The sequence below is a fragment of the Periplaneta americana genome, chromosome 1 (genome assembly GCF_040183065.1).
Source record: "Periplaneta americana isolate PAMFEO1 chromosome 1, P.americana_PAMFEO1_priV1, whole genome shotgun sequence".
Lineage (NCBI taxonomy): Eukaryota > Metazoa > Arthropoda > Insecta > Blattodea > Blattidae > Periplaneta > Periplaneta americana.
In genome coordinates this window covers 71,802,098-71,871,116 of record NC_091117.1, presented here as the reverse complement: position 1 = coordinate 71,871,116, position 69,019 = coordinate 71,802,098, and the positions used below count along the sequence as shown (strand labels likewise).

General features: G+C 35.4%; 1 protein-coding gene across 3 annotated transcripts; it reads left to right on the top strand.

The window, feature by feature from the left end:
- Positions 1-11,099: 11,099 nt before the first annotated feature.
- Positions 11,100-43,930, top strand: LOC138696644 (uncharacterized). Of its 3 annotated transcripts, none has more exons than XM_069821862.1 (4): positions 11,100-11,235; positions 20,901-22,274; positions 24,709-24,750; positions 43,352-43,930. In XM_069821862.1, exons 2-4 carry the CDS (start codon positions 20,901-20,903, stop codon positions 43,865-43,867), a joined length of 1,932 nt encoding a protein of 643 aa, XP_069677963.1. In that variant the 5' UTR covers positions 11,100-11,235; the 3' UTR covers positions 43,868-43,930. The 3 variants fall into 3 exon arrangements, with proteins under 3 accessions (XP_069677963.1, XP_069677971.1, XP_069677980.1); XM_069821870.1 differs by having other exon boundaries at positions 11,199-11,300; XM_069821879.1 differs by lacking the exon at positions 11,100-11,235 and adding an exon at positions 11,461-11,592.
- The last annotated feature ends 25,089 nt before the right edge of the window (positions 43,931-69,019 follow it).

Here is a 69,019-nt window from a genome sequence, read left to right as displayed (position 1 = left end):
GAAGTTACTAAGGGTACTGAACAATTTGAAATCATAGATTTATCAATTCTGTGTGAGGTTTTTTTTTTTTTTTTTTTTTTTTCAAATAATGTGTTGTGTAAAGGCTGTGCAGCAAGTGGCATGGAACTAATTGTAAATAAACATGTGGGTGTTGCAGCAGAATTAGAATTAGTCTGTAAGTCTTGTCATCATAGTGTATGTTTTTCTTCTTCAACTATGAGTAATTCACAAGGTGGGAAAAAGTTGTACAGTTCAAATATAAGGCTAGTTTATGGTCTGCATTCCATTGGCAGAGTAAAGGCAAGTGGAGACATGTGTGGAATCATGAATTTGCCTGCTCCTTCCTTCAAAATTTGATGAGTATAATTATATATTGGGGTCTGCAGCTGAAAATGTAGCTCTTGAATGTATGAGAGAAGCTGTAGAGGAGGCAGTTTCAGAAAATAATAATATTAGAGACATTAGTATAGCCCTGGATTACACATGGCAGAAGCGAGGCCATACGTCTAACAACGGTGTAATGACAGCTACTAGTGTGGACAGTGGGAAAGTAGCTGATGTGACAATCATGTCAAAATTCTGTAGATGTCCAGAAAGATTGAAAATGGTACAGGAAGAGAAGTGCACTGCAAACTATAGTGGAACAAGTGGTGGAATGGAAGTAGCCGGAGTGAGAAAAATTTTTCAACATTCCAAGGAGTGGTACAAAGTGCGGTACACAAATTACTTAGGGTATGGTGACTTCAAAGCATACAATGAAGTTAATAAAATGAAACCTCATGAAAATAATGTAAACATTGCAAAATTAGAGTGTGTGGGGCATGTGCAGAAGCGAATGGGGTCCCGTTTGAGAAGATTGAAGACGTCATTGAAGGGGAGTAATTTGAGCGACGGTAAGTCTATACAGTAAGTGGCAACAGCTCGTGTTCTTTTCAGACGAGGCGTGGTTCTACTTGACTGGTCGTATAAAGAATCAAAACACTCGCTATTGGTGTTCTGAAAATCCACATCGTGCACTAGATATCCTTCTTCATGATAGGAAAGTTGGAGTTTGGTGTGCTGTTAGAGCAAGACGAATAATCGATCCGTCTTTTTAAAAATAAAGCACACTTCTTTAGTTTCAATATCAATTGTCATTACAATCATAGAAGACTGTGATCCGAAAACTCGCTCAGTCCATTTCGCCATTTTGATTTCAGGGGTTCGGGAGTAAAACAGGGTAAGTGACGTTTTAGTGTTTTGTAGTTATTATGTAGACAAATATTTTTTTATTTTTGTTTATTTATTTTTATTGCTAGTAAGCTTGAAACGAATACAAGTTAATAAATACAATGAAAGATGAACTTGCCCACTCCTGAATGAGTAAGACTCGTGCTCAGGAGGGGAATGTGCAACAGTTTATATAGTTGAATAACTCTTCTCGGGTTCTCGTTATTCTACATCAAACGCCGGGAAAGCCTCAAGTCATACAGTTTATATAGTTACGAGGAAAGTAAAATCTGTATACTTGCCATCTGTTCAGATGTTGGAAAACTAACTACTGCATTAGACCCAGAATGTAAGATATATTATACGCTACATATCTCACTTTTTAACAAAATGTCAGTTACCATGTTTTACGCTCCAGTCCCTCATTTATATAATATATAAATAACGGACTCATATCATGATCTATGCTTCTTTTTAAACCTCTAATATATTTTAACTATCTTCTCTTCCAAAACAACGCCAATCCTTGTCTATAAGTTTTCTTATTATGCATGTCATTTGAAAACTCGCTCAGTCCGTACACCGATGGATAAAAAAAATAGCCCAGTGCTTTAATAAAAATGAACACGTTTCGGAACCGCACTCTTTAATTGTGATTTTAATATTAAAAAAATATATTATTCAAGAGAATTAGTGCATTTTCAAGTGAAACTTATTAATGCCGGCTACGAGTCGAACGCTTTGAAACAAAATTCTGTGACAAATATTTTAAGAGAATTTTACGGGTTATTGCTACGGCATTGTGTGGTTTGCTATGTTTACGGGTAATTAAGGCTGTTGACTTTTTTTTTTTAATTTTCCAACAATTTACAGCAATTCAATAAGAAATTAGTGGGCAAAAGGCTGCTATCGGGCAGTGCGTCTTTGACGTAGTGTTGTGACATACGGTGGAAACCAATGAGTGAGAAACTTTTTGTTAAATAGTGTACCGAAATCAGGGGCCGAACGGAGGAGAGTGTGACGTGAAAAAATCGTGCGAATGAACTGCCGAAAATGAGTCAAAAACAAAAAAATTAGACTGCGAGTGAGAGAATTGAGGACAAGGAGAAGAGGCATTTCAAATCCTCTCCTCTGACGATCAGTTGTAAACTATAAACGATTTAGTGAATATTTCTACATCGTCAAACAATGAACAATAATTAAGTAATTGTTTGATCCAAAATCGTGTCTTTGATTTAGAGTTTAAATAGTATTTCACGATATAAAACTTTGGAAAAAATATTATACATATTACAAGTACCTGCATCATTTTTACTCCTTCACATTGAATTTAATGGTGAAGTTTGTACGTTAGCCAGACTGCTAACATTCATCCAGCTGTTCATAGTATAATATACATGGGTTGGATAAAAAGTAATGGCAACAGCTCGATATTTCTGACATGGCTTTATTCACAAGGGTACAACATTTACGTATCTTAAATATAGTCGCCCCCTTATTTATCACCTTTTGCCAAATGTTTGGAAGGCGTCGTACACCATCAGCGCGTCCTTCTTTGTTGATGTTCCGTATTGACCGCCCTAAAGCACGGATAAGTTCATCTCTGGTATTGTACCGGGTCCCTCGCAGTGGTTCTTGCACTTTGGCGAAGAGATCGTACTCGCATGGATCATATCGGGTGAGTACGGTGGATGTTCCAGTAGTCCGCGTTTTCCGTCTGCCTTGGAGGTACAGCGTGGTACAATATTACCCCATCAATGTCATACGCCACAATGAACATCACCTTCACAGCACTTTGTGTAGGGCGCACTTTCTTCGGACGAGGAGAATCTGGATGCTTCCATTCATTTGACTGGCGTTTTAAGTTTGGTTGGTACGAGCGAGCCCAGGTTTCGTCCATAGCGACGATTCATCTAAGAAAGTCGTCACCTTCCCTTTGGTACCGGTCCAACAAGGCCTTCCGGAAACGCTTTAACTATAGTGCCATTCTGCGATATGGCAATGCTGCATCGCCACATGCTTCACGCAGTCCCTGAAAACATTCTTGTGGATTACGATCTCTTGCCATTTCAATTTTGATCCAGAAACGTTGCTCTAGTTTTGTAAACGTGGTCTTAGGGCGCTCACACTATCCCTACGAAAGTCAAAGTTCTACACATTGCAGTAGATTGACAGAGTACTGTGGCCGCTGGCTGCACTAACTCATCTAACAGTCCTTGTTCATGTCCACACGGCTGACAGCTCTCGAACGCACCATCGTCACGTGACAGCAGTGTTGCCATTACTTTTTATCCAACCTATGTACGTACTGCATATTAAGATTTATAAATATATTATTTTCAAAATATACTACCTGCAAAAAGTACTGTACAATACACGTTTGTGAAGTGCATTACAAAATCTCGGAAACTGAAAAACGGAGGGACGTTTTTCAAACTTTTCCTCGATTTTGTAAAAGACACTTCCCAATCTTGTATCGTAATATACTATTACATAATACGAATGTAATATAGAAGTACGCATTAAGTAAATGCTAATCCTAAAATCAATTAACCGTGGATAGTACATGTAATTACACGTTACTTTAATAAAGAGTAAGAAAAGATAAATTTAAATTATTATCTGAAATTTACATCACATATTAAAATTTGCATATGTTTAGGTTGAAAGTAACCAATGTTCGACATTGTCTGAACAACAAAGGTTGCACACGTAAAAGGAAACAAACTTAAAACTAAAAAACAATTTCGTCAATATGACGTACCGACATAGTAAAGACATGGACGATGATTGCCAAGTCGTCTTAATTGAATTTTTAACCGTAGTTTACAAACACGCTGCATTTTTATGCCGTGAAGATTATCGAAGTTTCTTGCGTACAGCATTTCCTTCCGTTCCTTTGTCTTACGAGTTCAAGAAATAAATGACAAATAATAATGTTATTTATAACATGTACTGAATTACATATTGGAAATAACATTCAATCAGACAATGGAGAAGCATGTCAACTTTATGAAAATCACCACGAGGACCGTGAGGGACTCTTACAATGTGGGGGCAGTACAACACAGTTCAGCAGATAACATAGACCGTAATAGTTAACAGTGGTAAGTTAATGATGGTGTAGATAGAGTTCTAAATTAATTCGACTCTTTCTTTCCAAGCAGATTTAATATCATCATAGCTTCTGAGTCTGCTTATGATTGGATAAACAGTATCCAACTAGAAAACATTCAGTATTCTTAACAGTAATCAAGTTATTTGGAATAACGCTGAAGGTTAAGTTGTCAGTTTTGCAACGAACCAATAAAATATTACAAATTAGCTCTTTGTGATTATTTTCCGACACACTACGACATAATATGGCTATATTATATAATTTAATGAGAGAACGCTGAACGACAAACATACAAAGATATTAGTCAATAGATAATAAGTGCATAAAATAAAAAAGCATAAAGTACATATCTAATATCTCGGTCTAAATACATAGTAAAACTTTCCTTAAAGTTTATCGCTGCACTTTCAGATTATTCTGTGTTTGGTATGATATTTTATCTCTCGAGTTAGCTACTTCGGAATACAGAAGTGATACAGAAGTACGATTCTGAACAGTTCACTTAAAAATATTGAAGTCTGTCTTCACGATCTACAAAATATAGCTGTAAATAAGATTTTACTTTATAAATCAATCGGCAATTTTCAAAATATCTTTAGTGCTGAAAAGCAACCTCGTAAGTCAAAAAATGAACAAAATAAGATTTCACTTAATTCTCATCAAAAACTTTTCCCGAATTTTCCACAAACACATCTTGAGACATGACATGGATACAAAATTCACGAGAAGAGATGTAATTTAACCTAATGCTCTAGACCAGGCATGCCAAAACCCTGCACATTGTCCAGTCCCGCACATTGTGCAATTGTGTCTGTGCGATGTGCAGTTCCTGTTCCCCTACCTGGAGGGAATGAATCAGGTTGGTTTGGAGCGCGTCAGGGGTATACAGTAGCCTACCTGCAGTAGCAGATCAGTATTGTTATAATGTTTTCCTCAGTCAACATTAATTATTTTAAAATGAAAGGCTTTCATCAGCCCGTGTCGAGGTAATAGTGTTGTGACAGTTTAGATCAGATTAGTAAGTTCTCAAAATATGATATTCGCCAGCGCTTATTTTTTAATCAGTAATCTCACGGCAAAACAAACTTGACAATAGCGTTCTTTGGTGTCTGTACTATTACAGCAATCAAGGTTAGATGACTTACGACTTTCATTTGATAAGCTGGTTAAGTGATGAGAATATAGTGAGGAATACATGTGAGGCTCTTGAGGTTGTAAGAAGCGAAGAAAGCAAACATTTGCAAGGCGGAAAATTTTTCTGAAAAAATATATAATGGCAAATTTTCCACCTCACGTCACTATATTATGTTAATATGCTTACATTAATAAATCTTTAAACTTGACATAAAGAGAATGTCGTCGCTTCACAGTTTGTGAACTACACTTTTAATTTCTTTCAGTAACTCCCAACTTGTCGATACTTGTTCTCAAAGTTTTCCAAATAAACTATATGTGAATTTAAAATCTAAGCTTAATTTAAATTATTTATTAATATTAAAGTTAATTTATATTAACATACAGCAAGGAAATTATTTCAATGTAAAAATTTCACAATGTCCTACTGCATGTAATTAATTGGGAGTATAATATTTGGTTTAACATTTGTGTACCAATGTCCCCAATAAATAATAATGCTCGACGAAAAATGAAAATAATTAGTACCCACTACATAAAATGAAATACTGTGTTCGTTTTTTGTTGTTTCGAAATTACTGCAATATATATATTTTTTTCAAATAAGGTACGATATAAAAATCATGTTAATAAATTATTAAGTATAACTGAGTAAGCCTAAAGTTTCTTGTATTACAATTATCAAATGTAGACTCTGATAATAACGGTATTTTTTTTTCCTTCTGCTAAGTGTGTTTATAATGTCCAAATGCCTATTTAATCCAACACTAGAAGCGCAGAATAGATTATTGTACACCCCTCCAGCTAAGAACTGGTAAGAGCAACGATTGAATGATGCAGTCCGCACAGACTGGCGATCCGAGCACATAACTGCACAATCAGTGCCTCTTTTCTGGCATGCTTGCTCTAGAAATTTGGGACAAGGTAAGACCATTAGTCTTCTGGCTTCCCAATAAAGTTGTCCTACCGATCTTATCCAGTAGGTTTGAAGTGAACCACACGTTCTAAGATTGTCACAGTTCATTATGACTTCTTCATTACACAGCATGAAATTTGGTGAGGCTACTATTTTCATCCGGTGCAGGTGTTCTGCCGATAGTCATGTTGCTTTGTTATGAGGAATTCTGCAACAGTCTCACTCCCTGTTAACTCTAGTATGCTATTTTTATTGATGTGTATCTCCACCCATTGTTTCCCTATACTTATGGGGGAAACTCCATAAAAAATGACAACTTTCTTCCTAATCATTTTTTTCAACCAAATTTTGGGATCATGTTTACTATGTAAAGGACTAACAAAATAAAAATTTTGAACTCTCAAATGTTTTTGCTTTTGATTTTTTATTTATTTTCGCAAACCACGGATTAGCGAAAAAAAAATCACTCAGTTGATAAAAGTAAATGCTAATTGTTTCAATCCCTCGCAGGTAGAGAGAGAGAGAGAGAGAGAGATTTGAAAAAATCGTCTGCCCTCCAGTCAGGGTGACCACAAGGATCCAGAAGGAAGTAATACAATAATGAATTTACAAAGTTGAAGATCAAAATTAAAATTAATACAGTGTTAACAGTGAAAGAAAAATTAATTTAACTTTGTCAGGTAGTAGTTTATTTAAAATATTAGTTTTGGGAATTAATGAAAAGATGTAGTCTTTTTTCTGAAGTTTTAAAAGGTGTACCTTATTATTGGTTTACAAGACCAATATTTTTGTTAAATTATTAAAACTAATGAAAATTATCTTTTTCTATTATATTTTTTGTGCTATTTGGGTTTTTTCTTTTAACCGTAAACATTTACTTGTTACATTATTAAGCTTAGAATTTATTGTTTTGGTTTTATTTTTAATACTATATATTTATTTAAATGGTTGTAATTAGGAATTTTTTTAGAATAGATTTTTAACATTTTCTGTTACATGTGGTAACACATGTAGTAATTTATCATTTGGGAGAATCCCTAAGAATTAAAATCTTAAAATTAAACTCGCGAAATAATGAGACATTTTTATACTTAGTGCGAATTTATTCAGAATGAGTTTTTTTCCGATTTTTTAAAGAATTTCCGATTTAAAATGTTCGATAATTTTTACATATGTACAGATTTCAGAATTTTGTATTCAAACTCTATTTTCAATTTTTTAATATAACATTGAAACTGTATTTCGAGTAACTTCATTTTAAATACGAAGTATAAGTAAGTCTGAATGTTTTGTGCTGTATATTAGTAAATATTATTCACACACAGGATGGGAGAGTGTTACAAAAATATCTCTATAAAAAAAAGAAAACTAAGCATTATTAAATGTGCAAAAATAAACTTAAAATTCCCCTGATTATAGGCATATACAGCACTCTATTTTGCATGATAAAAGCTAAGAAGTAAAATAAAAAAATAATAACGCAGTTTATTTATTTATTTTTTTTTGCGAAATTTCGCCGATATTAAGCACATTTTTATACCGAAATTTAAGAATTCCTAATCATGAGTACCCTCTCTTATAGGAAATGGAGAGTACTGAAAAGAAAATATTTTGGAATTTTTTTTTATTTATTACAAGCATTCACAATGACAAATTTCATTTCGACGCGACTTGAAGAGAAGAAAATAGAAGCACTTTAAATGTGGACATGGAGAAGAATGGAACGTGCAAAGTAGACAGACAGAATAAGAAATGAAGCTGTGTTGGCAAGAGTGGGTGAAGAAAGAACGATGGTGAAACTGATCAGGGGGAGGAAAAGAACTACATTGAGTAATACAGTAAATAAATCACGGTTTCCTGCATTGTCAGGGTCATTTCCTCGTCAGTCTTATACATATAAATTCATATATTTCATATATATTTTCCACGGGTCAATGTTATTTTGCTCACTCTGTATATAATGCCTTTTAATTACTGCGAGCAGATGCATTATTATTTCATTAATAAATCATTATGTGAGAAGATAGATTGTTATTAACAAATCAACAAAATGAAAATACTCTCAAAATCTAATGCTTGTTCTTTCATGATGCATCTTGTTGCTTTTGACGATACCCAGATTTAATACCTAGATGAATGAATCAATGAACTAACTAATAAATGAATCAATGAATACATGGATGACTGAATCAATGAATCGATGTATGAATAAATCAGTGAGTAGGTGGATGGATGGATGGAACGAAGAATGGATTGATCGATGAAGATTGATTGATTGAATGTAGTGAGAGAGAAAAAATATAAATTAAATGGTAGGCCTATACGATAATAATCGCGTCCTTGTAAGGGCTCTTGTAACTACTGTATTACTCAATGTAGTTCTTTTCCTCCCCCTGATAAGTTTCACCATCGTTCATTTAAGTAGACAGACAGAATAAGAAATGAAGCTGTGTTGGCAAGAGTGGGTGAAGAAAGAACGCTGTATCAACTACGGGGTTATTTAGCGTCGATGAGACTGGTGATAGCGAGATGTTATTTGGCGAGATGAGGCCGAGGATTCGCCATAGATTACCTGGCATTCACCTTCTAGTTAGGGAAAACCTCGGAAAACCCCAACCAGGTAATCAGTCCAAGCGGGGATCGAACCCGCGCCCGAGCGCAACTTCAGACCGGCAGGCAAGCGCCTTAACCGATTGAGCCACGCCGGTGGCACTAGAATGTATATAGTCCTACTTATTTGCTCTTCTATTTAGCAAATAATTGTAATTTATTATTATTCTTGCATTTCTTTACATACCAGATTTCATATTATGCTTTACACTTATTTCCTTTTTTTGTTAACGGTGTCCATTTGTTCAGGTATGTATTAGTTATTTAGATAAGTGTATTGAAGTGCCCAATAAATTGTAGGCCTATATCAAGCAATTACATTTCCTTTACTTGTTACTCCGTTAGTGTACTCTGAAAGTGTCAGTGTTCTGTCTAGCCTGCAATACATTAGGGGTAACCGGTTGATGTTTGAAGATTCATTCGGATGCTCTATCGAGAGAGAGAAGAGAGAAGAGAAAGATAGAGATATACAGAGATATGGAGAGAGATAGAGATAGAGATAGACAGAGATAGAGATAGAGAGAAATAGAGAGATAAAGAGATATAGAAATAGAGACAGAGAGAGATAGAGATATAGAGACAGAGATAGAGATAGAGATAGAAAGATATGGAGATATATATATATATATATAGAGAGAGAGAGAGAGAGAAAGAGAGTTGGTTGAAGCATTGAGAAAGCATTGGTTCCCCTTTCACAGTCTACCGGCTTTGAATGACATCTCCGTGATTTGTCCGAAATCTTGTGGCGGATTACAAAAAAACTGCTGCCATGAACAGAATGATGAAAGTATTTCCTACAGCAATAATTACAACACTCTTAAACCTAACCAACTAATTCGAATTAAATGCATTACATATCTATATATATATATATATATATATATACACACACACACACACACACACACACACAAATACAACAAGCCTATATGTAAAAGAAAAAACGTTTGGAAATACTTAAATGCACAATTTATCTTTTAAATTCAATTAATTGGTTAAAGTAAACTGATAATAATAATAATAATAATAATAATAATAATAATAATAAATGTTAAACAAAAAATTCTTGTTGTAGTCTTAACATATTAGGGAAACATCAGTCATGAATACAATTATTTAAGTACCGTAGTCCCTACTCCCTTTCAAAACATAATACTGCTACAAAAATTCAGATTAAATACCTAATCCTTGTATTGGTATTTAGACCTGTATGGAAGATTGTATGTAAAAATTAAATGATCATCAACATTTTAAAAGTATAAAAGTACATATCTTATAATTTAAATACTGTATAATTGACTACATATATCTCCTAATAGAAACTAAAATAAATCTAATTTTTCATGTGAATATAAAGTAAAATCACTCTTGTAATTAACTTAATTTCAACTACAACGTGTGCACCATCTCTGCCTGCATTCTTATTTTGTTCACCATACTGAAGATGTACAGGCCTATAGCCTGAGGAAAGGAATCAGATATGCATCTGTGATCTGTCAATTTAGAACGATCGTCGCTCTAAATGAAGTTAATATTCGAGAATGATTGCTCATAACCGTATGTAGAACCAAACATATAACTAATACCTACGCGCTTTGTGATTGTTTTTATTACAGAAGTATTCATTTCCCATTCCTCTTTAAACTGGTATTTTCCGAACGATAATGCGCTGAAATCCACTACTAGACAGTGGATACAAATCTCCTCTGCCCTACCATGAAAATGAAGCGTGGGGTTGAGGGAAGGAGTGAATGACTTATTCTAAGTTGTGACGTATGCCACAATTGGTGCCCAAGTCTGCTTTTCGTTGATTCTGAAAACAAGTGTATTTGATAAAATTTTGAAATAGAATTCCTGTAACATCACTCCGTTTAAAGAAAAAGTAAAAGTCGTATTATAAAGTCTTAAACTGTAAATGAAGAGTATGTGTTTAATGACGTCAGTACGCAGCATTTAAAACTTCAGTGAACTTTCAACTAGAGGAATATATTTTTCCTTGTTCGGAGCTATTATAAGAACTGATTCAGGGGCTGCGCGGTATCGAGGAAGATTTGAAGGACAAATAACCGAACGATGAATTGAGATATCTACATACAACAAAAATAAAAAGTACATACTATTATAAAACATATATTATAACAACAGTCCCAATGAGCTTGTCGTAAGTGGTCTTTGTAAGTCAGTACATGTCTAATGTGTTTCCACTATATTTCAACTTATTGCACAACATTGCAAAAGTGATTCAGAGGTATGTTTTAAAGTTCAATTTACTAATTTCAAAATGTTTTACAGGACTGCAAAAGCAATTCAGATGTAAGTCTTAAGTATAATAACAAATTTCATAATGTTATACTATAGAACAAAAAACATTCTGACTAGAGTTACTACAATACATTTTGAAGTGCATTTGTATGTTTTTTTTAATAGAAAGAGAAGAAAATTAAAAAAAAAATATACCGTAAGTTCACAGTGGTATGTGAAGTAACTGAAATTCAGAGATTACCCACATTTACTATATCCTTAACCAAGAATAGTCATCACAAAGAATACACATATACAGAGTGGAAGTGAAACAGCCTTGGAGATTTTCAAAGCGAAAGCTCATGTATGTAACAAAACACTATAATATTATTTTGGTGGAAAGTTAATAGTTTTTTCTAAAATGTTTAACACCCTCTTAATCAGTAACTATTGCGAGTAGGATCGTGATTTTTGTCCATGTCGATAGGCAAAATAATGAAAAATAATTTATCCCTCTGGTGTATTTCAATATTGTTGACGGTTTTCGTAAAATTTTAATTTTAAAGCCTCTAATTTCAAGCCACTGCACGATGCGAGTTGGTTGCAACACAGTGCCAGAGAACAACTCATCTAGCGAGATACACCGAGTTCATTAACTTCTTACATCTGTATCATGTATCATGAAGAGTGTGTTAGCAGCGATGTTGCCGGACTGCCGAAACTTCAATCTTAATTTTCTAACTAACCTTGCATTTAAGGGAAACAACGATTGAGTTTTTACAAAAATGGCCAAAATATCATTTTTCGGTTTTTGTACGAAAATATTCCTTGGCAACTTAAGAAATTGATACTGAACACTTTTTTGTTTCTATGTCTTCTTTGAGGTCCAGGAGCGAGTTTAACATAGGTCTGTTCCATATATCAGCATTGTAACTCTTTTCACAAATTTGCCTTTTTCTTGAAACTTCATTTTTTATGCTCTTAATGCTCTATGCGCATGCTGTTTTCACCAAACTCAATGAAAATATTTGTACTTGTGTTCATGCATATATATATTATCTGAAATCTAACCTTGAGAAATGTTAACGATATTTAAAACTGAGAGCTAAAAATTATGTAAATAAAAAATATCAACATATAATTGATAAAAAAATTTTGTGTACAAACTAAACTAGGTATCATAAATTTCTCAAAATTAAAATATTGCACGTGAATCTGGGGCCATATGAAAAAATATGAACTTATGTATTTGAATGTAATGATTATGGAACATTTTGACTGCATCACTAATTTGCATAACTAAAATAAAATTAACTTAAAAACTAGCATACCGATTGAGATCAAAATCTGTACACGCCTTGTTCTTAATGCATCTAACAAACGGCTAAAAATTAAACAAAGCTGATTAACACTGTAAAAATTTAAAAACTCTGTCCTAGTGTTCCTTAATCACAAAACGTAATATAGGTCTCTATTCATTCAGTGTTACCTATCATCTCTTTCAATCTCCAAGGTTATTTCGCTTCTAGTCTGTATATTCCCGATTTCATTTTCAACGCATTTTCCATCATCTAAATTCATTTATTAGACTTCGAAATACATCACTATTTCTAGTTCTTTTCTTGTAATATTCATAACTAATTATTCACCCTGATATGGAGATAAAATTTCCTATACTTTATGTCAAGAAGGCAATACTGGGTATGAATTTTAAAATGAGCATTTAATGGTTAATCGTAGAGAATCACGTCCTTCCCGAAGCGCTTCCAGAATGACTTTTGTACACAGGTAGTTTTCCTTCTGGTAACAATATTTTCCATATGCTGTCCTTCTAGCAGGACATATTTCTGTAACGTCCTACCGGCAGTACGCAAGTTATGAGTCCTGCCGGTAATACCCTGTTGTCCTGCCAGAAGGACGTATTATTTATTTTTATTTTGTTTTGTTCGTTTATTTCTTTATTTATTTATTTATTTATTTATTTATTTATTTATTTATTTATTTTCATATAAGTTTACATTAGTTTTATTGACTTTGTAAATAGAAAGAGAAAAGTAGTAAATTAATAATTCCATCAATAAAATTTACATTAGTTTTATTTGTAACATTAGGATGATAACTGAATAAATAAAATTTTGTTCAATACATATCAGAGGTCTGCATCGGACGTTTTAACTCGAGCGCCAAGTACTTCATAGCATAATCCGATAGATAGCGCACAAGCATGATGGGTAAAAGTTCGCGAGCGATAAATCCTTGAACGGTATACGCCGAACGTTAGACATTCGTTCTTGATACCGACAAGTAGTACACTGTCAAAAATGAAGCTCAAGCTAAAAGATGTGCTGAAGTTGAAACTACTCAACAAGGAACACAATTTAAGTTTTAAAGAAAGTATGAAGAGTCCACACCTGTGGAGTAACGGTCAGCGCATCTGGCCGCGAAACCAGGTGGCCCGGGTTCGATTCCCGGTCGGGGCAAGTTACCTGGTTGAGGTTTTTTCCGGGGTTTTCCCTCAACCCAAGATGAGCAAATGCTGGGTAATTTTCGGTGCTGGACCCCGGACTCATTTCATCGGCATTGTCACCTTCATCTCATTCAGACGCTAAATAACCTAAGCTGTTGATAAAGCGTCGTAAAATAACCTACTAAAAAAAGTATGAAGAGCAGTGGCGGCTTGTGATCATTTTTGTTGGTGGGGCCAGATATTTCACAAATTTTGGGATAGTCTTTAAATAATGCACAAATTTTTTAAATTTCATTTTAGTTAATTGTTTCTACTTAAAATAATATAACTACATATGTATTACATATCAGGAAAGTAAATGATGTACATGCATTTTTGAATCATAACATTTTCTTATTTTATTCTTTAACATATTGTTTTTAATACTTGCTTGTGAAATAGAATACTAGGCCATGTATTAATAGAGATTATTTTAACAAATTTGAAAGTAAATAATTTTAAAATGTCATTTATATGATTTGACTAAGTCCAATGAATACTAACTTTCATGAATTGTGCAGGAATTCCATTCTGATTGTGAAATGCAAAACAGTCACGTTTAGTTTGAGGACTACACATAACAGATCTTCGGCCACAAGCAACACAAAAGTAACCAGCTTTTTGTTATATCTTATTGATTCTGGAGTAAACAATATATTTTCCCTCGATTGTTATTTTTTTGTCAGGTTTTGAAGAATTATTGAAGTTAGAATAAGTGCCATTGTTGGCTATGTTAGTTATGTCTGAGGCACGAATCCACGTTATTCTGTTATCAATATTCCATTTTATTTTAACAAGTTCCCTACGTACCTTCAATACAGTTCCTACACACACTTTCAGACCATGTATCACCAAAAACAGATTTACTCCAAGTGTTATTTTCATCTGCATCAAAGAGAATTGCTTTAGCGAAAACTCGCGCACCATTACTGAAAGAATCCGCCATATGTATCTCAGCAAAAATATGTCGTATCAACTTTTTTTGCGCTAATAGAGAAAGAAACGCTCTTTCCAATGGTCTGTCTAGGTCAGGCCTGCACAAGGTTTGCGCTCTCCGAGCCGGCTCACAGCTCACGAGCGGAATGCAGATATTAGCTGCGCTCTGTATAAGGGTGGATTGGAAGAAGGGGTGATCTCGTACAAAATATACATAAAAGGAAGTACTGTTACAAGTGTTTATGAAATGAATTCCTGTTCAGTGTTTGCAAAACTATCTTGGACTATTATTAATTAACTTAATAAAGAAATATTTATTTTACAGAAATAATAGAAATTCTATAGCTACTAAAATGTACAATATCATTTTGTTATATTTTTATTTATCAGTACATCAAAACGAGGTTTTATGCTGTTGGCAACTGAAAGGAACAGTAGCTTACTGATCGTAATGAAACATCAGTTACAGATGTTCGATGTCTGCCTTTATTAATGTTGATTATAGAAAACAGTTGCTCACAAATATAAATGTTGAGCCAAATATGGCAATCATTTTCACAGCCAGCCTGTGTAGTCGTGGATATTACTGCTAATGTTTAGTCTTGTAAAACTCAATCAGGCTAGTAGTGTTATTCAAACGATCTTTAGCTCTTAGATGACATTGAAGATCAATAAGTTCGAGCTGTAAATCGTTAAATGTTAAATGATATGTTCCCTCTTTTAGATTCCTCCATGCAGTACCGTAGCAGTAGGTAAGCAACGTGAGTTACTGAGAATAGGCCTACACACTGCACTCCATTAGATAGCTGAGTGGTCGTTTCCCTCTCCTCTACCTAAAGCAAGTCTATGTCATTCTGACGTATCTTCCTCTCCGTTTCGGCTAGCGGTAAACACAGCTCTCCCGCTCCGAAGGAGCGCGTGCGCTCGTTGAGTGCTGCTTGTGCAGGTATGATCTAGGTCAAGCATGTCAGAAATCAGACACTGAAAGTGCAGTGTACGTGCGCGGAACGCCGGTCTGTGCAGATTGCGTCATTCACGTGTTGCTCTTACCAGTTCTCAGCGGGAGGGGTGTACAAGAATCTATTCTGCGCTTCGTGTTCGATTAAATTGACATTTGGACATCATGAAGATACTTAGCAGAAGGAAAAAAAAAACAATTATTGTCAGTGTCTATATTTGACAATAATTGTAACACAAGAAACAATAGACTTACTCAGTTACAATTCACAAAACAGTCGTTTGTAAAGAATAATTTATTGTATACAGTATTTGAAGAAAATATAAATATTGCAGTAATTTCGAAACAACAAAAAACGAACACAATATTTCATTTTACGTAGTAGGTACTGATTATTTCAAAGCAATACCCTTTCATTGTTCCTCAAGCATTATTGGGACCATTGGTGCATAAATGTTAAAGAAAATATTTTTACTTCGAATTACATGCAATAGGCCATTGTGAGGCTTTTACACTGGAATCATTTCCTTGCTGTATATTAATATAAATTCACATTATTATTAATAAATTGGATAAATTAAGCTTAAATTTCAATTTATATATAGTTTATTTGGAAAACGTTGAGAGCAAGTATTAGCAAGTCGGGAGCGTTACTGAATTGAGTTAAAAGAGTACTTCACAAGCTCTGAAGCGAGAACATTTTCTTTGTGTCAGGTTTAAAGATTTATTAACGTAAGTATATTAAAATAATATAGTAATGTGAAATAGAAAATTCGCCATTATGTATTATTTTTCCAGAAAAATTTTCCGCCTTATAAATAATTGCTTTCTTCCTTCCCTTACAACCTCAAGATCCTCACATGTATTCCTCACTATATTCCCATCACTTATCAAATTATGAAATAAAAGATGTAAGTCGTCTAACTATTGATGGCTGTGTTAGTACATTCTCCAAAACAACATCATTGTCATGTTTTTCTTGCCGTGAGAGTACTAATTAAGAAATAAGAGCTGGCGAATATCATATTTTGAGAACTTTACTAATATGATTTAAATTCTCACATCACTATTAGGTCCACATGATGTGATGAAAGCCTTTCATTTTAAAATAATTACTGTTGGCTGAGGAAAACATCATAACAGTTATGTTATATGATTCGTGATTTCTCTTCTTCGTTATATCTGTGGACTCCTCACTTTATTTTCCATAATGCATTCACAGTCACAGCTCAATGAGCACCCGTACTGATCTGTGTTACTGAAACAAAAGTTGATCAGCTACTATAGGTACTGTACAGCCCTGTCGCGTTCCCCTCCAAGCCGATTCGCTCCCTCCAGGTAGGGGAATAGGAACTGCACGTTGCACAGAGACCAGTGCACAATGTGCAGGGTTTTGACATGCCTGGTCTAGGTGAACATTCTCTCGGCAGGACAGGAAATCCTATATAATCAGTTGAACTTGGTAGGACGACGAGGACATCCTGTCTTGCAGGTAGGACACTATACGATTAATCATTAAAGTGCACTTTAATGGGTAATAATAATAATAGTAATAATAATAATAGTAATAATAATAATAGTAATAATAATAATAGTAATAATAATAATAATAATAATAATAATAATAATAATAATAATAATAATAATGGTAAAATAAGACCATAAACTGCAATAGTGGCGAAAGTAAAAAAATCAAGTTTTGAGATAAATGAGTTAAATGTTATCTAAATATTGAAATGAATAAGTAAAGATAATTAATGAAAAGGGCGAAAATAGCCATAGTAGATGACGCGCCGTTTTTAAACGTCACTAACTAAATTAATGAAATAAAGAGTAAGCGTTACTAAGTATCCATCAGAGTTCAGTTAATAGTGCAGTAGAACTTCGATTATCCGTCACCCTATTAACAGATTGGAGGATTATCAAACTCTCTTTCTGTCGTTTTTTTTTTTCTTTTTTTGGCTGCAGGAAGAATATGAAGTATTGTACATTATGTTATTACGCAATTCATTTTTTCTTAAGAGGTTTATTAAAAGCTTTTACCGTTAGGCCTACGTAGTAGTATGTAGTATGAATGACACCGCTGCCGGCAACAATAACATGTACTTGTAGGGGTTTTTTTTTTTTTTTGCCAAATTGTAAAATAATCTCTGCCTTCAAACAAATGCCCCCAAGAATCTCCACACAAATGCAAACTCGTGCAGTGCACCACTCAGTCTCCCCTGCTGTTCTAATGGACACACTGTATAACTTCTATGCAAAATGTCTTCCACTGTCTAAAAAGAAAGCGTGTTGTGGTGTCGAAAAATAGTGCATATAATTCAGGGGTTTGGGAAAGGATAAACTTAGCTACTCCTGATATTACAATTGTAAGCGATTTAATAAGACACGAGGTTAAAGTACTACGTATTCTGTTTATTAGCTATAACCAGGCTTCGAGACTTTGGACCCGATACAATAAGTTTACTGTGCATGCATTATAGGTTGTTTACTCGCTGCAGGTAGATAGAGATGTGTTGAGGTAACAACGTTGCTATTTAGAGTAGAATACGGTTGTATGGGGAAACACACACATATGTACATTCTGAAAGTAAATATACATTACACAATGATAAAATGTTAAAAGAATATAAAAAGCATTTATTCTCCTATCTTTTATAAGCATTTGTGTTTAATTATACACAGTGTTAATGGTGGAAATAAGCATGTAACAATTTTAATTTTTTCATTTATCCTATTGGTCGCCTTTAGGAAGTGCAATTACACTACCGAATTGCAATGTACCTACAAGAAGATACATTCTCACTGTCTCAAACGTAAATCTTTTTCGGATATCTGCCAAAGTTTGTACTGTAGAAAGCTGCGCTCTACGCCGCATGACGTGATAGGAGCAAAACGAAAAAACCTAACATCATTGCAGTCGCTAAGAGACAGTCCTTTATTCTCGGGTGACTCTATGTCCACTAATTTGCTGTTTATGTTACACAATGTTCCATATCCATTATTTTTACATAAAATTGATTTCCACTTCTGTTTTACACGTTCAGTAACCGGTGTACTTGATGTCTCATTAATTCTCTGCAGCATTTTCTAAATTAATTTGAGGACTTCCGGCATCTCTTGCTCTGACTTTTCTAACCGTGTAATAGTTTCAGACACAGTTTGAAAATAGGTTTGTATGAAAATCAAATTATTCGTCAGAACCTTCAAATCCAGAGCGTTTTCCTTTGCGTATTTGTTGTCATTCATTCTACAGTACCCCCACCCACTGTAAGCTTCACCTCTATACTCAGTACGCCGCTATGCGGATTTCCCAATGAACTGCCCTATCGGGTCCGTAGTCTCGAAGCCTGGCTATAACCATAGGTAGGAAGTTCGTACCAAAGCAGTAGATTTCAGTTGAGTACAGCGAGGAGTACAGATGTCACCCGCGCCTCGCCCTGCTACCGCTCTCCGCTCGCTACAGACGATACACAATATGTTCACATAAACAATGCATAGTGGCATTCTGTGGAGCTGTGTACAGTCGTGAATAGTTTGAAGAATATTGTTAATATGTATTAATATTTTAGGTTCTGAACAAAGTGAGCTATTCTGTTATTATTGTATTATTTACGTAATGCTAATACTATGCATGATTCCAAAAACGTAAACTCATCTGTTATTAAATAATTATGCAAACAGCAGTGTGTAACACGTTTATTTTTTTATTCCCGATTATTCTTCGTTAAATGTTGACGTCTCGTGCTGCTATGCATTCGGTTGCGTTACAGTCCAAGTTCAACTTCGGTATTACAATAAGAACTTCCTAGCTGTCATTACAATAGAAACGAAAATCTTCTTGAAAACAATTATGGGTTTTAATATTACTTATCAAATATGAGATACAACATTAGACTCACAAAGTAGTTGTTCACTTGATGATAATACGATACACTGTATCATGTTTCAGATTAGCTCCATTAGCGTCTTGTGACGTAGGACGAATATTTTCAGAGTACAAATATTGTATTTTTTTCTGAACCTAAAAGGAGTATTTTTTTTTATAAAATGAAAATGTTCATTGTTATTCGATATAATGGGACTACAAACATAATTGTATACTTTATATGTTATTTTTATATGTATGGGTAAATTAATTTAGATTCGGCGTTACGAACTTTATAATTACAAATTATTATTTTTTTTTTATATTATTTTCTTGTTCTAAGGCCGTGGACGATTGGAGCACATGTTTGGTTACCAACCGGCTGTACATGTTAGTCGTTCTGCTTCACTGACACCGAGAGACGCTCTATTACTTTTCACTCGGTAGATATATAGTCCAAGCTCACACAACTTAACAGTTTTGATACCAACTTCCTAGCTCTAGTTATAACCAATATCATATTGTACAGTGTAGTGTGTAATATGAAGATGGCTGTTGTTGCAGGAAGACAAGAGGAAGACGAAACTCTGTGAGTGCCTATGCACTTAATTTATGAAAATATTTTTTATACGGATTATCTGATTTTTTCGATTGACAGTTCAGTACATATCCTTCATTACAACAGATAATAGAAATACTACTGTAATAAAAATAAATGTTTACTCCCTTAACCATCTTGCTATAGTTTGGGACTTGCAGCAGCAGTACTGCTACTACTACTGCTACTGCTACTGCTACAGTAGCAGTAGCAGTAGTAGTAGTAGTAGTAGAATGAATAGGCGAGTCAATGAGTTACAATTCAAGGCAATGGCCTAAATTCTTAATGAGGCGGATGAAGCTATCACAGCTAGATTTATTTCTTCTTTGTTCTCCCCTTTCTTTCTTGTTTTTCCCATATCCCCTTCACATTTCCCCTATTTTCCTTCTATTACCCTTCCTCTCCTTACATTCCCCTTGCTCTTCTTACACTCCCATTGTGCTCATTGTATTCCCCTCGTTTCCTTCTTGCATTTCTTTTTTTCGCTTTGCATCTCACTTATATTCCTTCAATTCCCATTCTTCTTCCTGTATTTCCCTTGTTCTTTTTATTCTGTGCTTGTTTTTCATATGTTATACGTAAGTAATGTTGCACTGTAAAGCTGTGAACTTATCTAGTTCCAACAGATTTAAGGAAACACCATCCTCTTTCTACGTCATAATTATCATCCTAAAATTAATGTAAATCTGTTTTTTTTTTTAACATAACGATCCGTTTAAATTCAATAACGCATGTAATCCTTTTCAACATCTTGTCGTTATGTAGAATATTTGAGAAATTGTAAGAATTTTATTCTTGTGTTGTAGATGGACCTTCAACCTCAAATTCAAGAGCCTGGCACAATTCCGCCTGCACTCCAACTACTTTTACTGCAAGTGTTAAGCCTTGCTTTCCAAAACATTAGAAATGCAACTAGTAACACCAGAATGGACAATGAAATATTATATGCTTGCACAAACATGATGAACCAGACTTTCAAAACACTTGATTTGTCTCAGGAAACTTTCAACAGGACTGAATATTATCATAATGTGGCAACAGAATTAAACAAGAAGATTGACGATTTTCAGAAAGTCACACAGACTCTCCTCGAAACAAATTTCATAGGACAGGAAAAACATATGCAGCACAGATTTCAAGTGATAGAAAGTCTCGCTATTGCTTTACAAGGAAGCTGCAACGAGAGGAAGGCAATTCTGTTAGAACATCTGAATGGACAGGGAGCACTTGTGCGAAATAAATTCAGTGAGGCTGAAGAGCTACTAAGAAAGAATTTTGATAAAATATTACAGAAAGGTGACAATTTTTCAGAAACTTTGAAGTCGTACAAGGTAGATATCCAAAAAAGTATTCAGGAGCCAATACAGCTGTTGGGGAAAGATGTGTTTGATTATAAGAATCTCACAATTGATGCTCTCCAAAGTAATTTGGAGACGCTTCAGAAAGTAATGATGGACAAATTTAAAAAAGAATTAAAGGACCAAGAGAAATACTTGCAGCAAAGGTTTCAAGCCATGCATAACCTTACTGACACTCTCATAAATACAATGAATGAACACAATAGTGTGATATTAAAAAAGCAAAACAAATATGAGAACCTTTTGCACAGCAAATTAAGTGATCAAGAAGCATTTCTTAAAAATAATTTTGATAAAATGGCTCATAAGAGTGACTTTCTTCGGAAAATACTAGAAGAACGAGAAAAATTGACACTAGAAAGAATTAAGGACTTGCTACACCAGGTGGAACAAACCTTGAGTAATGGCTACAATGTGACAATTAAAAAAATAAGACATGAGGCAGATGTGTTTGAGAAACTACTGGAGGATTCATTACAAAATAAATTTAAAGGGCAAGAAAAATATTTACAGCAAAGATTTCAAACTATAGAAGGTATTTCTGGTGGCCTTGAAAGTACCATAAAAGATCAACAAAAAGTCGTCCTAGAAAAACTGAATCAACAGAACGGTCTTTTGCAGAAAAGAATAAGCCAAGAAGAAGAGAAATTTCTAAAGAGCAATTTTGATAAAATTGGTCAGAAGAGCGACAGTATTCAGAAAAGCGTGAATTCCTTGGAGAAAACTTCAAAGGAAAGAACTGAGGAACTGAAGAAACAGATTCTTCAACTGAAAGAAAATATTAGCAGCTTAACAGCGATACAAAGGAACACACATTATCAGGTGAGACAGTGACAAACTTTGTACTCTTTTACAAGTAAATATGACTAAAATGATGCGTCAGATTTGGAGACAATAATAGAAAAAATCCTGTAGTTTTCATATGTGAAATTGTTAGTAATTTCATTTTAGTTATAAAGTTTTCACCAAATTATTTTACAGCTCATTTGATTAGCTACTTAAATTACATACTATAATATCAGCCAATTTGGTAATTTTGTAACAATTCATTGAATAAAAGTGACATTATTGTTGATAAATTCATATTTCAAACGAAGAGTTTAATATAATTTTGCTTGTTTTTGTTTCCTTTACGAGAAAAAAATTGTTTTATGTGAAATATTTCATGAGGAAGCCATTGATTGAATTCCTAATATACTCAGTCGGTTTAAGAGAGCAGAGTATTATCATAATAAATGATTCAAAGAATTTTAATTTGTCTTAAATTGTGCAAAAAATTTGATCCCAACAAATGTGACATTTTAAAATTCACTTGCAGGAAGAAAAGCTACATTTGTTCGAAACAAATTTCTGTACATTTAAATGATATAATTAAAATTATTTTAATAATCTATTATCATAATACACTGCTATCTTAAACTGACTGACTATATTGGGAATTAAGTCAATGGCTTTCTCAAAACATGTTATGTAATATTTCATATGAAACAATTTTCATCAAAACGAGCATAATTGTATTAAAAGTCTTTGTTTGAAATATCTTAAAGATACATACATATATACATAAGTGTACTGCCCAAGGGCAGGTATTTCACTGCAAACCCAGCATTCTCCAATATTTCCTATTTTCAGCCTTCCTCTTAGTATCCGCATGTGATCCATTTATCTTAATGCCGTCTATATCATTTGATATCTCCTTCTACCTCGAACTCTTCTCCCGTTCACCATTTCTTCCAGTGCATCCTTCAGTAGGCAGTTTCTTCTCAGCAAGTTATCAAACCAATTCCTTTCCCTCTTCCTGATCAGTTTCAGGATCATTCTTTCTTCACCCACTCCTTCCAACACACCTTTGTTTCTTATTCTCTCTGTCCATTTCACACGCTCCATTCTTATCTTAAAAATAACCCCCTGAAATCAATGACATTTCTCACGGTTCACACTCGGGTACATAATACGCAACTGTTCATATATTTCAGGTACATATAGGAACAGGTGTACATTATATACAATATGTATACACACATTTTTGTCTGAATCTCTATACTTAATAATATGTGTTTTTGCACTTCTTTACCTTTTTACCAAAGTTAATTTCGATTGTTACAAGTATTTATTCAGATATCTATCTAATTCGATGCTAATTTATATATTAATTTATTGACTTCTTTTAAACAATATCACTTTTTATCTACAAATTATGTTTTGTTTTCATATTTCCATGTAGGCCTATTAATAATGTATACATTTATCCGGTCCGACATTCATTTATACATCCATTTATTCTCATATTTTAGACGTTTCTATGTCAATTAATACATTTCTCTTTGAACGTTTATTAATTTACTTCATGTGCCTTTTTTTTACACAGTTGTTTCTGTATGGACATTAAATTCACTGGTCAATATTTTGCTTGCTAGTGACTTATGCATTAATATTTATGAGTGTATGTTCATGTTTTCTTCTCTTTACTAATTTACTTGTTCTACTATAGTTCATTCCGTATTTGATCTATTATGATTGATTTTAAGCACGAAGGGGATAAACTGTATTCACTTATATATATATAAAAGACAGTATATCCCTGTATTAATTTGTTTATATATCCAGCATTTGTTCATAAATTTGTGCACTTCTCTGCATTCAGTAATAATTTATTACATTTTTATTTCTCCAAATGTGTGATCATTGATTCATTTTTCTTTCAGTTTTCATAAGTTATCCCGAAATATGTTATATAGGGAAATTATTTTTCTGACCATTTTGATGTTCTTTTCCTCATTTGGAAATCTTTGACATAAGTCCAAAATAAATCAATTGATCGGACTTTAGTTCCTGCGCTTCTCTAACAATTATGCATTTTTTGTGATTTAATTACCATAACTAAACTTTTTACATTATTTCCGTAAAGTTCTTTATAGTCTGTTCAAAAATCAATGTTCTTTTATATATTATGTGTGAATTTTTTCAATAATAATTTGTCTACAATATATTTAACTATCGGTACCTGTGTTCTTGTTTACTCATGTATAATTATACTTATTATTTTATAGTTTCTTTAATTTCTTTAGCCGTTCATATATATTGAATTCGTAACGTCCAATGCATATTGCTAACTGCAGAAAACTGTTTCACTTTCCCTAAGCCCAAGTCTATAAAGCAATAAGTTACATGTATTATAATAATATAGCATTAGTGAAATACACCAATGCTTAATTATTGAACGCTTACTAAAGGTTCTTATATTTTTTATTTTCAGAACCAAGCAAACGATATGAATTTGGTGGGACAACTTGTGAAGGTTAGAATTTCAAATATTTTACTTAGTCCTTAATATACAAAATTATAGTTTTAAAGTATTTATTGCCCACCTCTGTGGAGTAACGGTTAGGATGCATGACCCTGAAAGGAACGGGCCCAGGTTCAAATCTTGATTGGGACAAGTTATCTGGTTGAGATTTTTTCCAATGTTTTACCCATTAAGAGCAAATGCTGGGTAACTTTCGAAGTTGGACCCTGAACTCATTTAGTTGGCATTATCACCTTCATCCCATTAAGACGCTATATAACCATAGCAGTTGATAAAGTGTCGTGAAATAACCAAAAAATATATTTACTGAATGGGGCAATACAAATTTTGCAAACGATTCTATGAAGTGTGAGTAGAACAAATATAAAATAGTTTGGAGAAAGTTTATGACTTAATATTTAAGATTTCATTTTACCATATATTATTTAATGGGTGTGTACCACAATGTTTTGACTTAAAATCGAAATTGAACTGACATCGTTAGGATAAATAATTGTAATAACATTATATTATATTATATTATATTAACCTATATTATATTATATTATATTATATTATATTATATTATATTATATTATATTATATTATATTATATTATATTATATTATATTATATTATATTATATTATATTATATTATATATCTAAGGGATTAGTTCTTGATCCTACAATCCGGTTTGAGAGGGATGCCCTGCAGGCACAACACGTTGATAAGGAGAATAAATCCATTTATGAGTCCTGCATCCCTTATCTAAGTGAGAAATATAACATTCCCACTAGTCAGTGGAGTGTTTCTGGTCTTTTGTTTGGTGCACGTAGCACACTTCCTAAATTCCCATGTGATATTTTAAAAGCACTCGGACTCCGATTTTTTTAAATTCAAAAAATTTTGTTGAATATTCTTAAAGATTCAATCCAAATATTACATTACCATTTACATGTTGGCCATTGATGATTCTGTTGGGTTTGCATTTCTCTGAATTTTTTACTAAATAATTCCCGTCTTTCTAAATTATTCTGTAGTGCTTTTATTCTGGATCTTTAAGGTCACCCTCATTGAGGGAGATTATTTTCTTTAAATACTTATATATTATATTATATTATATTATATTATATTATATTATATTATATTATATTATATTATATTATATTATATTATATTATATTATATTATATTATATAAAATTGCGCCTGGTTATTTTTGTTACTGAAATTTGGAAGACCCGTATATGCGCAACCAACGAAGCCGCGGCGGCCATATAGGCCTAACTGACGTTCTCTTCCATACATAATGGCATTAATTCTGATTCAAAATGGGAGTGATTATCAAAGCTCGGAACTTGGGGACTTGTGTCTTTGAACGTGGCTAAGTGACCGGATTTCAATGTCAATAAACTCCCGCTTCCAGCACAGAGGTACTGCCAGGTCTGCTATAAAGGTGGTTCCTGGCTGGAACCATATATATTGATAATATTATGGTAGGTTGAAACACGTAATTTTATAGCATATATACAGGGACATCATTTTATTTTTACTAACATTTTTAATATTAACCTGTCTATACCTTTAGAGAACCGGAAACAACGCTTGCTCCCCCCTCCAAGACTGGAGTTCGATGATACTGGCGTAAAACACAAATCACTCTACTAGGTATAGGAAGGAAGAAAAGTAGTTCATCCATTTACGTAAACTACGAAATATCGCGATTTTGAGTTTGATAATTTTCATTAGGTTTTTCTTTAATCAAAGTACAGTACTATATTAACAATAAGTGTTTTTACTCACGAAGTGAGGTATCCATGCGAACGTATTCATTATGTAGTGTATATTATACTATCTACAGCACATTAGCGTACAATATAGAGAAAGAAGTTAAATTGAAAAATAATCATAATATGAATATTTAAACACAATTTTGAAAATGGTGGCCGTTCATTTCGATACAGGCTTCAGTTCGTTTGTGCATATTATCGCACTATAGACTATTGCATCTAATTCCAATTGCCAGTTTCGTCCTTCGTACTAGTAACTCATGTTGAAATAATTATGTACCTACTCTACGTACTGTAAATTCAATCTTCACTTCTGCCCGACCCGAAAATATAAAATTACTCAGACATGCTATCTACTGTCCGTCCAAGTGGTTATGCCGCAGGATTGTAGAAAGGGAGGAAATCACGTGACAGTTAATTACTTAACGAGGCCCTTTTATTTAAGTTAAATTAAACAGCTGTATAATATTACGTAAACTTCCAATTCCTAAGAGAAATTAATGTTTTCAGAAAAGAGCTAAGACAGCCCAGCTATTACAGAGGGGCGAGCAGAAGTAGGTGGGGGAAATCGGGATGCGACGTAGGCAAACGGACAGTACCTGTGCGAAAATATGATTCAATATTGAAAGCTCTTTCGTCACTGGAAAACGCGAACATATTTCTGGAACGTACTATACTCAGTAACTCAGTACTGCTTACTATCTGCGGTCTTGGTTCTGTGTGGAGTTGGAACTTCCTTAGTAGAAGGAGTGGGAGTGAAGTACATTCAAAAACTCAGGTACAATAAAAATTGAAGTAAAAATAAAATGATGTCCCTGTATAAATGAACATGCAAAATACATCAAATTTACAGTTCTGCTCTGTATATTTTATTACGTGTATGGCTACATATATTCGAAGATTTTCGAACCCATAACGTCTTCGTCTGTTAGTTAAACATGATTTGAAACGAAAGAAACTTATTTCCACGTCACAAGAAGTGACAGGAGCAAACTTAAATTTTTTATTTTATTTATTTTAACTAGCTACCTAATGATACAAATTACATTTATAAAACAAAAATGTTTCTGGCCACTACCGTAAGAGCCATGCTTGTCTACGGTGTGGTCTTAGTCAATAATATAACATAAAATTTACAAGGACACTTTACTAAATACAGTAAGTAACTTAATTCAAACCAATAAATACAACACAAGAGCATGAATAAAGAAAAAAGAGAAAAAGAGAGAAAAATACACATTTAATATAAATTGACAATCCGACAGAAGCCAGTGATATTCAATAAAAACAATAATATAGTCGACAGAAATAAAAGGTAAAAAAAATACATTTGTTAATATTATATATCATGAATAATTTTACAATTTATTTTTAAAAGCTTCAATTTGAAAAAAAAAATCAACTTTGGAAAATAGTTTGTAAATTTATTATAAAGTCTTGGGCCGAAATAAAATCCTGAATGTTTTCACTGACAGTGTTTCCTTTTCGATTATCAGCAGTTGCTAGCTGATCTCGTATCTGAGAAAGATAAGTATCCTGAATTTTTCTCGAAAATAGTTTTCAATTTCTATATCATTACTAGGGAAGGTACCACTACGACTTGATCCATGGCTATGGACAAATTTTCCACCAGTTTAAGGGACTGCAATGTCTTTCAATGAATGCCCGTTTCCAGTCTCTAGTTTGTGTTTGACACAACTTACAAAATATAAATTCTCCATTCGAAGAAAATAATGTATTTCTCAGAATTCCTCCGACAAATTCTGTACCTAAAATTTAAGAAATATATTTTCAAACGTATATAATACCCAGTTGAGAAAGAATTAGATGTTAATAGCGTGTGGGAAAATATCAGAGATAGTATCAAAATTGCAGCTGAGCAGAGCATAGGTTATTATGAAACTAAGAAAAAGAAACCGTGGTTTGATGAAGATTGTTGCATGGTAGTAGAAAGAAGGAAACAGGCAAAATTGAAATTCTTACAGGATCCAGTTGAGGAGAATAGAGATAATTATTTCAATGAAAGACGGGAAGCAAGTCGTACACTTAGGAATAAAAAGAGAGGTTACTTGAAGGAAAAACTGAATGAGGTAGAAACAAATAGTAAGAATAAAAACATTCGAGATTTATATAAGGGTATAAAGGAATTTAAGAACGGATATCAGTCAAGGGTAAACGTGATCAAGGATGAGAATGGTGACTTGCTTGAAGACTCTTCATCAATCCTAAACAGATGGAAAAACTATTTTGCGCAACTACTAAATGTACATAGGCCAAATAGAAATGATCGGGATGATATTGAAATACAAACTGCTGAGCCATTTATACCCGAACCCACGATTTCAGAAGTCGAAATTGCGATAGAAAATCTGAAAAAGTACAAGTCTCCAGGTATCTATCAAATTCCAGCAGAATTAATACAAGAGGGTGGAAGTGCATTATATAGCGAAATTTATAAACTTGTACTTGCTATTTGGGAAAAGGAAATTGTACCAGAACAATGGAAGGAGTCCATAATTGTACCTATTTTTAAAAAGGGGGACAAAACCAACTGTGGTAACTTTCGAGGAATATCACTTTTGTTGACGTCGTACAAAATTTTGTCCAATATTCTTTTGAGGAGATTAACTCCGTACGTAGATGAAATTATTGGGGATCATCAGTGCGGTTTTCGGCGTAATAGATCGACTATTGATCAGATTTTTTGTATTCGGCAGATAATGGAGAAAAAATGGGAGTATAAGGGTACAGTACATCAGTTATTCATAGATTTCAAAAAGGCATATGACTCGGTTAAGAGGGAAGTATTATATGATATTCTTATTGAATTTGGTATTCCCAAGAAACTAGTTCGATTAATTAAAATGTGTCTCAGTGAAACATACAGCAGAGTCCGTATAGGTCAGTTTCTATCTGATCCTTTTCCAATTCACTGCGGGCTAAAGCAGGGAGATGCACTATCACCTTTACTTTTTAACTTCGCTTTAGAATATGCCATTAGGAAAGTTCAGGATAACAGGCAGGGTTTGGAATTGAACGGGCTACATCAGCTTCTTGTCTATGCAGATGACGTGAATATGTCAGGAGAAAATACACAAACGGTTAGGGAAAACACGGAAATTTTACTTGAAGCAAGTAAAGCGATCGGTTTGGAAGTAAATCCCGAAAAGACAAAGTATATGATTATGTCTCGTGACGGGAATATTGTACGAAATGGAAATATAAATATTGGAGATTTATCCTTCGAAGAGGTGGAAAAATTCAAATATCTTGGAGCAACAGTAACAAATGTAAATGACACTCGGGAGGAAATTAAACGCAGAATAAATATGGGAAATGCGTGTTATTATTCGGTTGAGAAGCTCTTATCATCCAGTCTGCTGTCCAAAAATCTGAAAGTTAGAATTTATAAAACAGTTATATTACCGGTTCTTCTATATGGCTGTGAAACTTGGACTCTCACTCTGAGAGAGGAACATAGGTTAAGGGTGTTTGAGAATAAGGTGCTTAGGAAAATATTTGGGGCTAAGCGGGATGAAGTTACAGGAGAATGGAGAAAGTTACACAACACAGAACTGCACGCATTGTATTCTTCACCTGACATAATTAGGAACTTGAAATCCAGACGTTTGAGATGGGCAGGGCATGTAGCACGTATGGGCGAATCCAGAAATGCATATAGAGTGTTAGTTGGGAGACCGGAGGGAAAAAGACCTTTAGGGAGGCCGAGACGTAGATGGGAGGATAATATTAAAATGGATTTGAGGGAGGTGGGGTATGATGATAGAGACTGGCTTAATCTTGCACAGGATAGGGACCGATGGCGGGCTTATGTGAGGGCGGCAATGAACCTTCGGGTTCCTTAAAAGCCATTTGTAAGTATAATACCCATTCGAATAATACGAATTTTCTAATTCCTCAAACAGATCGTTTACCTCTAATTATCTGAACGTCATTGGCTTCGACACGACACACTTTCTTAGTACACACGACTGTCCCTGAGCACTTTGCAGCGTGAGCTTTGTGTACGCTGTACCTGCAGCCTTACTCATGCACACGACACACAAGTACCCAAGTTCCGAGCTTTGGTGATTATATATATAAATCTCTTTCGTTTATACAATTTATTTAATTTCAAATGTATGACACACCCCTATTGGAAGACGTTATATTATGATAGCATAATTTGTAATATAAAGTTCATATTATGAAAAGATTATTTTATAAATTTCGGGAAACCTTTAAGTGTTCAAGATAAAAGGAGAACTAAGAAAGGTGACGGGTGCTTTCCTAAGCAGATGCCAGAAATATGTGGAAAATGCAGGCGAACTCTTTCAGCAACTGCCTGTTATGACATGAGTGAGCATATTCATTTTGAAGTGGATTACAATTTATTAGACAGTCACACTAGCATAACAAGTAACCGCTGAAACACGGACTCATACATTTCCCGGTCGGCAGTAAGTAATACCTCATCGTCCAGCACAATCCCTGCAGTAGCTCTGGTCAGACAGACGATAATTGGATGACCCAGTATTGATGTTTTAGTTGACATGGTAATATTTTAAAATAGCGTTTCTCAAACTTTTTGAAGTGGGAACCACTTTTTTAAGTCAGAATAGTTCCGCGGACCACCTTACTCTTGTTTTCTTCGAAAGCAAATTTATCATTTTTGTAGCATATTTTAATACCATTAGGGTAAACTTATATTTTAAAATTAGAATTGATTAATTATAATACCTTTGTAATTATATTTTTTTGTAGCCAATCACAAGTAACTTATAACAAATTCTGTGCGTTGTTGATTCATCGCTTGCCTGTTAGCAGTTGTTTGATATCCTTCTCATGTAGTAGACGCTAGTATTTGTCCATGGCTCTGTTAAATAGTGTCCATTATAAATAATGGAAAACTGGCTTCGATCCGGATCTTTGAAAACAAAGGAACATGATGATATGCTTCATTTAGGCAGTGCTAATAATTAAAAAAACTATGTGTGAAGAAATATTTTAATTATAGTGCAATTAAAGAAATATCTAGTTCTAGTGGTAGCTATTCAAAGAAAAAAAACTTTTGTAAATATGACAAGAGTTATTTGGTACTTATATTTACTTGGTATGGTAATGAGAGTGAACCAAAACCTCGGTGCGTTGTTTGTTACGAAGTGCTTTCAAACGAGTGTATGAAACCCGCGAAATTGAAACGGCACTTAGAGACGAAACACGCAAGTGTAAAAAGTCAAATTTTAAAAGGCGTAGTCTAAAATTTCTTATATCATCATCTGGAAAAACAAATAAGAAAATTAATGCAGAAACATGCCCGACTTTCAACAAGTAAAGGTGCAATTTGGCACGTTATATTATTAGTGTACGACGTACAGTACGTGCCTATTTCAATGTGCAGACTGGGTGTCGGCAAAACTATTAAGAAAGTCATCAATACATGAAAAGGTTCGGTACTTTGGTCCTCTGTTATGAATTCGGGTGGTCCCTGGCTGGGTAAACAGGCTCGGCGCCAGATATGCAGGGAAAAGATGGAGAAAAACGCCATATTCATAGTGCTCTAAATCCCTCTTTTGTTGCTGAGAGTAGAGTGGTAAGTGGGTAGACAGGTAGGGTGAGAAATTTCATAAAATATTAGTATTGGGAGAAAAGGTGAAAGGCGATTGCCATGCCTCATTTCCAAACTCTGATATTTTCAGCTGTAGTGTGATACGCAATTCGTTTGAATTTTTTTTCTGTCCTTTTTTAAGGACCACAAGGGCAGAACTCGAGGACCATAGTTTGAGAAACGCTGTTTTAAGACATTGATACAATAACGTGGAATATTATGCACCATTTTCACTAATGATAAATACTGTTTATAATGTTGGCGTAAAAAATAATTTCATTAGAACACGTATTTACGTTGAACTCTTGAAAGCCAATGTTGCATCATCATTTATTAATTGGTTTATACTTCTTTGAATCTCGTATTTTTAACATAGAATTCTCAATGTTGATTCCAAACAACTTCATTAATTCCTTTTGTGCTAGCTGTTGTAAAATTATTAATAACGGCATAACCGTTATGGAATTCTAATCTGCCAAGTTCGAAACGAAATAATATTTCAAAATAGTTCGAGAAGTCGAAAGAGGTAATATGAAAACGGAATTATTGCAATGATGGATCGCTCTGATTCGATTAAATTTAAAAGGTTTCTTAATAACCATTTGTGAACTGGTACACTGGCGTTCAAAGATATCTCACAATTGGACAGAGTTACGCAATAATAGACCAAAAGAAATTTTGAAAATAAAAAATTAGATATTGCATAAATCTGTTGATTGCAGGCTAATTTAACTCTGAAAATTTCAAGAATGCGATATCTGAATTTTGCTGCTGTTTATAAGCAAAAATTCGTTTATTGCATAAAACTCATTTATTTATTTTGCTTTGAAGTATTAATTGAACTGCTGGTCTCTTATTAAAAATCGGTTAGCCTTTTTGGTATTATTTGTGCTATTATTTGTAATAGCATGAATGTTATAATACTTTTGCATAAAATGTTTTATAACCCTTCAGTACTCGCGTGGATTACAATAGTAATCCACTGATATTTAATCCTGTATTACGTCACCGCCTGCAGCACTGCGTAGCTGAGCGTCAATGCAATTTCTCGTCACAGTCTAAGTGAGGCATTAGTGGTGTTTAGACGTATTTGTCGCAACGCTTTGCAAAGTTATACGGAGTTTTATCAAGTTATACGCAGTTTTTCCGAGTGGATTACCATTGTAATCCACGCGAGTACTGACGTCAGTTTCTTACTCAGGTAAGTGAAATAGTTTTTATATGGTTATGACTGATGCAATGCAAGAACTTTATGAAAAAAGTGTGTGATATCGTTCCATCCTCTTTGTAGTTGGCTCCAATGGGTACGGAAAATACAAGCAATATTTGCAAGTGGCTAGATGAAGATCTGGATGTTGGCATTGAAAATGAAAGTGATGATGAAAGCAACAAAGAAGATCTTCTGAATGAAGTTCACGATTCTAATTCAGAACAAGACAATGAGGAGGAGGATGATGATGATTATGGTGATGGTAATGAAAGACTAATGTCTATAAATGATGGAAACTGCTATACGGGAACAGACAACACGACAATTTGGCAGGAAGAACCAGTATCTCTACGAGGGAGAAGAAGAGCACAAAATATAGTGATTCATTTACCGGGCCCTAAAAGAGCTGCAAAAAATGCGCGGACACACACAGAATGTTTTGACTGCTTTATTGATCAGACAATAATCAATGTAATAGTAAGGTGTACTAATATTTATATTGAAAAAGTGAAGCGTAATTATGGACGTGACAGAGATTGCAAATTAACAAATGACGTTGAAATTCGAGCACTCTTAGGTATTTTGTATCTTGCTGGTGCTTTGAAATCGGGAAGACTGAACGTAAGAGAACTATGGGATAAAAATGGCACAGGTATAGAGTCAATTTACCTGACTATGACCTACAAAAGATTCCAATTTTTGTTACGATGTCTACGCTTTGATAACATTCATGACAGGCAGGAAAGGAAAGAAATTGATAAACTGGCTGCTGTACGTGAAGTGTTCGAGCTATTTGTTCAGAATTCACAAAGGTGCTACATTCCAAGCGAATATGTAACTATAGACGAGCAGTTGGTTGCATTCAGAGGACGATGTCCCATGAAAGTGTATATACCTACTAAACCAGCAAAATATGGGATCAAAATTTTTGCTATGGTGGATGTGAAAACATATTACACTCATAACTTGGAAATTTATGCTGGTATTCAACCAGATGGTCCATTTCACCAAAGTAACAGTGCACATGCAGTGGTGAAGAGGCTGGTTCATCCCATCAAAGGAATAGGAAGAAATGTGACCACCGATAACTGGTTCACGAGCATACCTCTGTGTTTAGATCTTCTAGAAAATGACAAAATTACACTTGTAGGAACCTTGAAAAAAAAAAAAACAAAAGAGAAATCCCTCCTCATTTCACAACTACTCAAGACAGGGAAGTTAACAGTACATTGTTTGGATTCAATGAAAACTGCACAATTATTTCGTATGTACCAAAGAAAAACAAAACATTGTTAGCATTATCAACCATGCATTATGATAAGGCAATGGATGAGGAAACAGGAGGAAGCCAGAAGCCTGAAATAATATATTTTTATAATAGAACTAAATGTGCTGTGGATGTCCTGGACCAGTTATGCTCAGCCTATGATGTAAGAGAAATTCACGCCGCTGGCCTCTGACTATTTTCTTTGACTTACTAAACACAGCAGGTGTCAATGCTCTTGTTGTTTATTCTGCAAACAAACAAAAAATTCTACGGAAAAACTTCCTAAAAACCCTTGCTCTGGACCTAATGAAGCCACTAATTTCCGAGCGTATCACCTAACAGACAATTCCGAGAGAAATAAAGAGAAGAGGAGAGCAACTGTTAGGCATTCCACAAACAGGTCAAGAAGAAGGAACACGGCCAGAAGGTATTGGTAGGTGCTATATGTGTGGTAGAACAAGAAACAAGAGCACAAGACAATCTTGTTCCCAGTGCTTGAAAAGAATTTGTCCTACTCATTCAGATGTAATTTGTTTGAACTGTGTAGAAGAAATGCATAGGCCTACTCAGATAATTGAATCAGATGTAGATTAGACTCACGTGTGTAAAGTGTGAAATACAAAACATAAACATGAAAGTGCATCAATATCCTTCTTACAATACACAAAAACATCTGTAAAATATTACAAGGAAGTGAGAATGATTGTTACATCCCTGAATTTTTTCATTGCTACACCCGTGAGTGAGGTATTCAGTTATCAAATATGACGTAAGAAAGGTCAGCAGTAGTGAACTTGCGTTTCCCGTGGGAGAGATTAAGAGAGATCAAGAGTTCAGATGACCTTCAAACATCGAGTGAGCAACAATGCTAGATATCCTACATAATTATGATAGTGAACTAACTGATAACTATGATGCAACAATAAATTATGACTCAAAGACACGACCAGGGCCCTATTTCATAAAGGTAATAATTTAATACCATTACTAAAATGGTAATAGCATTAAGTAATATTATTACTCTTCTGTTTCATAAAAGTAATAGTTAATAATATTATTTATTGCTGTAAACGCTCATAATATTACTAAAATAAATAATAAAATTACTAAAGTGTTTCATAAAGCAGCAAAGATAATTAAATTTATTAATAATATGAACGTTAGTTCCATGACTGTATTTTAAGTAATAGTTTAATAATTTGTAAAAAGTAAATGCCAATGTAGGGTTAGATTTTGAAGATAAAACCGTGAAAACATTTGATATAGATAATTCTGACTCAAATAGTGATGAAGAGGGAGTGTTTGTCAGATGTCCAAGAAATTTTAGACAACGAATATCCTACAACCATGCAAGAAAGTTACGAATATAATGAATAATGAAAGGTTTCGCTTAAATTTCGAAACATTTGGATATGTCCTTCAAAGAATTGATAACTTGTTAGAACATCCCACAGAAAGGAATAAATCGTTAACTTCTCAGCAACAGCTACAAATTGCTCTGCATTGGTTGGGTAGTGGTGGACAATATCATTGTGTATCAGACATGCATGGAATTAAATTAAAACAGACTAAAATACAATTGCAGACAAAGAAAAATATTACGTACTTAACACAGTTCTGGTTCTCATGTTTGGACATGTTGCGTTACGTACATAAATATAATCTTTATCACTCGTTACCAAGCCAATTGATACAGCAAAATCCCGCAATTCCATCCAAGCTTCTTTCTTAGAGTTTTTTTGTTACTGTTGGTAAAAACCCTCAAATAGTTGACCTTTCAATTCGTGAACTTTTCGCAAAAACTCTGTTTCTTCAAGTTATTTTCACGTCTTTTCCCCATTTTAAAAAGCATCAGAGACAAATTGAATGACTAACCAAGTCCCTCTCCATTCTTACAAATTGTCATAGACGCCAATGTAGATGGACAATGCTGAAATTGAAAGCTATCTTATCTAATTGAAAAAGAGGAACAATTGGAAAGGGTCAAACCTAAATTAAATTATAGCATAGAACTGTTAGAAAGTAATTACTGTATATTTTTCATTTTTTAATGTTATTTGAATGATTGAACTTAACGTTTTTCCCGTCCTTTCTTGTCATTTTTTAAATTATAATAATTGTTCAGAAATATATGTCTATGGGACATTTACATCACAAAATACAGTAATATTAACTTTTGCTGTACCTATTGAAATGTTTTTTCAATGTATACTTGTGACAACCTGAATTATATAGGTACTCTTGACTAATTAACATTGTGAAAATCTTGGTGAGCCAAGAGCTTGTGCAGACATATATCAACAAGTGGATGTATTACAAAACATATGTACTACTTTAACCACCCCTATTGATAAACTAAAATTAACTTACGAGATTTATAGGTACCGTATCTACAATTCCACATCACAATCTCTAATAATTAGAACATATTTGCATTTTGTATAGTCGGGTAAATTCTTGAAAATACTACTTACAACATAATCAGCAATAAAAGCCCATTAAGACAATTTCAATATTTTTATTAATTTCGTCATAACATTAATCTTCTACAACATCCACACATTCAAACTCAAATACGAGTTATTGCATTTGTATTTATTTACTCTTGCACCAATAATTTTTTAAGCTTTTTTATGTAAGTAGACCTACTTGCGCAGTATTCCGAACTATAACGGAACTTGAAATATCTTGCATAAGAAGCTTTATAGGGTCCACTAACCCTGTCGTTAACACTGTCCGTAAGGCTGCTACAATACTATCATCAAAAGTTTTCACTGCTTAATATTTTCATACGGTACTTCTTTAGACAACGAGGTGCAAGTTTTACACACACACACACGCTTCTGTCACTGATACACTGTTTTTGGAGTTGCAAACTTTACAACAGCAGAGACGTGAACAATTAGGAATGATAAATATCTGTTCACAATATTTTAGATTTATCAAATTGTTTCTTTTACTCGTAAATCAACTGAATCAAATAACAAACAATAACTTCGAGTTGCAATGATTTACAATCTTATCTGAAATAAATGTCTCCCAAACCTTTACACATACTACGATTTACTCTGTTGTTGCTATTAAACATAGCACTTCAAAACTTATTTCATTCAACAACTGTTTAACAGAGGATAATATAAATAGCTGTAGAGTGCAGACCAACTAGGTTATGTTTGTCAGCCTTAACCTCAAATCATCTGGCTGCAAACGATACAAACACACTATAACCACTGTTTACCATGCATGACCATTCGCAACCAAAGTCTGATAGAATGCGCTATTAAGAAATTAATAATATTACTGTACGTATTTTATGACTCGTGCAAAACGTTTATGAAACAGAATTTAGTCGGTTAATAAAATTATTTTCATGACTGTAATGCTATTACTTAATATTATTACTGTGTTTATGAAACAGGCCCCAGTGTTGAAATATTATGCAAACATGTCACTTGAATGCAATTTGTGTACTATCTATTTCATTATTAATATTTATATTTAATACGTTCCGTTATGCGTACCACATCCATTCTTATTACTGTAATAACTGAAAACAATATATTTCTTAACATTTTAATCTAATTCCAATGTTTAAACCTTGTCTGTAAACAAAAAAAAATGTGGATTACCATTGTAATCCAGGTGAGTACTGGTGTTACGGAATTTAACGCGAGTAACGAAGGGTAAAAAAGCATATTCATTTCAATGGCCAATATCTCGAAACAGGTTCTTCGCGCTTGGTCTCTTATTGCGTAACTCCGTCCAATTATCTGATCGTTACACGAACTTGGGGAGGCCGAGACGTATATGGGAGGATAATATTAAAATGGATTTGAGAGAAGCGGGATACGATGGTAGGGACTGGATTGATCTTGCTGAGGATAGGGACCGATGGCGGGCTTATGTGAGGGCGACAATGAACCTCCAGTCCCTTAAAAACCATTTGTAAGTCAAGTAAGCGAACTTTCTAAACACAGGGACAAGTCAGAACAAAAGGTATAACAAATTGACATACTTTGAAGTTGTTCTGATAATTTTCAATAGGTAATACATTATTATAGGAACAGATAGAAATAATATTGAGCAAAATATTGATGTAGATTAGAAATATATTAGTCTCAAAATTGGCAGTATCAGCGATTTCCCGTTAAACTAACCCTTTTTAAAATCATAAGAGGTGGATGAAATTTTGAATTCTACAATAAGGGTATAATTATTTATGTGCTATTGGCGACACTGACTTATCTTCGCCATCTATTGATAGAAGAAATAACAATTCTTCGCGGCAAATCTCCTGCATATGAATTTCAGCGGCTTCACAGCTCCCGTGAATCACAGGAACGCAGCGTTGCCTAATGAAGAAATATCGCTATTAATGGAGGACGTTGGCTGAAGGGCATTTATTTAATTCTGAAATTCAGTAGTTTGCTAGATATGAAAACAATGAGTTTATGAGTAGGCTACGTCAGAATACAAAACGTAATTATAGGTTAAACCGTTTCCTCTGTATAATTATTACAACCATATGGGTTATAGCGCAGTGTTCTATCATAAGGCATTGCGGAAAAATAGCGCTATTGTTTAGAAAGCCTGCATCACTCAAAACACGTAGATACTCGTACAAAAAAAAACATAAAACAAAGACACACAGTCAAGCTGACACACTCTAATCATTCTTTCTCTTTATTTACATTTGCACAAAAAACATATAATTTCATATATATTATTTTAATGTACCGAAGTACCTATGATATTTCCATGCAGATATTCTGCGTCATCATACGATGAAAGAGTAATAGATCGGAGAAAAATTCTCTCCGGCGCCCGCCGGAATTTGAACTCGGGTTTTCAGCTCTACGTGCTGATGCTTTATCCACTAAGCCACACCGGATACCACCCCGGCGCCGGACAGAATCGTCTCAGATTAAGCTCCAAATCTTGGGTTCCCTCTAGTGGCCACCCTCTGTACTACGTCATAGATGTCGGATCCCGGCCAACTAGTCACTCATAACGAGTGTACCTCAGCACATGTGTAGACTTCAGTCCTACGTTCATAGACATCTATGACGTAGTACAGAGAGCGGCCACTAGAGGGAACCCAAGAGTTGGAGCTTAATCTGAGACGATTCTGTCCGGCGCCGGGGTGGTATCCGGTGTGGCTTAATGGATAAAGCATCAGCACGTAGAGCTGAAAACCCGGGTTCAAATCCCGGCGCCAGAGAGAATTTTTCTCCGTTCCATTACTCTTTCATCGTATGATAACGCAGAATATCTGCATGGAAATATCATATGTACTTCGGTACATTAAAATAATATTATGATATGCGTAAATCACTTCGTGATTTAAGACGGCGCTTATTCCGTCGGATCCCGGCCAACTAGTCACTCATATCGAGTGCACCTCAGCACATGTGTGGACTTCGGTCCTACGTTCATAGACATCTATGACGTAGTGCAGAGGGTGGCCACTAGAGGGAACCCAAGAGTTGGAGCTTAATCTGAGACGATTCTGTCCGGCGCCGGGGTGGTATCCGGTGTGGCTTAGTGGATAAAGCATCAGCAGGTAGAGCTGAAAACCCTGGTTCAAATCCCGGCGCCGGAGAGAATTTTTCTCCGTTCCATTACTCTTTCATCGTATGTAATTTCTTGTTCATGTAAAGGAATATTTCTGTTACACCTTGTCGTTCAATAAAGCAAGTGGTAGTGATAACAAAGAGACGAAAGGTAGTGTTTTACGAAGAACACGCAAATTGATATTTAGTATTTACGAGTTATTTTCTTTAATATTTCAGCGTTCTTTCTCTTTTAGCAGGCAAAAGACTGAATCCTGAGCCTTTCGATGAGGCGAAAACGGTCGTTTAACTCGCCGTAACTCGGAAACCAATAAAGATTTTGAGTAGCAAAAACTTTTAAAAGTAATTTCCATTCTTTTTCAGCATCTCCCTCACTTTGACTCGCTATCTAACGTGAAAAACAAAAATGTTTGCCGCTTACCAACTTTTGAAAGTGTAAATGTGTATTTTGAACAGATCACTTCGAAGTTACTATTTTTTCTCTCTGTTTAAAAAGTATCTTGATTTCGAATTTATTTATGTGATTTCCTCAGACATTCACCTATCAATCGTAAAAATTACAACGCGATTGACAATCTTAGGAGCTACCACATGACAAATATTTAACCCAGCGAGAAACTGATTTCTTCCTCCCTCTGGCCCCGGTATCGCCGTCTCTCTTTCTCACACGAGACGTCTCTCTCTCTCTCTCTCTCTCTCTCACACACACACACACACACACACACACACAAGTCATCTATACAGCCGTGGCGAAAATGTGATCGTGCGCCGAGCCACTGTATAACCTGCAACGTGCATAGCACCTATGGAGGGAGGCGGTCACCCGAAGGGGAAGTGAAGCACATGTCTGACTTATTAACGGGTTTTCATTTTCCTTACATCAAGAATTCAAATATAATTTTATAAAGCATAAGGTTACAAACTAATGTTTAGTACGTGTAACGAAGAAAGAAATGAATAAGAAAACATAGGACAAATTATCACAACCTAAAATTAACTGTCTTCACAATATCTCTGCGACAGAGTTTCAAAATCAGGAATTATGTCACTTACTGCCAGTCGTAGTAGATTACGAATGTATTTGCCTGTCAGTCGTGATCTAAATTTGGTTTTTACTATTTTCATTGTTGAAAATAATTTTTCACAAACGTAAATAAAAAATAGGTTGCAGCCGCCAAATTACTCTTCAAGGAACGACCACTCATATAAATTGAGGGAAGGAAGGCAAAGGATGGACACTGGAAAGTTTTCTTTTCTCAATCGTACTATCAGGGATTGGAATGCTTTACCTGCAGACTTACTAAAGGCTTTACCAACAACCAAATATGCATTTAAAAAGAGGCTTAAGGATCTTACTAATAGACGGTAATTATACACAGTATTTAAAGGGTGTAAATGATATGTTGTTATTGAAGTGTTGTATCAGTGAAGAATTATGTTGTGTCAGTGAAGTGTGTTGTATCAGTGAAGAAGTAAGTCGTGTCAGTGAAGTGTGCTGTGTAAGTGAAACGTGTTCCTGTCAGTGAAGCTTTATAGTTTATATTGACAGTGCATAGTATTTGAAAAGTGAAATGTTTTTGAAGTGTTAGTGAAATCAGGATAGAATCAGTGAAATGTGTCGTAGTTCCTGTGCAGTGAGTGAGTTGACAGCGAAATGAGTGTAATGTTGAAAGGTACTTGTGCAGATATGAACATATACTCGTGGGTTTTAGTTCGATATTGGTTTTAAGATACAAATTAGAATATTTCAAATGTTATTTTAAGTGATCGTTTCATTTAATTTAGTATATTCCCTGTTGTTGTTGTTGTTGTTGTTATTATTATTATTAGTATTAATTATTAGTATTATTATTAATTGTATTTTTAATTAATAAGTTTATTATTGTCATTATTGAGTGTAATTAGTTACCACTGCCACCGGGTATATACCCATTGCAGTGTGAATAAATACATACATAAATACATATTATAAATTGTAGCGAACATGGCTTCAACAGAGCAAGTGAAATAACGAAGCTTCGGATATTTATTTTTTGTCAAAGATTTGAAAAGTTAAACATTTATTAAGTCCTTACATCTAGCTTTCATTTAACATCACATTGTAAATCTGTGAGTTTAAATTGAAGATCTAACCGCATTATTCGTACATCTGCTGTAAAAGGATCGACATACCGAGATAATAATAATAACAATAATAATAATAATAATAATAATAATAACAACAACAATTAACTTTTTAATGTTTCATCAGTAAATGTAGTATAATGCCGTTTTATGTTATACAACCGTTTTCCTCGTAATACTTGTGAACAAATCATACATTTAATATTCTCATAATATTGGCAGCAAAAAATGCATCCTGCCATCCTACTTGAAACTTTCGCTTTTGTAGAGGTAGTCCCTACATGGCATCGAGAGAGACATTGCGACGATACGCCTTTCGCAGGTCAGAGACAAATACAAATGAAACGGAGTTTGACTCCAGTTAGTGAGAGGGTGGGGATTGGGGGAGGTAGGAAGCAAGAGAAATGCATAGCTATCATTGCGAGCCACAATGTGCTCACGAGTCACATTTTCGCCACGGCTGATCTATATTATAACGCCGCAAGCAATCTCTGATTGGTTCTCCTCATATCCAGGAGGTTTTCCGCGGAGAATAAAGAAGCTACACTGACAAAAACAAATTATCGATCTCACTATCGATTACCCCCTTTGATTTGATTACCTGGTTGGGTTTTTCCGAGGTTTCCCCCACCGAAAAGGCAAATGCCGGGTAATATTTTGGCGAATCCTCGGACCTCATCTCATCTCACTACATCTCGCCAAAATGTAAAAAAATTGTACAAAATTGTAGAAATTGTAGAAAATTACTAAATTGTAAAATATGAAAATTTGTAAAAATTGTAATTGTAATATTGTAAAATGTTGGCATGTTCCACATCTTAAAGCTTCATTGCTCATGTCAGATCTATGGAATAAAATAAATGAATGAATGAATGAATGAATGAATGAATGAATGAATGAATGAATGAATGAATGAATAGCGGTCAGACATCTTCAAAAGCCAATGTGCATGAGTGAGATATTTATTAAAATACTGAATCTCTATAAGTGTTAAAATTTATACCATGACAGTTATCATGTATCATTTCAATATTTTACAGGATTTTGAAAAAGTCGAATCTTCACAACATTCTATTTTATTTCGTCGTGCTGTTATTGAGGGCAATAGCGCCAAAGTGTTAGCTCTAATAAAGCTTGGCATTGATCCTTCAAAGAAATTCGAGGACTCTAAAACACCCCTCTACGTGGCAGCGGAGTTAGGATACTACGAACTTGCACACGTGTTACTTGATGCAGGCGCAAATACTGAAACACCTTACGCACATTATTATGGTCAGACTCCTCTACATCGTCTTGCTTACACCACTAACGTCCCCTTGTTACGTCTGCTGCTGGACAAGGGAGCCAAAGTTAATGCGGTTGATACTGAAGACTACACAGCACTGCACCTGGCTGCAAAGTATAGCAATCTGGAAATGATTCAAGCAATTGTAAATCGTGGAGGAGACCTTAAGGCGACCACTATTATTAAAGATACACCGTTAAAATTAGCAAAACAATATAACACAAAGGATGTTATTGAATGGATGAAGAATGCTACCAAGCGTTCAAAATAGGAGAACTGAAATCACATCAAAATCGTTCACAAAAACCAAGGTGATCATTAAACACGTTCTGAGACCCTTGATTCATGGGAAAGTAACAAAGACAAGAACAGATCAAAATCCTTCTTTATGGTAGAAAACAGGTACGTAATAAATTTGGCCGAGCGATGTGGCACAATAGTAATACCTGAAGATTGGCATTCCGAACATGAATGAATGAAATGAATGAATGAAATAGCCTTTGGATTTCCCGTGAAGGGCTATGGCCTCCTAAAAGGGGAGCTCTTTAGAGATCATGCGGTGAGCTAATCCGCATGACGGTAGATTCTGTTCTATATAAGTTTTGTTCGTCGTTTGTGTGTGTACACTTGCACTCTCACTCGATACTGGCAAACTGTAGCGATCTCCATTCTTCTCGGTTCTTGGCTGTTCTGGACCACAGGGGTCCAGCTAGGCTCTTGAAGAAGTCCGCCCATCTGGTCCCAGGTCTTCCTCGGTTTCGCCTCCCGATGCGTGGATCCCACGTGGTGGAAATATGCGCCCATCTGCAGCCTTGGAGTCTCGACACGTGGCCTCCCCATTTCCATTTCAGGCGTTCCCCTTGGTGTGCCATGTCTCTGGTGTTTGTCATCTGCTTTAGTCTGGTGTTGGAAATCTTGTCTCTGAGGGAGAGTCCTAGGATTTTCCTCTCCATTTTGCGCTGGCAGATCTGAATCTGCGTCTTCTGGTTCACGGTCAGTTTCCAGGTCTGACAGCCGTAAAGTAAGGTTGGGAAGATACAGGATTGCAGCACCTCCAGCTTTAGTTTGCGGTTCAGTTTCTTGTCAAGGAGTATGAATTGCAGTGACCAGAAAGCTCTCCATGCTGATGCAATTCTTCTTTTTAGTTCTCTCGTCATGCAGCTTTTGAATCCGACCAATTGGCCCAGATAGATGTAATCTTCCACGTACTGTAAACTGGTTGCGTTGACTTGGATGGGTTGTGGTTGGCTGTTCGTCATGACTTGGGTTTTTTCCATGTTCATGCTTAGGCCTGCGTGTGCGCTGCAATCGCTTAGTTCCTGTATCATCTCTTGTAGGTCGGTGGCGTTTTTAGCGAAGAGTACGATGTCGTCCGCGAATCTTAGGTTCGTCAGCCGATATCCGTTTATATTGATTCCATGTCTTTTCTTCCACTTTAGCTTACGGAATATGTCTTCCAGGAGGCTAGTAAACAGCTTTGGTGAGATCGGATCCCCTTGTCGGACTCCTCTTCCTATTCTGAATATTTGTCCTTCTCGTTCTGTCATCACGATGGCGTGCGAGTCTCCGTAGAGCTTAGTTAGGATGTTGATATATTTGTGCTCGACTCCCTGGTTGCTCAGCGCCTGTAATACACAGGAGTGTTCTACCGAGTCAAATGCTTTCTTGAAATCTATAAATGCAAGATAGAGGGGAATATTGAATTCGTCCGTTTTTTCTATGACCTGGTTGGTTGTCTGTAGATGATCCACCGTGCTGTAACCTGAGCGAAATCCTGCCTGGTCTGGAGCTTGGTTGTCATCCAGTACTTTCGTGAGTCTCCTTGTGATAATCTTAGAGAACAGCTTGTAGACATTTGACATCAGGCTGATTGGACGGTAGTTGTTCAGGTCGTCCTTGGCACCTTTTTTGTGGAGTAGAATAATTTTGCTTGTCTTCCATTGGTGGGGTACTGTCTCCGATTTGAGTACTTCGTTGAAGACTGCGGTGAGCGGTGTTAGCAAGGAGTCGTGACCGAGTTTCAGGTGTTCGTTGTGGATGTTGTCTTCTCCGGGCGCTTTTCCGGGTTTGAGTTCCCCTATCGCTGTCCTGACCTCGCTTTGAAGTATTGGTGGGACCTCGATGTCGTCTACGTTGTTCATCTGAATACTGTCGCTTGGATTCGCTTCCTGTTTGGAGCTGGTGTATAGTGATCTGTAGTAGTTTGTGGCTGCCGTCACAATGTCTTCTCTTTCTGTTAGACGGTTGCCTCTGGGTCCCCGTGCTCCCAAGAGCCATTGCTTCCCACTTCCTCTCTGTTTTCTTGATTGTCTTGTTGATTTGGATGATTCCAGTATTGTTCTTACTGCCTCTGTGTTGTGTTCACGTACGTCCCTTCTGATCGCCCTTTTTGTTTGCTTATCAATCTCTGCGTACTGGTTTTTATTGTCCTCGTTTCCATCCCTGCTTGGATATAATCTCTTCCTTTGTTCAATTAATGCAATTGTTAACGGGCTGAGCTTGGAACTGTTTTCTCTAGTTCCATTTGTTCTCCTGGCTGTGATTGATGCTTGGGTAAGGGCCTCTTCGATGGAGTTGTATAGATCCTGTGGGTCGCGCTGGGAGGATAGGTCCATTTCTTGTAGTCGTTCCTGTAGTGCAAGGCCGAAAGTGTGCCTATCTAAGCTGTCAATTGTGCTCGCTATTGTATTCCCAAAATGTCTTCTGTTTCTCTTTATATTCACTGTGGCACTTACCATTCTGTGATCCGTCGAGAATTTCAGGTTTGGTACGACTTGTATGTCCCTCGCACCTGCTAGGCTGTCGGTTAGTATGTAGTCCAGTTCGTTTTTTGTCGTGCCGTTGGGGTGTCTCCAGGTCCACCTTGCTTCGCTACGCTTTCTGAAGAACGTGTTTAGTATCACCATTCTCTGTTCTGTGGCGAATTGTACCAGTCGTTCTCCTCTTGCGTTCCTTGTCCCGTAGCCGTACGGCCCAATTGGGTCCTCTTGTGCGTGGAGTTTGTTCCCTACTTTGCTGTTGAAGTCGCCTAATATGAAGTTCCTGTGTGATCTGTGTCTCTCAATTGTGTCTTCTAGCAGTCTGTAGAAGTCTTCGCTGTCTTCGTCACTATGGTTCTCTGTGGGTGCATATATTTGTATCATAGTTACATCGCATGTCGCTGTCTTTATCTTTAGAACTATTATTCTCTCTGAAACCCCTATGATTTCCTTCACCATGGGTTTGATGTGTTTCTTTATCAGGAATCGCACTCCTTTCTGTCCTTTGGTCTGCCCGATGTAGCAGAAGAGGTCGCCGTTATTCTTTTCGATTATAGTTTCCCCCATTCTTCTGATCTCGCAGAGGCCCAGGATATCGCAGTTAATGTTTTTTAGAGCATAGTTTAGCTCCTCTTCTCTTTCTTCTGTCCTGGGTGTGTTCACGTTTAGTGTGGCTATTCTGAATTCTTGTCTGGTGGTACGATGGTGTGGTGTCTGTACTGGTGTGTTGTGAGATTCCGTTGGCGCTCTTGGTGGTTCTAAGTTGTTGTTTGTTGCATAGTGCTTGTTCCTGGGATGCTGATTTGTTGTTGTGGCCGCTGCGCGTTTTTTTCGTTGGGGCAGGTTCCGTGGTTGCGGCGGGTTTTTTGCCTGGGGCAGCTCGTTCCAACGTATCCATCTATCATTCATCAGTATTTGTTGATATCCCACCTTGACGTTGTTGCCTTTGTTTCTCTCTTCGGTAGCTAGATTACGTAGTTGGGTTTGTATACTCCTTTCCTGGAGTGTCATGTCATCATCGATGAAGCATTCCTCCCCCGCTAATTTGTGTTTGTTCTTCATTATAGTCATTTTGTCTTCCATGCTGGCGAGTTCAACCCTGGCTAGTCCTCTGTCGGAGTAGTCTTTGCAGATGTACATAACTTTGCTGTATGGTTTGTTGAATTCTACTTTTGCCAGTATTTCATTTACTTTATTGGTCATTTCTTCATGGTTGTCTGGTCGTATCTCTTTGTTTTTGATGATTATGTTTTGTCTTCTTTCTCTCCTCTGCCTCCTCTCTTCCGCTTCCTCTAGTGACCTTAATTTTTTCTCTATATGTGTGGCATTAAAATTCCGGTGTTGGCCAATATGATAGGGAATTTAGTGGTTTTCTCGGCCATAAAATAAACAGTTATTCAAAAGGTAAATACCATATTTGTTCTCACTTCCATTATAAAACTACAAATATTGTTTCTCAAGAACATACTGTGCACCTGTCTTAGATACTGTCACTAGATGACAATAAAAATGATAATCGAATGTACAATAGTGGAAAAAAACCGGACCGACCCTTGTAGCTGATTTCAGAGCCTTGTTCACTCCAGAGCACGATAGACTGGTAACTAAGATTTTCGTGGTTCGAATCCTGCCTGAGAAGGAAACTTTTTTCTTTCTTAATCAAATTTATTCCCAATACTTTTCGAATGCAGCGATATTTTACTACTTAATTAACTTATTATATCGAGAACATGAATTTTACCAGCAATCGAAAAGTATTGGGAATAAATTTGAATAAGGAACAAAAAAAAAAGTTTCCTTCCCAGGCAGGATTCGAACCACGAAAGTCTTACTTACAAGTCTATCGTGCTCTGGAGTGAACAAGGCTCTGAAATCAGCTACAAGGGTCGTTCCGGGTTTTTTTTTGCCACTACTGTACTATTCCCAATAGACAGTGGCTGAACGACCTGTTAGGTAAAGCCACTATTAATAAAATTTAAAGTAAACATATATTAATTTCTATTAATGTAAAGCTTTTGAAACTTTATATTATCAATATACAGGGTCATTCAAGTAGAATAATATATATTTTATGGTTTGGTAGTATGTATTCCCAGTAAAATGTTCATAAAAAAAGTGCCCAAATTTAATGGGCGTGGAAATACAGCTGTTTGAATGTTATGCATAACAAGTATCACAAATGGTATGAAGGAAACAGGAATGATTTAATGATTGCATTTATTGCTTATTTACATGGTATCAGTGGAAATCATTTTGCTAATTAGAAATATTTTAAAATTAAACATTTTAAAAATAAATGTATAAAACTATTTGTGATATATAATATTAACAAATGTGTTTATTCCTTTATCTTATTATTTCTTTCCACTATATTCGTATTTTCATTCAATGTTACTGGCTTCTGTCTAATTGTCAATTTATATTAAATGTGATTTTTCTCTTAATTTTTCCTCTTTTGTGTTAGTTGTCGATCCGAATTAAATTAATTTGTGTGTTTTGTAAACTCTCATTGTAAATTCTGTTATATTATTGGCTAAGACCACACCGTACAGTACGATTATTTAGTCCTGACAGTCCCCGGCGATGTGCGTCTGTATCAGGTGAGTCCATTTAGTTTCGCCAAGGGGGTGTTTGGGTTAGTCTCTCGCTTGCCGTCGGAGCGATCGAATGTTATGCGTGCGGTAGAGCGGTATGTTTCTAGTACAATTAAGCTGTTCTGTATTCCTTTACCGACCGCTCGCCCCTAACTCTACTCCGGAACTCTCTCACTATTCCTATTACTTCTCCTCTTTCGCGTCGCTGAGCTGCCAGGACTAAATAATAAGTCTGTACACGAGCCTGCTCTTACGGTAGTGGCTAGAAACATTTTTTTGTTTCATACTTTTGAATTGTACTCACTTTGCTTACTAGCTAAATAAATAAATGTCTGTGAAAATATAATTTGGTTTTTAGCAAAATGGAGCGAGTATGGAGTGAAATCCTTTATTTGTATTCCTATTTCAGGGCATTTTCTATACTAAGCTTCTAGCACTTGTTTCATGTACCTGTTAAAAAGTAGTGATGATAAGGCACAAACTTGTTTGAGTCCTTTAGTTCTATTTATAATAGTTGTTACTTTATTTTCTGTTTTTATTTGTATTTGTTTTAAATTTTATTTTCTTTACCAAATGTGTACATTTTCCCTCTACATTCATTTATCTCATTGCTGACCTAGATCTAGAAATACTGTTATATGCTCTTTCTAAATCTATGAAAATCATGTGTGTGTATCTATTTTTCTATTAGTTGTCTTACACAATGTGGGCCTACACTATCCAAACATGATCTTCCACTTTTAAATCCACTCTGTTCTCCACTTAATTTTTATTACTGAAATTTCTGTCTGGTTTTTCAGTACAATAGAATAGAATAGTGTGATTCTTGGTATAACAATGTTATTCCTCTATAATTGAAGCAGATCTTTTTTATTCAGGATATTTTCTACTGAGTGCGACGTACCTAATTTTGAGGTGAGCTATGCTATAGTAGAGAAGGCAAGACCTTATCACGTGCCGAGGCTGTATTACCGATCGGTATAGATGGGGAAGATAGATGAACGTTCGTGTCAGTAGATTCGTATATTATTTTATGCTCGACCATGCCGAAATGTAGTAATTATACACCCGGTAGCAGTCCTTTAATGCATGTCATTAAAGTACACCTACTCATTAAAGTACAGGTGTTTTCAGCCAATGACAACTCAGCTTACAGGTGTTCAGCCAATGACAAGTCAGCTTTGTACCGTTATAAAGCCGCAAGTATCGATTATTCTCTGATATGCAATCGAAAGAGAATTAGCGAAAAGTCACGGAGGCTAGAAATCCAATACTGTCGCAGAAGGTTATGTTCTCTTACTATAATAAATAGCGTTAATTGTAAATAATATTCAAATAAATTCAATTTGTCATCTCGTTTTTCAATGTCGAATTCAATAATCAAGGTTATACCAAGTTTAACGGGATTACATCAAGGTCAATGACATTATTGTTTCTCGGAGAAAATCAATACTTTCGCGTCTGCGCACATCTCACAATTCACGACCTAGAACAAGGTCACTTCCGATCTTGTCAGATACAAATAAAATGTATACATCTGAATATTTTCAAGTTAGAAATATGGTCGAGCATAAAAAGTCGTATGAAACTCGCCTATAATGGTAATTAAGAAGGTCGTATGAGAATTATGAAACTCGCTTGCACTCGTTTCATAAACATCCATACTCGCTTCTTAATTACTATAATTATAGGCTCGTTGCAAAATGTACTATTATGCTCGACCATGCCGAAATGTACTAATTATACACCTGGTAGTAGCCCTTTAATGCACCTCATTAAAGTACACCTATTCATTATAATTCAGTTGTTTAGCCAATGAAAAATCACCTTTGTAGTGAGTGTACCATTATAAAACCGCAAGTATCGATTATTCTCGGATATGCAATCGAAAGACAATTAGCGAAAAGTCACGGAGGCTGGAAATCCAATACTGTCGCAGAAGGTTATGTTCTGTTACTATAATAATTAGCGTTAATTGTAAATAATGTTCAAATAAATTCAATTTATCTCGTTTTTCAATTCTAAATCAATTTGCAAGTTATATCAAGCCTAATATTCATGTTATTCTCTAGATTATGTCAAGATCAATGACATTCGTGTTTCGGAAAAAATCAATACTTTCGCGTTTGCGCACATCTCACAATTCAGGTCAGTTCCACTCCTCACTTACATAACCATAACATGAATACTTCTGAATAATTTCAAGTTAGAAATATGGTCGAGCATAAAAAGTCGTATGAAACTTGCCTATAATGGTAATTAAGACGCTCGTATGAAAATTATGAAACTCGCTTGCGCTCGTTTCATAAACAAACATACTCGCATCTTAATTACTACCATTATAGGCTCGTTGCATAATGTACTAAATTATCATGAAAAAAACTCTCTTTCTGATAGCTCATTCTTTCCCCTCACACACAGCTCATATGCTATATCTCGCCTCCTCGCTATAGTACAAAAAATTTGTACAATTGTGAGCTTACAAAATTGTGACTTATTCCATATCTTAAAGCTTCACTGCTAATGTAAGATTTATAAAATACAATAAATGAAATGAAATGAAAAAGAACTTGATTAAAAGCCTTCTCGAGGAGGGGAAGTCAGCAATGTCACTCGCATCTTTACTCTCTTGGAACGTCTCCCTAAATGGCCCGGGCTGTAATATTCTTTGTCAGTATTTGAATGACGACCTGCCTGCGGTGAGACTAAAAAGCTGGATAAATATGTCTATCTTTTCTCGGTGGTTGATAAGGTTAATATTTAATATAGTCATTGAAAATCAATTTCTTAATGGTTGTAGTTAAAGCATTTTACATTTTTCAATTTCATTGTAATAGTTAGTTTTTAATATATATGCATTTACACTGTGTGTGTGTGTGTGTGTGTGAGAGAGAGAGAGAGAGAGAGAGAGAGAGAGAGAGAGAGAATCTCTATTTTAACGTTATTCAGATCAAAAAATGGCTGGTACAGACTAAAAATCGAACCCGCTCTTTTCTGCATAAAACGCAGAAAACTTAGTATCTGAACTACTGAGACGACACGAAAGTTCAGATTTATGCGTGGAGTATCAATTTAGTCATGAGGGTTCAAATGTCGTTCTAACTCCACTATTTATGTATATATTTATCTATTATTTACGTCATATTACCATATTTTTTGCGGTTTTTGAAGTGCTTTTCGGAATGATGCTAGCAACAAACCAAATAGCGTGAATTGAAGTAACTCAAATATATGTTATCTTGTGTATCAGTGCTCTGGTCTTCTATCATGCGCAGTGTCTTACACCTGAGACTTAAGAATATTCCATCGTCTCATTCTTTTTTGGGGGAACTGTACGTTATCCTTGCGATAAACATCATACCTGAAGGCTTGACCTCATCCTGTTCTTTATATGCATTCTGAAAACCTGGTAATCCTATTTATATCGTCTCAAAAGGAAAGGTCATAAGTCCAGTTTTAAAACTTTTGGAAAGAAACAAGGATCAGCTGCTACAGGGTTCTTTGAAATAGGAGTGGACATAGGCCTTTGTGAAAATGTACATAAATAAAAATTGACACAAACGTGTGTGGATATAGGTCGCATGGACACACAAATATGGACTTAAGTAAAAGTGAACAAAAATAAAAGTGTATCTATACAAATGTGTGTGGACATACTTGATATGGACATTGTATCAATGGACGTATTGTCCTGGGAGTGTCAAATTTACATCATTATCCCTATGTGTACTGTAGTAGGAGAAATACTGTATTATCTAACGAGGAAAACATCCAGTAGTGCTTTAATCTTTCCGTTCTCTGGCCGACGCCCAAGGTTAAGAGTGTCAATGTTTCAATGAACCAACAAAAAGACAAATTAATCGATTCACATTTGAAATTACATTATGAACTACTGGAACAGATAAATGAGTACAGTTCAAATTTATGAGACGTTAACAAACTGTAACACTTTCCTTAAAGTCTGTCGTAAATATTATCTGCAGGTCAGTTTACGTCTAGTGCCATTTTTCCTCTCGTGAGTAAGCATTATAGCCCCAAGGCTTACTATTTTTATGTGTTTAGAGTTATATACAGCAATTCTAGCTACAAACAGCTCAAATTATGAATAAATATATAGGCCGTAACGGTAAAGATACTTCTAATAGCAAACCCAGAGGATAGCAGGAAAAGTACACAGTCTTCAGTTTGATAGTTAATCCTTTAACGGGCGTGTTTAATAACACATGCATGAATGAATGAATGAATGAATGAATGAATGAATGAATGAATGAATGAATGAATGAATGAATTAAAGTAGAAAAATGCGTCCTTGCAAGGAAGCTCGGGGCTCTGAGAAACTGAATATGTTATCTCCAAGCCTACTGGCCACTTGTCTCACTCTGAATTTCGCTGCTCCAATTAAATTTTTAAGGGGAAATGCCAAAAATGGACGTAACATAATAGTTACCACATAACGGGGGAAGCGATAGAAGCACGACTGCACGATCGGAAGAAGAAACGCCGGAAGTTGTTAGTCTGCACATTGGAAGGCACCGTGTCTTAGCAGTAAACTCGCTCGTGTAACAGCATAATGTGTGAGAGGTAAGCCAAAATATCTATTTCTAAGATTTATTTTTGGAAAAATCCAAAATTTTTGTGGGTAGGAAGATGCAGGTCCGTGGCCCATTTCTTTTAGAACTCATCCTAACATTTGTCTTAGCGCCTTAGAAAAACCACGGAAAAATCTTAGGTAGGATGAGTTGTCTCATGCTGGAGTGTGTATGTGTGTGGAAAGCTTCATAATACATGGAGGATCCTGTACCACCATTACCATCACCATTACTACTATTACTGTTGCTGTGCTACTACTACTACAGCTACTGCTTCTATACTATAGCTACTACTTCTTTTATTACCACCACCACCACTACCACTACTATACTATAGCTACTACTGTTCCTAATACTATACTATAGCTACTACTGTTCCTAATACTATACTATAGCTACTACTGTTACTAATACTATATTACAGCTACTACTGTTACTAATACTATATTACAGCTACTACTGTTACTAATACTATATTACAGCTACTACTGTTACTAATACTATATTACAGCTACTACTGTTACTAATACTATATTACAGCTACTACTACTACTATATTATAGCTACTACTACTACTACTACTACTACTATACTATAGCTACTACTGTTCCTAATACTATACTATAGCTACTACTGTTCCTAATACTATACTATAGCTACTACTGTTACTAATACTATATTACAGCTACTACTGTTACTAATACTATATTACAGCTACTACTGTTACTAATACTATATTACAGCTACTACTACTACTACTACTACTATATTATAGCTACTACTACTACTACTACTACTACTACTACTACTGCTACTACTATACTATAGCTACTACTGTTCCTAATAATATACTATAGCTACTACTGTTCCTAATACTATACTATAGCTACTACTGTTCCTAATACTATACTATAGCTACTACTGTTACTAATACTATATTACAGCTACTACTGTTACTAATACTATATTACAGCTACTACTACTACTATATTATAGCTACTACTACTACTACTACTACTACTACTACTACTACTACTGCTACTACTATACTATAGCTACTACTGTTCCTAATACTATATTATAGCTACTACTGTTCCTAATACTATACTATAGCTACTACTGTTCCTAATACTATACTATAGCTACTACTGTTCCTAATACTATACTATAGCTACTACTGTTCCTAATACTATACTATAGCTACTACTGTTACTAATACTATATTACAGCTACTACTGTTACTAATACTATATTACAGCTACTACTACTACTACTACTACTACTACTACTACTACTACTACTACTACTACTATATTATAGCTACTACTACTACTACTGCTACTACTACTACTACTGCTACTACTATACTATAGCTATTACTTCTAATATTACAACCACCACCACCACTGTTACTACTACTATACTACAGCTACTTCTACTACTACCACTACCACCACCATCATCACTGCTACTACTATACTATATCTACTACTATTACTACTACTACTACACTATAGCTATTACTTCTACTACTACCACCACCACCACCACTGCTACTAATACAATTGCTGGTGTTGCTACTACTACCACTACTACTACTGCTGCTACCAACGCTACTATTGCTACTACTATAGCTATTACTACTATAGCTATTACGGCTATTATTACTATTGTTATTACTGTTACTTTCACTACTGCTTCTACTACTACTACTACTACTACTACTACTGCTACTACTAATAGTACTGCTGCTATTAATACTACTGTTGCTGCTACTACAGAAAATACTACTACTTCTACTACTACTGAACTTCAGGAGTTCGAGTAAAGCTTGACCTTTTTTTTACAGTCTGCATGCTCCATTACTGTGGAGTAATACTACATGCATTGGTTTAACTTAAACTATGTTCATATAATTACTTTATATTGTTCTAAGAGTTTCTTTACAGGCAATATAGATGGATGAATTTTGTACTTTTCTTTCATTGTAATTTGTCAAACTGTATATTGTTAGTAAATTTGATCAAGTTTTTATGGTATTTGTGCACTAGTTTGTCTTTATTCACTGGCCAGTTTTCAGACTTTAGAACTGCCGCTTTCAGAATGTTTCTTTCTCTCTCAAGTTATTTACAATTGTATAACAAATGATCTATCGTTTGTTCGTCATTGTTGCATGGACATTGTTGCTTGACCCTTGACAATAAGAATGATGCATAATTTGTTAAAATATAACTTCTCTATGTGTTTACCCTTAAATGTTGACGGTTCATGAAGACCTAGCTTTAATTAACTGCCTATACTCTCACAGTGTGAGGTTCACGGAGCAATACAGCTATTAGCTTGTGTCCTCTGGACGTGTTATGGCATCGGGGTCAGATAGATGGTGGCCGAATGGATTTCTTACTGGCAATTACTACTGTTGAGGGACACAACACTCCATTTGACGTTTTCAGTGATGCGGAATAGCTGACCCTGATACCAGTCCGAGCGAGTATAACACGTCCGGTCTGACAGGAGTGCACACGGGGCTTAAAGAGCGATGGTACATGGATCTCTGCTGTCCTAAGAGCGGATTTTCTACGACGCGACTGTACCTAGTGCTAACATACATGTAATTAAATATTTTACGCCATGGCAATGAACATTCAAGAATATTTCATAACAATTAACAAAAGTGAACTGTAAATAATTGAACAGAATGTACCAGCATCTGTTGGTGAAACTGGCTCCAACTGTGTACAATAGAAGTCGTCCACACCTGTGGAGTAACGGTTAGCGCGTCTCACCACGAAACCAGGTGGCCCGGGTTCGATTCCCGGTCGGGGCAAGTTATCTCGTTGAAGTTTTTACGGGGTTTTCCTTCAACCCAATAATTTTCGGTGCAGGATTCATTTCACCGGCAGTATCACCTTCACCTCATTCAGACGCTAAATGGCCTAAGATGTTGATGAAGAGTGGTAAAATAACCTACGTTGAACTACTGAGCCTTAGTTGTTCGCTATTTACTTTCTTTACCAGTAACTTTTGTTAATTGGCTATTTTACGACGCTTTATCAACTGCGACGAGTAACATATCAAGAGCTACAGACCACACAATTTCGTATTAACTCCGAAAAAAATCGTGATGAAAATATTAAAAATTAAATTATGGTTTATTTAATGACGCTCGCAACTGCAGAGGTTATATCAGCGGCGCCGTGTGACGAAATTTTGTCCCGCAGGAGTTCTTTTACATGCCAGTAAATCTACTGACATGAGCCTGTCGCATTTAAACACACTTAAATGCCATCGGCCTCGGCCAGGATCGAACCCGCAACTCGAACATAGAAGGCCAGCGCTATACCAACTACGCTACCGAGGGCGACTATGAAAATATTATAATTCGCGTTTTGTCGCATTAGTTGTAAGATAATCGAAATAATTTCGTATAAATTGGAAAGAGATTTTTACGTGAAAATGTAACCAGGCATCAAAATAATGATAAAAAAAACGTTTCATACCTCAATTTATTCAACAGTTGCACAAAGAACACACACACATTTCATCAGAGCAGGTGTAATTTTAGCGTAATTCAACATGAGAGCTCGTAATGCCTCAATCACGTCAACTTCAACACAAAATCTTCGATGATTGTTTGAAAACCAGTTCTTTCAGAGGAAGAAATGCCACACTGCATTCAGTACTTTTTATATCCTTGAAGTAACTAAATTGTTTTAACCCTTTCTGTGAGTGCATTAACACTATTAACATTAAAATGTACAATATTTGCTGGGTTGAATATGTCACTTACATTTACAAACAATGAATATGAATCATGTAACTCATACTTTACAATTTTCTGAATCACGAGTTCACTGACATGCTAAAAAATTCTTATATTTCAGTTTTTAAGTTAAAACTGGAATGATTAATTAATTTGCCTACAGACGCCTTCCATTACCAGAAATTACTATATTCATTCTACGTTTCATGCCATTATGCGGAAATCTATGGTCTCTACCGGTCCCTCTCCACCGCTGACCATGATGAGAAAACCATACCTACAGTAAAGTAATAGCAAACCTGTATCATCGGGCTACAAGTTTCGCTTCCTGCTTATGAAGATCTACCCATACCTATTATTACTTATCATTACTTCTTACTGGAACAGGTTCGTTTCTCCCTTCACTATTAACTACAGTCTCTTAATTCTAACCCCAAATAATACTTCTATTCTAACCTTCATTGAACATAATATAATTAATTTCGCTTATTCTAATTTGTGCAATTTTATTAACGTTTATGTCATTTTCCCTAATTCAAATGATATCGATCTATTTTTTCCTATTAATACTATTACTACTACTAATCCTTGCTTCATTTTTACAATATTTTCCTTTCACTTTGAACTTATATCTTTCTATCCTTGTCTATTAATAGTATTTGTTCCATATCCATAATAATATTCTTCTGAGATGCAATTTCTCCTCTATCCGAAATCATTGTTGAGTTACATTTGCTGGTACCTTTGCATATTAGGTAGATTCTGTTCCAATTCAGTTTCTTCTGTGTTACATGCTATTAGGAAAGTTCTGGATTACACAGAGGATTTGTAATTAAACGGGTTACATCAGCTTCATGTCTATGCAGACGACGTGAATATGTTAGGAGAATATTCACAAACGATTAGGGAAAACACGGAAATTTTACTTGAAGCAAGTAAAGCGATAGGTTTGGAAGTAAATCCCGAAAAGACATTGTATATGATATGTCTCGTGACCAGAATATTCTAAGACATGGAAATATAAAATTTGAAGATATATCTTTCGAAGAGGTGGAAAAATTCAAATATCTTAGAGCATCAGTAACAAATATAAATGACACTCGGGAGGAAATTAAACTTAGAATAAATATGGGAAATGCATGTTATTATTTGGTTGAGAAGCTTTTGCCATCTAGTCTGCTGTCAAAAATTCCGAAAGTTAGAATTTATAAAACAGTTTTATTACCTGTTGTTCTGTATGGTTATGAAACTTGGACTCTCACTTTGAGAGAAGAACAGAGATTAAGAGTGTTTAAAGATTCTTAGGGAAATATTTGGGGCTAAAAGGGATGAAGTTACAGGAGAATGGAGAAAGTTGAACAACGCAGAACTGCATGCTTTGTATTCTTCACCTGATAATTAGGAACATTAAATCCGGACGTTTAAGATGGGCAGGGCATGTAGCACGTATGGGCGAATCCAGAAATGCATAGAGTGTGTTAGTTCAGAGGCTGGAGGGAAAAATACCTTTGGGGAGGCCGAGATGTAGATGGGAGGATAATATTAAAATGGATTTGAGGGAGGTGGGATATGATGATAAAGACTGGAATAATCTTGCACAGGATAGAGATCGATGACGGGCTTATGTGAGGACGGCAATGAACCTGCGGGTTCCTTAAAAGCCATTTGTAAGTAAGTAAGTATTAATTTTCACATTGAATAATATTTCAATCTCTCCTCTGTTTAACAATTCACCTTAAATGTCACAAATTAGGCCTACTTCGTGTTTAAAATCACAAAACAAATTCATTTCAAAATTTTTTTAAAGTTGTTCATTGGCAACCAAATATAGAGGAATTCTGTGTTCGAAATGCTTTTGTCTACTACAGCCGCAAATATATGATTATTTTTGTTAGTTCTAATCATGAAAATGAAACCACCAACAATGGAATATCACTAAATGTTAAGAAAACGTTCAAACAATTTATGCACCATTCGAAAGAGCATCCTGAAATATGGTGAAATCTATAATATTACATCCTGCGAACCATACACGAACGAGCTAGAAAGTTAAAGAGGCGGAGGTGGGGGTCTCCGCCATCCAATGGGAGTCTATTACGTTTGAACTGTTGGGCCAGAGGATTGAATACCTATGTTGTTGTCTGAAGCAGCATAGGGAGCGAGCGACGACGGCAAGCAGTGCACTTCCTAAACGTAGCAAGGATTAGATTACATACAATTATTTTCTCCTGACAGTCGCCGGCAATGTGCGCCTGGGTCAGGAGAGTCCATTTAGTTACGTCAAAGGATGTTCAGGTTAGTTTGTCGCCTGCAGTCAGAGGGATCGGATGTCTCGCATGCGGCATAGCGTTATGTTTCCAGTACAGTTAAGCTGTATTGCATTCCTTTACCGACCGCTCGCCCTTATCTCTTCTCCAGAACTCTCCCCTCTACTCCTATTACTTCCCCTCTTTCGCGTCGCTGAGCTGTCAAGACTAAATAATCGGTCTGTACATTAAAAAAATAAGGAAACACAACAATATGTTAAGCAAAGATCTAAACAATTTTTGGAAATATAATTCTGGGACGTATTAAAACTGTTAATTTTACACAGACTACTGCTATTATATTGTAAGCGTGTGGGTGAGTGATCGATAAATTTTAAACACATTAAAATAAATTCGTAGGGGTAGTTAACCAAAGAGCGCGCAGTCCTACAAGAGTACGCAGCTTTAATTTTCTATGTTGGCTGCATTGCAACGAGCTGAAGTGGAACTTGTAAGAAGGTATCTTCATAAGCGATGTTCTGATATAGAAGTCACTTTTTATTGCTGAGGATTATATTAGTTATTGGTAAGTTGCAATTTTTTATACTAATCTTGTAATTTTGTGTATTTTGAAATTAGTGTCTTTCTCAGGAAATAATTTTGAAATAGGTTTTACAATGTGCGCATGGAAAACGTTATTCCATAATCTGTAAGTTCGCACAAAGAGGGAAATCAGTTATTGTATGCTACTTCCATCTATTGTAATTTTTTGTCAGTACAACAAGGCCTCAAAGAGGGCGCACAGCTGGATCCCTCAAGAGTGCGCGCGTACTCTTGGAGGAAACTAACATTTCTAGCATTGTCGGATAAAATAAAGCAGTTTAAACTACTTCTAGAGATGTTAGTGTTTCTTGTTGATGTTTATGAAGGTTAATTTTTATATAAAATTTTCTACTAAGTAGGTATACTTTAGTATATTTACAATTTTGTAGAATATACACCGTGTGATTCTTCATTTTAGTAAACGTCGTGTAGGGAAAGTTGCATCAGCTGAGAGAGGACAGATAGTTTCAATTGTGTGTTGTCTGCCTCCAACAGGCATCTACATTCCTCCAGCTATTATTTTTCCGAGGAAGAGACTCAATCCTGAATTGTACAGAGATGCTCCTGAAGGCATCTTGCACCTAATTTCGGATTCTGGATTCATGAACACGGACCTTTTCGTGGAATGGCTGCAACATTTCACACAATTTGTAAAGCCAACCAAGGTTGGTCCAGCTCTTCTAATCCTGGATAACCACACTTCGCATTGCAGCTTGGAAGCAATATTATACTGCAGAGAACACTTCATCACACTTCTTACTCTGCCCCAAATGCGAGCCACATGATCCAGCCCCTTGATAAAAGCTTCTTTGTGCCCCTTAAATCTGCCTATTCTACAGAACGTGATAAATTTATGGTTCGCAATCCAGGACGTGTGATAACTCACAGGGAAGTGGCTTCTCCGTTCTGTAGAGCATATGAAAGGGTAGCTACTCTGGAAAAGGCGAAGAATTCATTCCGTGCCAGGAATCTTCCCTTTTAACCCAGAAATATTCACGGAGGATGATTTCCTTCGTCTGCCGTGTCATCTAGACCAGAACCAAATCAAGAAACTGAAGAGAGGAAGCCTCAACAGAAAGTCCAGTTAAATTCTGATGTAGAGGAATCTCAACAAGTCCGTCAAGATACATTTCAAACAAATTTTATCTCTCGTCCTGACGGTAAAAATAATCCGAATGGACAAGTTTGCTCGCTTTCGTCTACCTTCAGCAAACCTCCAATCAAAAAGGAAGAGGACGGGGAAGAAATCAGAAATAATGACTTCATTTCCATACAAGAATGCTCTGGAGACATCAGGGAGGAAACAAACCGAAGGAACTGATCAGAAGTCCATTTGGTCAAAGGAGAAAAAGCGACTGAGGATTGACCCAGAAACTCCCACAACATCCAAAGAAAATTGCAATATTTTATGTCCAGGTTGTGGTAAAAAATATCAGGAACCGTTGACAGAAGACTGGGTGCAATATGAAAACTGCAAAGAATGGTGGCACGAAGCCTGCTCGTGCTATGAGGGAACTGCTGTATTTATTTGTGACATATGTTAGCGCGTACTCTTGAAGGACTGTATGCGCACTCTTAGGTGCTTGTTCCTACAAGAGTGCGCAATGCCCAGATTTTGATTGAAGGGCCAATACTCATCTATAATTTCTTGTGTAACTGATTTGTGTTTTGTTTTATGTTTAAATAAACAATATTCAATAACTTCAATGACATAAAAAGTTTTTACTTTATCACTCAACTTTAATGCTGACAAGCAAATTAATTTATGTGCGTACTCTCAGAGTCCTTTCCCCTATGAAATTCTCGAAACAAACATCAAACGAAACAAGTACTCACAAATAATGTGACAGTTCTTGCTTATTCCTCTTCAACAAATTCATTTTCCTGTGAAAGATAATGATAGTTGAGGAAAAAATGTTTGAAACACAAAAGTTTCTTGCACCAGCTACTCTTTAACAAAGAGTTGATAACACACACTTTCTCCCATATGGAATTCACAGTTGCCTTGCTAATGCAAAGTTCAGTGCTCTTATCAAATGTTTCGTTCGTGCTAATTAAATCTACCACTTTCTAATCATATCTATGAGGCACACGAAAGTGTGGCTCGATCCCTACGCTGCTTCAGACAACACAAAATACGTATTAAATCCTCTCGCGCGCACAACAGGTCAAACGTAACAGACTCCCATTGGATGTCGGAGATACCCATCCGCGCCTCTTTAACTCTCTCTAGCTCGTTCATGTGTGCATCACAGGATGTAATATTATAGATTTCACCATATTTCAGGATGATCTTTCGAATAGAGTATAAATCGTTCGGAAGTTTTCTTAACATTAAATGATGTTCCATTATTCCATTGTAAGAATATTCGAATAGTGGAGAATTTTCAATTCATTATGCAACTGAACCTTCAACAACAACAAAACATTAGATTAAAAGCGAGTAAATTTATTGAAGTTCTACGTGAATTTTCCTTCAGAACAGGTACTATATCATGGAAAATTTTATAGAATTTAGAGGAGAACTGAAGAATTATTGGTCTTGTTTTCCTCAGTGATTTAAATGGCATAGGCGTCAGCACCCACCTGGTCCATTAAGTTCTGTGCTATGTTCATTAGAGACTTCAATTTGCCTCAGGCTTTTGTGGCAGAAATTACCTGACATCTGCAATACATATTCCCTTACGGTAATCTCATGGAAAATATGTGCTCTCAGTTAAAGTTCCGAAAGGTTTAGAACTGTATATACTTAGACATGTAGACCATATACACTCACATTACTCTCAAAGCTTCCTTTAACTTTGAATTTGGAATATTACAAGATTACGTGGCGCCTCAATTACGGAATGGTACCGTAAACTCCATCTTGATGTAAAATTGACCTCTCTACAGTAATATTATTAAATAAAGCCTGGATTTATATGCATTTATGTACATAGCCTATATAATTTTTACTTGTTTTTTGGCGTACGGACTTTAATTAATTTATTTATTTAACTAGCTACCTAGCGAGTACAAAATAAATTTTTAAAACAAAAATATTTCTAGCCACTACCGCAGCCAGGCTCGTGTATGCTGTGGTCTTAGCCAATAATATAACATAACATTTACAAGGACAGTTTACTAAATATAGTAAGTAACTTAATTCAAACCGATAAATAACATACAAGAGAAAAAAAAAGAGAGAAAAAGAGAGAAAAACACACATTTAATATAAATTGACAATCAGACAGAAGCCACTGATATTCAATAAAAACATGAATATAGTCGACAAAAATAAAAGGTGAAAAAACACATTTGTTAATATTATGTATCGTGAATAATTTTATGAATTTATTTTTCAAAAGCTTCAATATTTAACGACTCTGTATCAAGTACGAGGTTATTTAGCGTTGATGGAATTGGTGATAGCGAGGTAATATTTGGCAAGATGAGGCCGAGGATTCGGGATAGATTACCTGACATTTGACTTATGATTGGGGAAAACCTCGGATAAAACCCAACCAGGTAATCAGCCCAAGCGGGAATCGAACCCGCGCCCGAACACAACTTCGAATCGACAGGCAAGCGCCTTAGTCTACTGAGCTACGCCGGTGGCAAATATGATCTATAAAATCTTAAAATATGATCAATAATACGCAATGTAATTTTCGAAAAATAACATTTCGTAAATGCTTTACTTTGACATGGAGTAAAAAGAAGCAGTTTTTTAAACTTCAGTGTATACATTATGAGTACTATGCATAGACATTTCGCTAGCCCGCGCTACGAGCGTCCTAAACTAGCCCCGGCTATCGACTGTTTACTTGTACAGGATTCATATCATATCATATCGCCAACACTGGTTTACGAATACGAAAAACGTTAGTTCGCTGATCATCCACCGGAAGCCCGCGCTAAGAATGTCCATGAATATGGCCCTATATGTTGAAAGTTGTGTAAAGTATCGTACAATACAAAAAAAAAAAAAATTCAGTTAAAAAGCAAACTTGACTCCAAAGAGTACAAAGCCGTTTTTGTTTTGTTTTGTTTGTTTGTTTGTTTTTTTTTTTAGATGAAAATTGTGCCAAATTTTCGAAATATTTTGACTAGGCCTATATTTTCATTACTAAGAACGGAGAGAGACTAATTTTCACCTATACTAAATACTTGGTCGTCCGCCAATGTAGAGTAACGGTTAGCACGTCTGACCGTGCAAATATATGTTGAGTATTATTAATTCAACCAAATAATATAAAACTAACTCAAAGTGGTAATGCTAAAGATAAGGTTAACACTATATGACTTGTTCTCGTGAAATGAGCCTATCCGGGTTCAAAACCTGGTTGGGACAAGTTACCTGTTTGAGGTATTTCCGAGGTTTTCCCTCAACCAACTCAATTACAATTGCTATGTAACTATCGGCATTTGATCTCGGACTCATTTCGCCATCAATAATTCACATATCATCCACACTCTAGCCCGGCTTAAGTTCAAGGTGCGGCGTGCTGTACTTGTATAATAGCGCGGTTACCCAATCATTCACAGACTGTGAGTAGTAAGTGTAATAAGCCTCAGACTGAATTGTAAGCCTTCTGGTCCTTCCTCCGTATAAGAGAAGAAAAAGTACTTGGTGTACAGGCTTAGTAGGGATAACGAACTGGACTCGAGATGCGAAACTGTTCTCTGGCGTGTGTTAAGAATTCCGATTACTTGAATATCTTTATGACTAGGTTTCGTATTCCAGCTACCTAAAGACTGAGGTTAAAGACACACTGGGTATATATATTACGCAGAACACAGGTAATGCAACGGATAAGGATATAAACAAACAGGTCGTCGCTGCGTGTTAGTGGAGTACAGTCAACTCCCGACATTCTAAAGCTATACTAGTAAACACATGCTTCAGCCATGATGTTCACTTTCATCGTGATATTTGCAGTGAACAGTAACGTGCATTCGTATGTTAAGAGACTTGAACATTTCCGGATGTCACTTGAAATAATTTTATATTGCAAGAAATTCTTCCAATAGCACATGACGTTATTTATGCATGATGTAGCACAAGATATTCCTATTGTCTGATATTTTTTCGTGTTTTATTAGGATATTGCATATGTCGCTCATCATTGAAATCCCACTAATGTTCTATGTACTGTACTTTTCTATAAATTCTCTAAAATATAGATTATTTAATTTATTAATTGGAATGTTGGCACTGAACAATATGGTAGGCTACATAAATCCATGCTAAACGTCAAGTTAATATATTAATAATTTTCAGATTTTGATGGCACCGATTCTTTTGAATTACGTTTAACACACTCTCTGTGTCTTTTGGTAGGCCTATTGCTGTTTTTTTCACCTTTACGTTTATTTTACACAGTTTTAGTTAATGTTGTCTATATTAACAGTGAAAATATTAGCTCAAATATCCTCAACTATGCCCTGCAGTATTACGCGCTTGACTGTCTTACTTAAGGCAGTTTACCTCTTCAATGAAACTTTAATCAGCCACAAAGATGTAGTTATTATATAATACGACTAGTAAGAGCAGTGATCGATAAGACTACTCACTATAATTGAGTCCCGTTTTTTACTTTCTAGAGGAAGAGGGCAGAGGATGCGTCACCATTTTGTATACGAACATACCTTGTACCTATGCTGTGACGTCACATATACTTCGAATCAGGTAACTTGATTCCAGTTTATAGGTGGCTGGAATACGGAGCCTATTTATGACATTATTTCCACATATCTAAAGTGAATATCTGTTAATCTCACGGCGAGACCTCGGTCTCTATATCAGAAACGAGTTTAGATTCAGGGTCAGTAAGGCCTGTTCCAGTTGGTCACAATATGCTCTTGATCTTTTCAGCACAACATCAGTCCTCCAATATCTCGGCATCGTCCTGCTTAACACGAACAAAATTGATAAGGAGAATGATGTTTGTTCGTCGTGTAGACAAATTTACTCAAATTTTATAGATGTTGTACAGTATATCACCATACGCTACGTTCGAACTATGCAATCTTCTAGGAATGTTGTCATTTCATTACCGGTTCAAAGTAGTGCATCCCAAGTATCGTCGTAAAAATGTAATTTGCGCAAATTTTAGTTTACTTTATATACATAATATATTGTATTTTAGATTGAGTACACAAATTTCTATCCTACTTTAGAGGCTGGATTTTGAAGTTATTTTATCTAATTTTGTGTTTTCGTCATTCACAAACAATATTAGCTTTCGCGATCCTATGAAGAGTACGAAAAGGAACAATTATAGGGCCTTTGGTCCACTACGTTTCGTCCACTTTTTTCTTGTCCACTGACACATTTATCCATTTCATGATTTGTCCATTAAATTTTGTCCACTGACCATTTAGTCCATTTTCATGCTTCGTCCATTATGTCTTCGTCCAATAGCTATTTCGTCCACTATGGTAAAAAAATAGATGAATGAAACATATTTCATTTGGTGAAAATGTAATTTATTTAAATTTATTTATCTATGATAACAAGTTCTTGTATAGTTCGAGGAAATGGTGGCCGAGTTTTTATTTTGAGTACGGTTCACATGTCTCTTCATGATGTTTCTGTCCGGCAACAGAAGGGTTTCCTGGTCCGTCACTCCGTGAAGAGCTGCACGCATGACTTGTGCCGGAGGTTCGTTGCGATTTTCTTCTGCACGTCTCTTACGGTCATTCATAACTAGACAGCGGAAAAAAATTCAAATAAAAGTCATGTTCACGGTTTACAAGTACTGTACGCTTAGACTATGACATGAGGTGTGCACGCTTCCCAAGTAGCTAGCTACAACACGGTACCACAGTCTACTATATACAGTCACGAAGCTTGGGGTGATTTTTTGCAAATCTCACGATAGTTGCTAGCCGCTTGGAGCGCTGTGAGTACTAGGAGCAATAGACTGTGCCACAGCCATCGTGATCTAATACAGGCCGTAAGACAGACCGTGTAACTCGCTTAACCCGATCACGAAGGGCGGTGTTTCAACCATATAAATTAGTTGGAATGCATAAAAAGTAACATATGTTTCTCTAAAATGTAGTGTAATTCCATTAATAAAATTAAAACAATGATTATGAGACACTTCAGACATAATTTACTTGCGAGTTAAGATGTAATATTATTTATGGTGTGAAAATTACGTTGTTCGTATTTGTAATACCTGCCTTTATTTCGATTAAATATTACGAAATTCTTGTACATTCATTTATGCACGACTCAATAATTTTCAATTGCACCGCATAGATATGTTGAAATTATAGGTTATGTTTACTGTACCAGTTGCCCCTTTCTGTCTAAATTTAGTGATCTCCAATGCCTTGCCATTCATATGAAAATTATAGGTTATGTTTACTATATTTAACTTATATTCCTAAATTCGCAATCGTACATTATAATAATTATAATGTACGATTGCATATTATTAAGCATAATGTCATGTATGATACCCGGGACATTCAATTTGTCTGCATTTTAATAGGCAAATTGAGTTCTGAATTACTGTATTTATCTACTACTTAAGAGATGAAGTAACAGAATTGTACGTACACTAATTTCATAGGAGTGGTATGGTAAAGGTTTTGTCTAAAATTAAGGAAGGTAGATGTGCTAAATTGAAATCACAAAATAAATTCTTTTTTATTAATCCTCAAAATAGTTTCCATTCTAAACTTGAAATGGTGACGCGAACAGATTATGTTAACGTGTAAAGTTCTCTTCACGTTAAAATAACACAGTTTTGTAATTATTTCTGCAACATATTTTGCAACATGAAGTAAACGGAACTTATAACACATTACACTAAATAAAGCTTAGCAATGATAAGCAATAAAGTTATAATATTTCACTGAGCTCCATACACTGAAATAGAAAACCCGAACAAACATTACTGCCTGGTCTAGATGGAAAAAGCATTGACTGTGCCGTATTTCGCATTTATGGGAAAAGTTCGTTATCGGTTGTAATAACTGTAAATGTCTAAAATACAATAATATTAATAATAATATGGGACAAGGAGACGTTTGTAGTACTATAAATTGTAAGAAAAATAGGTTAGAGTTACCCTTCCGAAAGATCCAGGAAGGTGAGTTTATAGAATATAATATATTATATTTTATGAAAATGATATATAAACCTTATGTATTTCATATTTCAATAGTGGAAGGAAGGTGTTAAGTTTTCAAAAGAATACGATATCGAAAGTGCAATAGGCCTACATTTTGTGGTCTGCTAGGGAAAGAGTCTGTGATGAGGCGATAGTAGTGATCCTGGTGGTGAGCAACTATCTATGGATGCATATTTCAACTGTTTACGTTTGCATATTTAGTAAGTATTAAGCTTCGTGACTGTATACACTGGACTGTGACGGTACCGTCCGCAGAGAGCACCACGTGAACACCGAAAACAACTGCCACTCTGCGTTCTCAGTCAGTCCACATCCGTACGTGAACAGAGAACATTGAGATACGTAAACATATTATTAATTTATTTTCGGTGAAGTGATCATAATGCCGAAGACAGATGTTAAAAAACTTAGGGTATATTCTTTAATACAAGAATATGGTGTCGACATTTTTAGTACTGACACTGGTGAAACAATTAAGTGTCGGTTATGTATGTGTGTATTAAAAAGATAACAAAATAATCGATAGAACATCAATTTAAGACACAGAAACACAAGAAAAATGTTGCTCGTATGTTAGAAGAAAATAAGGGTTCAAGTTCAAATTGCGCCTGAATTATGAAATATGACTTTTTCCAGGGTTTCCGTCGAATGATAAGTTGCAATGTTCCGTTCTAAACGTTGAACAATCTTAACTTTAAAGAGTTTATAGAAAAGTGCACAAAATGTGCCATTACAAT

What these genes read in the sequence shown, in the direction of transcription:
- LOC138696644 (XM_069821862.1), top strand. Translation starts at nt 20,901, where the DNA reads ATGGACCTTCAACCTCAAATTCAAGAGCCTGGCACAATTCCGCCTGCA. An exon ending in AAAGGAACACACATTATCAG is followed by an intron (nt 22,275 to 24,708) that starts GTGAGACAGTGA and finishes TTTTATTTTCAG; the next exon opens with AACCAAGCAAACGATATGAA. An exon ending in TGGTGGGACAACTTGTGAAG is followed by an intron (nt 24,751 to 43,351) that starts GTTAGAATTTCA and finishes AATATTTTACAG; the next exon opens with GATTTTGAAAAAGTCGAATC.